The following is a 68231-nucleotide window of genomic DNA, read 5'->3' as shown; positions in this document are numbered from 1 at the left end:
TCTACTAGTATTTTATATTGACTCGTTTATGTTTAATAGAACCGTGGTAATATAAATAATAAAGTGAAAAACCTAGTTTCTAATTCAATTATCAACAAATGTTCAGGAATCACTTAATTAATGAATTCCATTTATGTAAAACGTGTACCGACCCGCCAATGTGCACCGCTTTCCAGTTTCTTATAGAGTATGTGTTTGTGTTATAAAAAATAACCTTGAACTATCGTCCTTTCTTACCTAAAAAACATTGTAATTTTATATGGTTGTCTACTTACCTTTTGCAGTTCGACATTAATCAGTGAAATTCTGCTAGCATGTCATGAAGAAGGAAAACAGTTTTCAGTTGTAGTCGTCGACTCACGGCCGCGTCTAGAAGGACGTGAGACTTTGCGTTTGCTTTGCAAGGAGGGCATCCGGTGTAAATACATTTTCATCAACTCCGTGTCATATATCATGAAGGAGGTAATTCGATTGATTTTCGTTACGCTACAAAAATACAGCTTATGTGAGCTTCATAGTGGAAATAGCTTATCCAGTATTTTGTCAGTACCAAAAACACCAAAAAAACCCAATACTGGTATCTTTTGATAGTATTATACTGTCGTCTTGTCAGTAGAAATAATCCTAGGGCTACAATCTATATAATAGCTCAGTAATCGTTACTTTCCAAAAACGTTATGCGAGTTCATTATAGGTTACAAAAGTTCTACTAAGTGCTGACACCCTTCTTGCCAACGGGTACGTAGCCTCGAAGATCGGCAGTTCGCAAATTGCCATGATCGCCACTACATTCAATGTACCTGTGTTAGTGTGTTGTGAAACCTACAAATTCTCCGATAAGGTGCTGGCGGACCCTTTCGTCGACAATGAGCTTGGCTCCACCGACGATTTTCTACTCAACCTATCTGAAGAAAGACGTATTTCGTTGCGCAACGACTTGCCCTCACGAGTAAGTCTCGTCGACCTCACATACGACATTACGCCGCCGGAGTTTGTCACAGTGGTGGTTACTGAACGAGGTTCGCTCCCTTGCACGTCCGTTCCTGTGGTGTTAAGAGTGAGGCAAAACGTGCTTCAATAAATGCTTGCAGATCGAGAGTTGGTGGCAATTGGTCAGGTTTTGTTTTTGGGTTGATATAATGTGAATGTGTCCGATATAGAGCGAAAACATTAGAGATGTCACACATTTAATATCTAAATACAGTTTCAGCATCAACAGGCTGATACCCTAAGAAGGCATGTAAATATGAATGTTTCAAAAAAATCAAACGAAATAATCATTAAACTAATCAGCAGACGAATACGTCAAAAGTACGTACACAGATTTACGGGATGCAATGAAATGTTTATGCCACAGTCATCGGTACACAAGTCCTTGCATTAACGACGGTAACTCCTTGTTGTACAGTTGAATTTAGTTAGACATCCAAAAAAAAAAAGGATTAGCAGTGAAACAAATTGATACCGTGCTCGATATTTGGACAGACAATGCTAGTGATATAGGCGGTAGATATTTAATAAAAACGATACGAAGATATTCGTGGAACGAACTGTGTGTCCTGCGACAAAACCCATTCGCGTCCACTGTATTTCATGTCTCAAAAAGGTTGTTATTGATACAGCTCTATAATTACATAAAGATAATAAAAATGGACATAGTTGTGCTAATACGTTGTTTTTTTGACAAGAAGGCATCATATCATATGAAATTGTGATTATGAAATAATTGTAATTAATATAGCACACTGTACAAAATCTTAACAGTGACTACAATAGTAGAGAAAGCAGGCGGGGACGAGTGAAATCAAGATGAACACATTTTTTATCATCAGGCGTTTCTATCTTATTCGCTTTGTCTTCATATGTAAGAGCTGAAACCGTACATGCTAATATTCACGCAATAGTATCTGAGGCCGTTGCAAGTTGGTAATTCATTTTAGAATTGAGAATCTAACGGGTGTTGAGCCTAAGCTCAAGACGTAAACCTATCACGCATGTTTGCGTAAATATCCTGGAATCAGTTGAAAAAAAGCAGGCGTCTCTCAGAAGACCTTTGAGCTTATGCAGTAGCGGGAATTGGAGTAGAAAGCACGGCCTATCTAAGCAATTAATTTTTGGGTTTGATATACCCTCAAACCAAATTAACTCCGATCATGAATTAAGTTATTGGAATTGGCCTGCTTATATGACAAATGATTTTTTGTAAATGACTTGTTATTGTGAAGTACACTTCCATTGAAGTTACTTCGCAAGAATCTGAAATTTGTGCTGGATACCTAGATAAGTGATAAACGTATATTCTTCCAGAGGCTTCAATTAAACGTAGTGTCTTTCTATCTCCATTAGAAAACCATAAGTAAGGTGATTGGTTAACTGCATGTAAAAAGGGATTGTATAATACTAGTTGTATCATAATGCCACCTTACTTTTGTAACACTTGATTTATTGATGGGACATCAAAACAGTTGTACACAGGATTGAAAGCATTTTTGGAATTATTCTAGGTATCGAACTGTGTTTGTTACTTCAAACTGAGATAAACTACGAAGACTTCACATATGAAAGTGGCAACGGTGTTGGAATTAGGTCAGGTTCGTTCTCAGATAGCAGAAAATTTAGAGAGAATTACGCTTACTCAAGTTAGTTCACAGTCAGCCAGCATAACATAATGAGTTTTTATAATATGCATATAAAAGATTATCAAAGCGTGTAAGCACTAAAATCTCTCCTGTACAACTGTTTCTGCGAGAAACATGCTGCGTTTGGGCTCGAAAAAGTCCGTTTTCAGGGCATAAGTGCATTATAAGGCGCCTCTCGCCGCATAAAAACCTACCACATTAAAGTAAGTAATGGTTATTCGAAAATGCTACGCCCGAATCGCAAATATAGTCCAAATGAAGTATCACATAAGTTAAAGCATCTACTATTTATTTGATTCTAAGTATATATGGGATCAAACAGCGACTTATTAAAGAAACTGGCTGAACTATTTGCTTGATCTAAAAGCCATCTGGACTTGAGTAGCCTGAAATTATTTGTTCATGGTGATATTCTAAAGACACTAGGGATTACGCGCGGCTTGACTAATGTGCATAATAAAGCCTCTTCTGACTATTATTATTATTATTATCAATTAGTAGATATATTTTTATAGCTTTTATATTTGTAATAAACACTTAACGTCATGTCCCGAAAAGAACCTAAAAAGAAACCTTTAACATAAAAAAATATCACAAATTAGTTCAGTTATATAGATCACGAGAAAGATCGCAAGGGCTAGCCGGGCTTACGACAACTACTCTGGCAGATCTATTTTTTAGGTACATTGGGATTTTCTATATTTGTGTCATTTTCTAACTAAACAATGAATTTAGCATTTTGAAGGGCCATGCAAATCCACTGTCACTTCGCCGAATAGTTAATGCAAAAAAAAATAGTTTTTCCGTTCTATTAGATGCGTATGCTTGGCTGATTATACAAAAAGTCTAAAAACCAAAAGTCATGTTATCACTCAACTCACCGAGATCAATGAAATGATAAGTTGGTTATTTAGTCTGATTTACCATTACTGACGTTGTAACTGTAGTTGCAATTTTATTATAAACGTTTCTACTATATACGGTTTTGCCGTGGATCTATTTGCCTATCACATTTGTATTTTGTACAACAGACCTTAATCCTCCTTTTAGGTATCTGGATTCGTTCACCCCCGACGCTGTGAGCAGTTCGGAAAAGAAAATCATTGTCATGAGTTTTTATTTACATCTAATTTTCTGTTTAATATGGTGTTGTTCAAGTTGCATATAAGCACTTCTTGATTGACTTACCGAAATGCGAACAGTACAATACCCATTTCTCCTCATCGTTTGTGAATGTATGTTTACAGTATCAACGAGAATCATTTGTGGATCTATACACCAAGAAACCAATGCTGGACATTCGTAGCTCTTTCAACTACGCGCTCAACGCTAGTTGTGCTTCCAATAACATAAAAGCTACCTTCAGCCATCTGACACTCAGGTATATCTATGACAGATGAGAACAAAAATGTTCTTGATGGCGCAAAAAAGTCTTGATACATTTAAAAATACAGGATACTCTTGACACGTTCGGTATAATTAGAGAAGGGTACCACATTTCGTTTCAAGTAGTTTTTGATTAAAATATGAGGTGGTTCACCAGCTCAAGTCGCCATACGGATATTTACTTTTACTTACTACAGATTTATGTCTAATACTACGTGAATTCGAAAAAGGCTGCGCAGTCGCTTTTTTATATTTTTTTTTCTTTTTTTTTTATATATGTTTACACTGTTCCTTAAAAAGACGTAAATAAAAAATCATTTACTGTATAGATTAAGATTTCAGATTCTAGTTGAACCCGAATTAGTTAACCTATCAGAACCTGAACCGATAGTTGTTTTTTTTTAATTTACCTTAAAAAATTACCTGTTTACATTGATTAACATGATGTTTTTGTGCCACAGTCTAGCAACAAAGCGAAGGCAGCGCGAAGTAGCATGACGAAGTTAAACACCAAGTGAGCAAACATGCGTACATTTACACTTTATTAAATAGTTTTCTCTTGCATAGTTGGTCCATTGTGGACATGATAACTGCAGGCGTAATGTGCTTTTGTGAGATCCTGCTTCAAGAAGTAAAGTACTACAGAAAGTAGAACCGTAATGCTGGCCATGATATATGTTTAGATGAGGTCGATGAATATGATTCAACTACTCCACCAGTAGCTTAGAAAACTTCCAGAATCGAACAACTCGTGGTAAACTTTAAAGACGCTCTTCCAGGGAAGCATTTCTAGGCGTCATTTGAAACTGCAAGGCATCGGTTTGCTGGCCAATCTGTTATGAGCATTCTATGTATAAGGGGTAATATCACCTTAAAGGATTCATGATATGATTATCTTTTAACGATTGTCGCTTACATTTACTATTTTCAAATAACACGTAAGCAGATATAAGCAAACTTTCTCTAATTCCTTTAAGCTAATCAGTACTTCCATTTGTGAAAGATTGGGTACCATGAGGTGGCTATCCGTACGAATATCATCATCGAGTTGCCTGTTTACAACACGGATTACGAGAACTTCCCTCCTTTGAATTCGCGTTGGATAAGTTAACACCAAGAACAGTAATTGAACGCATGTTGTTATTACACGTGTTAGTCGATATAATGTAGAAGATCATAAAGAATTTTTTGACGCTATTTAAATAATACCTGTCAAATAGTTGATCTAATGCTTAATGTTTATTTCTTGGAGATCGCTGTATGTGCAAGACTGTCAGGTGTCTAGAAAAAGGCAAAAAATATCGTTGAAGCAGACTTAAAACGAGTTGGCATCGATGCAACTGCGGATCGAATGGGTGTAGTTGTGAATCAGACAGAAAGGTATGATTAGATGGTCTGAAAACGTTAATGAAATATATGAACCTAGTGCTATTTGACAGCGGGGAGTTATTACTATTAGTGATTATTTCAAATGATGTTTTACCTTTATTTTCTTTACTGGTGCTTCTAAACTCGTAGCCGATCTTCTACACAAATATAAACGGTTAAGCTGATAAATTTTAGATATGATTGTTTTAAAACGTGTCGAGAAAAAAGGCACGTTTGAACTGGAAGAATAGTGTTGGCCTCACTAAAAGTAAACGACTCTGCGGATAGCGTATGTTTTGTGGGCCTTTAGTACGAATATTAAATAAAAATTGAGTCCATGTGTATTTGTAATCAATAACCCTACTGTTGCCGAAACCCAATACGTGTACAATTTCAACATCCCTATGACCTAAAAATGCAGAGATGCGCTACCATCTTGCTGAGACTATATTCGAATTTGGCGCCGCACATGTAATGAGCTGTTGCCAGCAAATCTCTGTCACGAGCCGTTTTTCTGTTCGAAATTTTGGTTTGTACCAAACAAAATGCAAACTAAAACAGGTTTCATGTAGAGATAGCACCTGAATATGCTATAATTTTTCATTGTTCTTATACTGTTTGAGGTTTAATCTAGTTCTCGTTGTTGAGATGTTAACTGCTCTGCAAAATTGTTCGTTGTTGAAAAGTGTTGTTGATTAAGTAACCAAGTAGCTAATTGGTTGAAACGGAGAACTTTTTAGCAGACTGGTGTACATTATATTGTCGTGTTAGAGTGAAGTGAATCGGTACTTCTTATAAAATGTATTAAGTCAATGAACAATGTAAATCTGCTGCTTCCCTTTCGCATAAAATCAGATGTGTGGTTCAGGTCAGTAGAAAGGATTTTAGTTCCCATCTCGATTTTTGGTCAGTCTTTTCTAACTCTAATTCGACAACTGCTTTTACGTTTGAATATTATTTACCTATAGCTTTTTCAGTGGAGGCAAGTTTTTAAAAAATGTATTAATGATCTGATTTACAAACGTTTCAGATCTATCATGTATTTTTTATATTAGCAAGGACTGAATCCTGTTAGTATTAACAGCCCTCTGATATATTTTATTTCCAGTGGCGCGGTAGGGACTAAAATGTGTATTAGAGGAAGACAGTGTAATACTATTTGAACTAGGCATACGTAATGGCACGGTGAGTTGACCTTATGGCCTCAAATTATTTGAATTCACCGTAGGATTTCGGCCGAAACTCGGACAGGGGCTTTAATCACGTAGATCCGATGCTTAATTAGCCAGCAATGCAACTGGTTTCAGCTTTAAACATGTGGTGTTCCAGGCAATAGCTATCGTCTTATAATCTTTTAGTATTGCTACATCCTGTAAAAGTGGCGTTTTCTAGTATCTGAAAGAGTATTACTCACTGTCTATTATCTGCAGAAGAAGCATGCAACTAAAGCATTTAGGGACCTATTAGGAATCTATGTGTGTGAAATATTGCGATAACGTTTTTATATCAATAAAAAAAACCTTCATGGGAGAAATGAGTAAAATCGGTAAGTAGCGACAACTTGCACACCATAAATCGTAAACGTTGGTGTTCGAGCTGGCGATTTATTTGAGCTAATTGCTTGATGCAAAATTGCGGACTTCTCATTATATTACGTAGAAACCCATTAAAGGCCTGTTACTTTTCACCAAGAAGTGCGCCTTCATCTTTGGTGCACAGGATGCTAAAATATCAGTTCCATTTATTGCAGGTGATTATTTGTAATTCATGGCGGGCCGAAAATTTGCGTATAACGTTAATGTGGGCGTGCTGGGTCACGTCGACTCCGGGAAGACCTCTCTCTGTCGTGTCCTTAGTGAGCACGGCTCAACGGCTGCTTTCGACAAAAACACACAATCCCAACAAAGGGGCATCACGATTGACCTCGGGTTTTCTGCGTTTTCCTATAATGGCATCCATTTCACCCTTGTTGACTGCCCTGGCCATGCACGCTTGATTCGAACGGTTATTGGTTAGTTAATGAGCATAAGCAATTAGAACTATTTTAATTCATCTGATTATGGAACTAATTGAATTGAATTCTATATTTGATAGCAACTAAGTAAAGTGGCTGACAAGAGCACTTGATTTCAATTTAAAAGATGCAAGAAGCGATTTATATTGAACCCATTGTAATAACCGAGCTAATACGTTTAAATGTTTTTATGTAAGCCAATCCCGCTAAGTTCGTTAGCATGACTAATAAAATAGTAAAAAAGAAGGAACATATTTTTCAGTGTTGATTAATATGAAAGTAGTATATTTCTGACAATGTTCTGGCTGCAGGAGGTGCGCAAATCATCGATGTGATGATGCTAGTGGTCGACGTCACCAAAGGTATACAGACTCAAACAGCGGAATGTCTTGTCATTGGCGAGATATGCTGCGATAGGCTCATTGTTGTGTTGAACAAGATTGATCTTCTTCATCAAGAAAAAGCCGAAATCGAGAAGATCCGCAAGAGACTTGCGAAAACACTGGAAGTTACCAAGTTTAAAGGTCAGTAAATTATAATACTCGATATCTCGATTCTTATTTACCCCACTTCACACCAAATCCGTTAATAATAATGACTAATAGTCCGTACAGCTTTAATTTATCGAAACTAGACTCAAAGTAATACCATTCAATTTCACATGGAAAGGTTATGTCTTTGTAAACTACAGGTGCTGAAATGATAGCTGTATCGGCTGCACGAGAAGCGGATTCCTCAATTCAAGGGCGCGGTATAGATGAACTCAAAGATCTATTGGCTCGTACTGTCCTAGCGCCCCAGCGAAGTCCAGACGGTCCTTTTGTCCTTTACGTTGATCACTGCTTTCAGATAAAAGGCCAGGGCACCGTTCTAACCGGTACAGTTTGTTGATTTCGCCTACTGCGCAGAGATAGACAAAGTCATGATGTCAACTTTGTTTCTGTACGATTTCATACTTTAACCATCTATGTACTATGTATGTTGTGTTCTATTGTCTTGTTTTCGATCAGTAATTTTTGTATGCAATTATTTTTATTATAGGAACAATAATCCAAGGCGCGGTTTCTGTTAATTCGGCAATCGACATTCCATGCTTGAAGCTCCAACGAAAAGTGAAGTCAATACAGATTTTTCGGCAGTCGGTCAGTGAGGCAATGCAGGGCGATCGAGTAGGTGTGTGCGTGACACATTTAGATGCAAAACTTTTCGAAAGGGGTGTGGTTTGTTCTCCCGGTCATCTACAGCCCAGCTATGCAATCATAGCATCAATTACGAGGATTAGTTATTTTCGTAGAGATATTCGTACAGGAACAAAGTTTCACATAACAGCCGTTCATGACACTGTTCTTGCTAAAATCGTTCTATTTAGCTCGGACCTAACCACATTTGAGATACAAGAAGATATGCCATTTGAAGAGATTCTGCCTAAAGAAAAAGATTCGAAGACCTGGTTTGTTCTGGTAGAATTTGAGCAACCCATGATTTGCGGCTTGGGAAGTTTAGTACTGGGTTCTAAATTAGACTCTGACATACACTCAAAGACTTGCCGTCTTGCTTTTTATGGTAACGCTGTGAAGGTCTACACAAGTCCGGATTATCAAGCCAGTTTAAGTGAAATTCGAGTATTTAAGGTGAAATGCAAAACCGGCATAGTTGACAGAGTGCCTAATGATACCGAGGTGATTATTAAGGATATGTTTAAAAAGGAAACCAACATTGGCCTCTTCACTGGCATGAAAGTATCGTTTAGTAGTGGTGAGACGGGTGTAATCAAAGGATTATTTGGTCAGAGTGGAAAAGCTAAGGTACAGCTAGACTTCGATCAGGAAATGACCCCAAAATTAGCTAAGTATAAAAGTAAAAAAGAGGCCAAAGGTGACGAGGCCAAATCAGATGGTAGGCAGGATCAAAAACATGTTACTGTTACGCTTCGATTTAAAAGATTTGTCTTCGATGTTAATAAAAAGATGGTGCAATAATACGTTATTTATAACGTATTACTTATATATATGTTATATATATATATGTATATAATAAAATGTATGTTATACATACATATATACACTGCGCTAGAGATAAGTTTTTCCTCTCACACTCTCGCACTCTGTTGACATTAAGTCGCAGATCCGGGTTTTTGATTGACAAAATTGACAAAACGGCGTCATTTTTTATTTTTATTATGTCGTCAATATTTTAAGGCTATGAATAGACAAACCCACACCCAATTAATTTTCTCTTAATGACACAGATCAATGCAACACTGGGCGAAGGCAGTGAGCAGTAGGAAAAGCCATAGATTAAGAGTCATTAAGTGCGGTTGAATATATGGATACATAGACAATATTCATAAACAGCAGACAGAACGCTACATTTAGAAAAGAACAACGGGTACTTCATACAGGGTACATGTTTCTTAATGGGTATTACGTTTTATAAATCTTATATCTTGTATCTTATCTAAGGCTATATAACGTTAAATGGGACACACATAAAACACACGTAAATAAACATAATTTATACAAATTAATACTCAAGTACTTACAAATGCACAAATCAACAGCTCACTTAGCTCTACAATAAAAAAACAGCAACGTAACAAATTAACTGTAAACAACTACAGCAAGAACGTACATATGCATCAAGATCTAAACGGTGTTTAACGACGTCATCTCGATATAACCTGACTCGATATCACCCACTAAAAACTACGTTTATCAACGTTGCATGATGATGTTTTTGCGTATTGAATGTACACGTAAATGCTTAGGTATCGAAACATAAGAACGTTCGTTAAGGGATTCCGGAGCTTTCGGAAATCATAACAGAGAAATTGAAAAATTTTCGCGATCGGTACAAGATCGCACAAGAAAGTTACACTAATTAGATGATTTTTCACATCATTATCTAAAAGCAGAATACCGAAATGATGCACCGTACATTTGTACGGCGGACTTTCTCTCCACTTGCCTCCAATACCATGCAATATGTCGTAATCACCTGCTAGCTGAAGCTACTGGTTGCTCAACTTCGCGTTGGAGCTTCAATATTTTTGAAACATATTGCATAGGAATTTCAACTCTACCTAATTACGTCATATTTTTCTTTATTTGGTCCTTTAATTTTGTATATTAATCTACCATAAATATTAGCTCCAGTCCACTACTGAAATCCATAAATTGAAACCCGTTAATTTTTATTTACATAGAGAAGGTTATAGTAACGGTTTTACGCTGCAATTGTCTGGGTAAAATCTTAGAGGGGCCATGTGATCGATAAGCATACCTGCTCAACTACTATCACTAGCGTAACGCACATTTCATTAGATGTTTGTACGCAGAATCTCTTCATAATTTATAATTTACTATTTGAAGCTAGTAGTTCTAGGAGTTCCTCTAAATCAATATGAAAGGTGTACACTCGACACATTTTTAAAAGAAAATGATACAGCTAACGTTACGAAGCCTCTATTGAAAAGGTTCAGAATTACCATAAATAGAATAAAATTTTCTTTTAAAGATGTCCTTCATGAGGTGTTCAGCTCATATTTTGCATCAAAAGCGATAAATACCGTTATGCTGCGATAATTACCGATTACATTGTCTTTACTGTTGAAGTCATATGTAAGTCTTTAATATCAGATGATACCATAGATCTCCTTTATCTGTCCATCAAGGATCAGTCCAAAAGCCTTCACCATTATCCACCGAAACAATTCATCTTGTATCAGCGTTGCGTAATGCCTTTTGATGTAATATATTTACGCTAAAGGCTTGATGGAGTGAAAGAAAAAGATGCAGCGAACGCGGGTAAGCAACTGACAGTTAAATACATACAGTCTATCATCTTTCAAATTGTATTTCTATACTCTATAACGTTTCTATATATAGGCTATTATAAGTCATGTTCATATCTATATTTCGTTTATCGCTCCTCCATCATTGTAAATAAGGTTCACAGCTAAAGCAACACTTATGTGAAATTTAATTAATTTAGCAGCCAACCGATAGACCCATCACACATTTTTAATAAACCGTCAAAAATTGTCTTGTAGAGAAGATGTGGAATTTATTGCAGTTATTTTATAACACGTATGTGTATCGTTTAACCTGAAACCTATCGATGAGTTCTTTGACGGCGCTCCGATAGGTCTGCCATTGCCTTGAGGATAAAGCGCTGTTCTTGCTGGGTAATCTGTAGCTGCCGAGGCCAATGGAAATACCTGCGGCTGGTGGTTATGTTGCAGAAAGAGGATTGCCTCTCTCTAACTCAGTTGTCTATAAACTGTAAGAAGGGGCTCGCAGCCACCGCCACCCCTAAAATATTCGAACTCATGTAATTTAGTCAATTTACTGATCTTCAATAGAAGCGGTTAATGCAAAGGTAAAGGCAGCAGATATCCATAGCCTTCAAGACGCGTATAGTAGGACGGAATGTACGTGCCTCGTCCTGAAGTATATTCGGTCGATTGCAGCATATCGGAGAATCCTGGCACTGTCGCAGAAGTCAGGTTCTTCATATGTATCGGGGACGGGTGAGCTGAAAAATACTTGTTTAATAGTGGTGCTTGATTATACTTTCCTAACAAAGGTGATCCATTACTGTTCAAGGGTAACTTCGGTTGCGGATTACATAGGTGGTGTAATACCGGTCCATGGTTTGACCTAGAGCGGCGGTCCGTAGGCAACAATCGACAATCGTTGACCAAACCCGAACCGAGTCCAGTCGTTGTTGTCACTGCTTTTATTGCTGTCTTTAGCTTTTTTGAAGAAGGCATTTATTGCTGTTTCGTTGGTCGGCCATACCACGAGGGCCTTTTTCTAGAAACGATTAAAACTACCGTGTTGCTATGTGTTAAAGATCTAGAGACATATAATCTAATTTAACCCAACTTATGTAAGTTGGAAAAAAATCGCGAACTTATTTTTGTGTCTGCTAGAGGATTTAAAAAAATCTTGCTTTTAAGTCGAGTATATTTGTTTCACATTTCATCTACCTTCTGTGACCTTGCAGCTAAAGCTCGAGTTCTCATATTTCTCGATTTCTCAAATATACGTAAAAACGACTCTTTTTAGCTCTAGCTTTTTCTTGGTAAATAAGGGTACTGTTAAAAAAAGGCTGCATAGCGATCACTGACTATTATGCACTATTATGTACGTCGGTATAACTAATATTAGCTACTCATTTAAAACCCATTGATTGGCGATAGTAAGCCCATTCGTTTTTGCACAGCCCATTAAAAGTCACAACCGAAAGTAAATTTTTCACAACACACAGTAACGTTTTTTCACAAAACGGTATTTTCATAGGGATCTTTCATAGGGGTTATCACAGGTTATCAAAGAATACGGCAAAATCATTGTGATTCTTTATCTTCACCACCATGTAACAGCAGTTTCTTCAGACACTTTATACCGTGTTCGACCTACCAGTCGTCTCATGCCTACTTATTCGATACTTCGGATTTGACTACTATAGTTTAGTGCAGATAAAGTGCTCTTATAGGCAGACAGCTTACGACACACGTCTCATCACGTTACCTTCAGTCTCCTCCCATACAAGGATGCACGCACCTTTCTGCTCGACACATAGGCAACATCTTTCCGCTTGTTTCTATCCACTCGTTTGAGACGGCCCCGTGGCTCCAAAGGAAGCACTAATCACTTCCGTTTAGCATTATCAGTGTATTTGTGTGCGCTCGCGTGAGTTCCATCATTAGCGCTGACACTGTCTTCATCTGCGGGGTTCGTCCTAATCATATACCTTGTCGATTGTAGTATATTCCTACGTAAAACGCTGGCCCTATTACGAAGTGCCTATCGCTGTGGCGAGATACCAGCTTCCACAGCTTTCAGAACGGACACACTATGCACACCTACGGCGATAATGTTTCGATCTTAACATGACTAAACACAGGCCTTCTGTTAAACAATGACAATATAATGACGTCGACGTAACAACAATATAATTATTTGACAGTGAGGGCAATAATACATTGTTATTATACAATCTCTCAATAAGGACTCAGACACATTGCACTCCGCTTTTGCTCATTTCTACTTTGATGAGGCGCCGCTGTTATTGCCAAATTCAGTCGCATCCTCATCGGCTTCTGTCTGCGGGCTAACGCCGACAAGTTCATCACGTGGCTTAAACGACTCGTACGCACAGCAATAAAACACTGGCGCAAATGGCATAGATGAGAGACTGCCCATTCTGCTCGTCAGAGGAGTAAGTGCCATGATTGGCGAAGATATAATTTAGTAAATGGCAGAGGAGCCATAAGGAAACGATAGCTAGCAAAAAAACCAATACGTACGTAAGGGGAGTTAGTGATAGCCGACGACAATTACTGTCACATGAAGAGATACAGGTAGTGTATTCTTCGTTGTGTAACTATTGAAGCATGCGCTTATAAATATCGGTATTTAATGCTTATTCATTTATATAAAACATACTGATCTTCGAACTAGTTACTAATAAACTAGTTATAAGATCAGTCAAGAGTGATGTATTAGGCAGTGCAGTCAGATGCATATTTCTGAAATTAATAAAACAGTGAAAGTGACCTTTGCGTTGCAGGTTGCAAAAGAGAGTTGTGTCTAAACATTCTTCTCCCTTGGTATAGAGGATAATCGTTGTAGTTCACCTAGTTAAAGTCTATCAGATGGCAGAATTAGTGTGGTCGGTGCAATTATATCTAGGTATTAGGTCCTTTAGTATGAAACGTGCCAAATAATATTCTCATGTCTCCAAAACAGCGTTATAAATGAAAAAATTAAAAAAAAAAGGTGCGACATTTCGAAATATATTTTCTCATCGAAATACAATTGCACTCGTCATGGATAACAAGCTTTAGTTCACCATAAAAAATCGAATACGAGTTACTCTTAAAGCTAGAGCAAGGAAAACAGTTCGGCATATGAACCTCGTGTTCTTTGAAGGCTCTATTACCACCAACACCGTAAACCGTTGGTTCAAAGAACTTAGGGAAGACAATTTTAAGCTTGAAGATTCACCTGGTGAGAAACCCTCAGCGAAGGTAAATAACAAAGAGTTAAGAGCTACGGTGAAAGCCAATTCACTTGAAGCATTTGGGTGGTAAAACTCAAGTTTCGTGCACGTAAAAACATACCCTAGTTCACCTCCGTAAAGCTTATATGGTAAAATGATTTTTGTGGTGTGTATGACTTGAGGGCTTAAAGGAGTAAAACACAATTTTTTTTACTTGCTTTTATATTACAGCAGTGACTCATCCTTGCACCGAATTCATGTAGCTCGAACAATTTACCTAGGACGGATTGTGGCGACTACAGACGAAGGATTGGTGAAAAGTAAAGAAGAGCACCTGAAATAATTACATAAATACACGCTGTAATCTTCAATGAAAAGCATTTAATTCCTATTGGACATTGAACCTAACTTTTAGGCAGACTTCTGAGCCGTGTCACCTAGTGAAATATTTTTACGTTATCCACTATACAGTTTTTATTAGGTGGTTTTCTATGCTGATAAATAATATTGTCTTTCAAATGCTATTGCCTATATCTTCGTCATGCAACTTTGGGAATATTGATCTCGCCTACTGCTTGCCGCATTAACCGAAAAGTGAACGACACAGTTATCGTTCAGTACTGCCTGCCAGTTGGCTCCCAACAAAAAGTGAGGCAAATCTATGCTCGTTTTCTGGGTAACACCAACTCATGCGTCGTAAGTATTTGGTGACCAAAAATTTTATCACTACACCAACACGAAGACGTTTGAGTTGGTATGATAAATTTAACAAGTTGGCTTAGATCAAATCTGCAATGACTAATTCAGAAAATTCGTATGACAGCTAGGGATTAACCGTCAATGAGGAGCTATCCGTGCGGTTACACTGAAGCTGGCGTTATTCCTAAAAATCTATTGCATTTATCTTTAGGTAATAAGTACTTGCAACTAAACAAAAAAAAGGCTATGATATAAAACATGAGAACGCTTTTTGCTGATCTGCGCAATTAATATGACAAAAATATTGCATTGGTAATAACCATGCAACGGAGGCCGTAAGTAAACTACTACTTACTAGACTAAGCCTGATACCAAAGGATATCTAAAATGTACCTATGTGCCGATAGGACCTAAAATTACATAAACAGACCGGCACATTTACTCTCCGCTTTAGAATTCCTGTATTGTAAACGAAGTTCGGTTTCGACAATAAACAAAAACGTAGATTCCTTAAGGACTTGTCCATTTACTACTATGTTATTTATTATGGTTTACTTCATTATATTTTATAGGTTGACATTATCTTTTCATCCCTTATTATTACAAGCATACGCAACCCTTTTACCTGAGATGCCTTTGAACTAACCAGGCGGATGAAGTCAAAGAGCTGGATCAGCTAACGTAGTATTCCGAGATCGTAATCGATAAATCATCTCATAAAATGTCCTAGTAAACCATCTATTCTGATTTCCTGACTTACATTACAGTGCTTACATTACAATCAATCAGTAGGTCCATTATAACATGCATACGCTGCTCGTTACTGAGCACTTCTTTAAGATCCTTTGTCGTCACTTACAAAATCTATCTCTCTTTGATAATACTGGTATTTTTCACTGCGTATTAGAAAATTACTTTGTCATTTTTTATCTCTATAAAGTAAGGTTCTGTACAGTGAATTTATTGTATCACAATCTTGCGTCGCTGTCACTTATTTTTAATCTATACACATCCCATTTACCTTGCATTACAATACTTTTCTATCACCATCGGCTTTCCTAGCTCTCCACTATCCGAATAAAACTAATTTATCTTGCTTATCATTTCTAGAACCATGTTTCAAACTTGTTTTTTTGTTTTTTACAGTTTCTATAAAAGGTCAATAAAAGGCCGTATAGATGAAATATAGATGTGTATAGTAAAATCTGCTTACGACGCAGATGCTCACTAGGGACGCTCAATTTCTTTCAATATTGTTGTTGACAATATGCTGTTTGCTTTGTACTATTTGCGTATTTCAACTATAAATTAATACAAAAATAAGCCACACGGCTGTTGTCAGAAGTAGAAGAAGAAGAACACATCGCCTTCTTATTGGTCGTCACTACTAAAAGTAACTAAATTCAAAGTCCAAGCTTCCTTCGCCCGAGGCCCAATTTTGGCTGGTTGGCAACTGGAGTTCATTCGGAATGACATGACGTTTTTTGCTGCGCTAATAATTTATATCATATACTTACAGAAGATATGGGTAGTCATCGTATTTCGAAATGCTCTCAGTGTCTGAGAACAGCGGACCTATCCAGTACTTCTGTGTTCCTCGTGGTCTGACAAAATTTGAAACTAACTCCAGTGCGATGCCTACATGTAACAATTGAATGGATTGGTGTAAAATTATGAACAACGATAACACTTATACAAGCGTGTCAGTAATGATGGACACACCGAGCGAAATCAGATAGTCCTTCTCCACGGGGTTATTTGGAGTCCAGGAAAGAACACGGATGTCACGATCTCTCCACTGACGAAGATAATGTGGACAAATGCAGTCCTATGGAAAGGCGAGCAAACAATGTACACTCGTAGTATAATGTATAGAATAAACTATTTTTTTCTTGCACACAACTTTTTTTGCTCATGATTCCCAGAAGCTAATTCTTGTTATTTACTTTTGATTTATTTCACAGCACCAACGTCTACCAACTTGATACGTGCACTTCGATTTTTTAAATTGTTTTGATACTTCTAAGTGTACAGCATGAAACCTACCTGTGATCTCATTGTAGTATTATTTCTCAAGCGGCTAATCATATAACATACAACAATCATAGCTTAACAACTTTAATAATAATAATATAATAATAATTAAATAACTTTCATAAACTAGGGTGGAAAAAGGAGAGTTAAATTCTCAGTCACAAAATATTTTCAATATTTCTATACGTACCAAAAGCTCTGAGCGGTTCTTACCAAGCGATTGAAGCATTGATTTAGATTGAGGATTATGACAATGAATAGTGCCAAAATTATTGATCTTCGACTTTATAAAACATACCTTCACAATAAGCACGGCGCTGCATCCTGTAACATGCCAAAGGAATTTGTGAATTGCTAAGCCCAGAAGTGGATCTAACAATTCAGCAGCCCATTGCCTGAGTGGCGAGTCTCTGAAACGGGGCTTCGTCGCCTCCGTATTTTTGTGCGAGAGATAAAATGGACGCCAGATAAGTGCAGCCACCATCTTCGGGCGTTCTGATCGTAACGAATATATCACCTAGCAAAATCAATTAAATGTTTGATCAATTAATTAATTCAAGGACTATGATCTTATCATTGGAATCGAGCTCACCATTACATCACTCGTTCGGCGAATTAAACTGTGACTCTAGGCTGTCCGAACTGTTGTAATTTAAGTATCAGAATCGCACCTGTGGGAAGAATGATGCCACTAATGCCTTCTCGTAGAGTTCAGGAGTTCTGTCGAACAATGATACGAGATATGTGACAACCTGTTTGTCATAAGCTTTAATGTCGATAATGATATGAAGTCCCAGTCTCAATGCCTCGTGGATCGCATCGTCCATTTTCGGCACTCTCTCTTTCTGGAAACGGTCGTGATAAATGTGATTTATTGATGCATCCAGTGCGCTCACCTGAAGATCCAAGTAATGTAACAAATATCATTAAGCCAGCAATAAAATATTAGATGGATAGTCATTTAATAATAATCGTTGTTTCCAATACACAGTGTATTATAATACAGATCTAGTTATTATGATCACCCTTACTACGATATGGTATATATAATAATTCTTGAAGTCTACTTCATAAATTACTTAGATTTAAGGCTATTTTTTAAAGCAATTGACTCTCGTCTACCTCATCCCAGGTATGATCGCAGAGAGCTCCTCTTCCATCAGTTGTTCGCTCCAAATCATCGTCATGAAATGCAATTGCAACTCCATCTTTCGTGAACGAGAGGTCTAATTCGACGCCGAATGCTTTATTTGTCTTTGCGAGTCGGATTGCTGCCAGAGTGTTTTCTGGAGCGTCGAGTGCACCTGCACGATGCGCGTACACGACGGAGCAATTCGGACCCAGCACCTGATCAACGGCGTCCACTTTGGGCTGGATTATCGTTAATAAAAAGAAGTAGTTAATTGTTTCATTTATTTTAATCGTCTATTAGAACGCTACCTACTAGAATATCAACCAACTTTACAATATATGTCTATGCAAGCATTTCTACTATATCTATCCTCAAAAGTGTCGAAGAATCCCGCTCATATATGAAGCGAGCTCATGAATAAATTTGACTGAAAGCTGATCCTTTATAAACGCATTGGTTCTTACTTTAGGATAATCCCGATTTTTTAGAATTACTTGAAAAAAAAGAATGAACCCATTAAAAAGCAAGAATGTGCATAGATTCGTGCGGTATGATGTTGTTGCTTTTTGCGCTCAGTACAAAGTTTACAATCAATATGATAGATTATACTTTGTTGAACCTGTCGTATAATCCACTTTGGTTTTATGCTACGGGATAATCATTGTATCAGCATACTGACTGCGGCTTTGTTGCATAAAATCAAATTAAGCCAAAAAATCATGTTGTTCATTAAGTAATTATAAAAAAAATGATATGGGAAAATTAAGAAAATTAATAACTATTAAACTCGGAGCGTGTTGGAAAACGACCACAATGCCAAGATGCTTATTGGGAACCACAAGACATATTTAAATGCAATTGTCACGATGCATCCCTTTTTAGAATCCCCTTGTTTTCCCTTATTAGAAACGACCGAACGCGATTTGAGACAAATTCTCGATGTCTGACGACAGATACTGCAATATAGAAGTAAACGGCGTCTGGAAAGCTCCTGTCTATCTTTCGGATTGGAAACTTCCCACCGTACAAGCACCAGATCCAGCCAATTGAGAAATCATTCTATTTTCTTCTTCCCATAAAAATTTCATCGAATCCCTTATTCGATAATTCTATCTTTCATTGTCAAGAACGTAAGGTTAGTAGGACATCATGCCGTAAATAGACTCCTTAATAAAAACAAAGTCAATTCGACACCAACTTATTAAACGCTTCATGTGTTTACCTATAATTTTCATTATACAGTGGCTACACTTAACCTCGCTCTAATCGTTCAAGTAGAGTCTTGTGTGTGGCAAAGAAATCTGAACGTACGAACGAATAGCATCAGAAGGATTGTCATTTTAATACGACTGTTGGCATCGCATGGAAATAAAATGTTGCACAAAGTAAAAGCAATTACACTAAGATTTTGCTCTGACTTCTCTTATCCTGAATACGTCATACAATGGCAAGCTTTCAAAAAACGTTTTGAGATAATTGCTATATAAGAACCTTCAAGCGCTGTAATTGGTCGTTTTGTGTGACGGGGGTAACATTCTTATGAGCAATAGATCTTAAAACAGAAACCACAAAAAAATTGAAAAAAAAACTACTAATATAACTGTTAAAACGAGTGCGTACTTATAATAGGAATATAACACAATATATTCGTAATTCTTCACTATTCGGTAAGTAACCGCTCTTAGTCAACCAACAATCAGCTTTGATTATTGAAAAGTTTCCTAGTCAGTCGTGTATGATGTACTTAAATAATAATACCCCAATATTATTATTGAAGCGAATGTAGTACCAAGAACTTTAAAAAAGGAATTTTTGAGAAAATTCACAACTTCAATACCTTGGCCTCGAAAAAAGATACAGACCACCCATTTTTCGTTTTTTTAATCTCGTTCGATACATGACTTATATAATTAATTTGCTTGCACTACGAATTCTAGAATCCAATAAACATACAGTTTAAAATGAAAATAACTGCAAATATGTGTTTTTTGTATAATAATAAAACTTTCTATCTAATATAATTTCTCCGTTATTAAGGCACTAAAACCAGCTATTAAAGAAAAAGAAAAATCACCAATGGTGCTTGTCTGTGAAGTTGCGTAATAAAAATTAAATCAGTATTACAAAAGCCAAAGTGTTCTTTACCCAAATGTCCTGATGTTCAACAAGGGTCAGACTAGAAATTAAATATTACAGTATAGCGGCCAATACACCGCATAAAGCGGGGCCTTTTCCACAGACAATGATACTCCGTCAAAAGATACTGTTCCACTGAGCAACAAATGCTATTGCTTCAAAATTTCGATTTTTCAATATTTGCCTAGCGGTTATGACACTTACTTTTTCTAGTGAAATCTTATACAAGCTGGCCAGAATGAGGCTGACAAGAATAATGAGTAGCGCGATTATGCTCATTGTTGCGAACAGGAACGCGATGCATACTAGCAGACTCAGCGACAGCTCAATCGACGTGGAAAGCAGCTCACCGGGCAGACCAACCAAGGTTTCCAACAATGCGCCGAGCACCATGACTGTGCTAATAGCGGACGAAAGAGCTATTAGATTACTGCATGCCACAGTGAACCATGAATGTCAGTCAGCATGACAGATTACATGCATTGCCAGTTAAGCGCTGTTTTGACCGCTGAAGTCTTTGCGCCTTGAGTCATTCGCTTCAGCTCGTGGACGAGATGTTTAACTTCAGAATATTTATCTTATTCAACAGAAACTGGTAAGTTCCTCGCCACCGAAAGCCTTTGCTGCCGACTAAACTAACGGCAAATTGCATAATGTAGAAGGTAGACAACATACACACCTCAAAGGTAACTATTCGACTTGCTTACAAACACGAACACAAACTGGGGTGAAGTATAGGTGATATTGTTAGTGGGGTAGGCATTATTATATGTACACCACGGTAGACAGTGATAGCTTCTGCAGATCAACCTCAAAACAAGCCGAAACCGTTTACTATCTGCTACTACAACAAAACCCTTCGAGACGGGTGATGACAGCTACAGTTAGACCCACCCGAAGCGGTGTTCGAAACAAGCGGTCCATTCGATCAGTATGAGCAGCTACCACGTCTGACTTCATTACAAGATCGAACATGCGCTACTATTTATTGATTGATTAATATTATTATTCTAATATGTTATATTGAGTTTTTAATGTTGTTATAATAATCACCAACTTTATTATTGTCAGTAAAATGCTGCAATGGTGTCCGCAAAAGCAAGTACTCACTTTAGGGTCTGTTGTTTCTGGCAGAACAATGTTACATGCTGTAATAAATAGATCTTTTGTCCGCCTGCTACTCTTTGGTCTTTCTATTCGTCCTACTTGGTGTTACTGCCGGTAGCTACTCATGAAGCGAGGGCTACCACTTCAAAACATGCCGCCATTCGCCCTGTCCGCAGCGACAAGGGAGGGAGTCAGGAACTCGCACGGAGTACGAAAGTGCTCCACCACCTTTCCCCCGACCTAGGCTGTAAGCATTGCACAGATATTATGAGGTGAAGAAAAGCGGGTCTGTCTGGTGACAACACGTTTCGCGCGAATGCCATTTTCATGGATTTCACTATTTGACTGGCCAATTTTGCGCGGTCAAATTTGGATTTAGAACTTAGCTACTTGTAAAAGACTTCCCAAGAACTTACGAAAAACCTAGAGGGAGAAGGGCATTTCTACCTGGTATCGCGCTTGAATTTATCCATAATGTTACTATCAAGTGCCATTATGACGAATATTGTTTATATATGACGGTATTTTTTGAAGGGTGTGTGTGTTTTCATGTAAAAACTTGTCACATATATAGTGTATGAGCATGTATTGTATTGACCCTTGTAATCCAAAGGTTCAGCGGTTGCTACTCAACTTGGGTAATTAAAACTAAGGAAGTTAATTTGGTCTCAACTTGTCAGATAAATCCCGGGAAATTCCTTTATTTATCAAAATGTCACAACTGAGGGTATTTAGCATTGCATCTAGCCTCTTTACGAAACAATTGATGTGTATATAGTGAATAAAGAAACAAGCACACAAAACATCTGTTTTCATCATATCACTTATGTTTCAACGCAGCGTACCAAAGTGCACAATAGAATTACTTATATAGGGCGAATGTAGCATTATTATTAACGACAATATCAATGCTCCGCAGTAAAAATGGCATGTTAGTCTGCAAAGTGAAACTATTAATCATAAGACATATATTGCATACGTTTTGTAAATAAATTATTCTAAATGATATTTTGTTGTCTATAATTCTACACAACCTATGTGAATTTAAAAGGTAATTACATAACCTCCATATGATACGTAACATATGCGACTGAATCATTTAGGGGTGAGCAAACGTTATTTAACAAATAAATAGAATGATTTAATAAATAATTTAATAAATAAAAGGAAGACCCTATTTTACATCCCTTAAGGTAGCAGGAAAATAAAATATTTAAAAAAGTAGAGAGGAATAATTAGTAAAGTGGGGATTCTCGGACTGTCACGAACCTTCTGTTCCATGATATAAACTTTTAGTAATGTCTCAGAAGATATATTTTTAAGAAACCGATCTTTAAAAGTGCGCGATTATTATATTGCAAATCTGTTCATTGCGAACGTCGAACTATTTACAAAGTTCTTGTTTATTTGTTTACTGTTTTGGTTCTGATAATAAAAGATTCGATAGAGTACTTTATATCAATAATGCCATCTGCTCAATATCACTACTATAAAATATACAAATTTTGTACCGAACTCTCTTTGTTTCAAAGTTTGCGCCTTCCTGTGAGCGTTTTAGCGCCCACAACGTCACTTCCTCTCAAATATATCCGCCGGCTTGTTACAGCGCCCCCGTATCGTTAATGCCTGACAAGAAACCATTGAGCGAGGGATGCGGTAGTCGCAGCACTCGGCGGCAAACATATCGAGAAATGCGATGCGAAAACAGGCAACAAGCAACCACCTTTAGCTCTGTGTACTCCGCCTGCTGTTGCTGCTGCCGACGCCGTCCTCACTGCTGAAGCGGGAGTGCTAGCGCTGGCTTGTGGGTCGTCTGCTACTCCGACCCCTACTTCTGCTTCCCGTGGCCGTATGGTGACCACAATATCGGGTCCCGATAGCAGTCGGTGCCGTTGCTGCCGCCGATAGATGTCGTCGTTGTGGTGTGTGTCGTTGTTGTGAGTAGTGACACCGCGAGTGTTGTTGTTGCCAGCGCCGTTTTCATCCCTGCGTGTGCCTGTTCTCTATGAGTGCAGCGAGATTACGTACCGGAAGCACGTCGACGAGTGTATCACATAGTGTAGTGAGCGGCGCGTGCCGGTCAGGAAAAGGCTCGTGAAGGATCCGATTTGACCCCCCCCCCCGCTTTTCACATCTTAGGGTCGTTCGCGTTCATAGCCGAACGTCCCTCCCGGCGCCACCGCCGCTGCAGCAGCAGCCAGCACGATGGCCGCTAACATGTACCGGGTGGGAGGTAAGTGGATTTATCTGAAGGCGGCATTTGTATCTATATGTGTATGCTAGGAGGCGAAAATAGTCGTCGTGCACGACCGTCGATTTCGTTAGCAACGCCGTAGTCGGAAAGACTCCGGGTGGGTGGTGGTAACGTGCCAAGGGCGGCAACGGCGGGCGCTGACTAGAACAGATCGAATCAGCGTTTGACACCGTAGAGCAATCAAGGTGCAAGATGCCCGTGTATTTTGCTCGAGTTCGAGCTAATATTCGAGAATTGACCATTGTTTGTTAATTGTTGCAAAGCTCTATTCGGCACAAAAGCGTTCTCTGCTAGCACATTCGATTGTGAAAAGCTCGAGAGAGAATGGGAGACGGAGAAAGAGTATAAATTTGGCAAAAAGTGCCCCAGCAAATAATGTGGCGTGTTAGCTGGGGGCGTCTTTTATTAATTACCTATACAGAGCTGACTGTCTTAAGAAGATAGAGGGGAAGAGGGTGGTGAGACGACAAAGTGAAATCGTTCGAAGCGGGGCTTGTTTGGATTCGAAGCCCAGACAGATCGAATGAAGAGCTGTTATGCAAGAAAGAAGAAATATAATGAATGTACTAGTGTACGAGGTTACAAAATTGCTTTTGATAAAGTACTGCAATAAGCCGTATTGATTGGTGTAAACAAAGCGTTTAGATCGATCGAACAAACACATCAGTGTAAAATTATCGATAACTGTTTGTCACCAGAAAGTCAAAGTGGACAATGGTATTCCTAATAGTAAAGAAAACCCATTGGGGCCTGACATAGTAAATAAATACAGAATGGAAAAGGCCGAGAGAGTTTAAACCTTTTTCTTAGGCGAGCGTGTCGGTACTGGATTTGACTAACCCATAACAGGTATAATGATATGTGGCGCGCGTTTGCAAAAACTAACTGAACCTATCACGACTTGATTGAAATTCAAATTTCATTATTGAACCAGTTATTTCTTTTGATGCACGGTAGTAAAATACCCAGTATCGTGATAGTTGTGGCGAAGCCCCAGTAGTTGAGTTATCTGGCTCAGACGCAAAGGTATGGTACTTTAACTGCTTGATGAGAGTGTAGTGTGTTTTGCGTGATAATGTTTTTCGATATACATTTTAGCAAGAATCAAATAAGCTAGCTGTAAGGGGCAAGCATTTCTACAAGGTTTATAATATTGGCATAAAAAATAAATTAGGGCTTGTATATATCTTGTATATAATTCAGCGAGTGTTTCTTATTCACATGGAGGAATTATTGCTCTAGTCGTTTACAACGCAAGTAATTTATTGCTAGTTTTTTCACTCTACTTTAATTGACCAGCGGAATTCCAGTGAACTTTTGATCAAATCTCAATGCTCGATGGTTTCACATGCCTTCTGCTGGTGATGTTAAAATGAAAGGGTATTTTTGGACATAGCTATTTGGACCCATTTTCTATTCTATATTATTGATGTCTTTTCTAATAAACACACATTTTGAGACAGAAATCTGAGCCTATATTAGTCGAATCTGCTGATTTCACAGGCTCTAATTGGACGTCGTAAAGCTCGCACCAAGGCTAAAGTCGTTTCAGGCTTTCAACACGTGCATGCAAGATATTCTTTCGGATTGGGTTGGGTAGTCTAAACCCATACTGTTGTCTAAAAAAATTTGTTTAAGCCTATTAAATGTCAAAAATTTAGTTAAAGTAACAAGCGTGATTTTTTTTTTAATTTTGTACAAATATTGTATTTGAGAGCTATTTGAGAAATTTGAAACACTCAGCACTTAACTTGTACAAGCACTTTCCTGGCAACTCCGGTAAGAAAAATCGGTCGTAGTGAGGTTTTAGAACTTCTACAGAACATAGTCTGAAAATATTGTGGTTATTTCAAAATATTGTATTTTTTTTTTCAAAATTATTAAACCAATTTTGAAAATAATTTATGTTGAAACAGCAACGCCTAAAATTGGTGACCATTGTTTATGTCAATTACGTATCGTAGCGCTGCACTCTCTTTTTTAAATGTCAGCGGGCTAGATGACATTGGTCTCTGGCTTTATTGCAAAAGAATTTCGAAAAAGGTGCGACTGACTGAAACAAGTAGGTTTCAAAGCCCTTTGAGCATGCTTGTATGTGTGTACAGGCTATACATAAATGAGTTACATATTTTATTTAGCTGACAGTATTTTGAAATTCAATTTGGAAATCAAGGATTGTGCAACACTATTGCGTTGCATATCTAAAGACTTCAACAATAACCTGTATTTGGTCACAAGCCTTGCTGTTGACATGTATTACGTTTTTCTTGTAAGCAAATTTTTGTATTTGGTCACTCTGTATTTGTATTAGACTGAATCTTTTTTTTTTTTTCAGAAACAGACTTTGTATGTTCTGCTTAACTGTGTATTTATTGCTCGACAAAACGCTTGAAAACTTAAATCGAAAGAATATGCTTTCATTTGCAAGTCCCTGATATGCGTTATCAACATAGTAATTTGAGCAGATACGCGGGGATTCGAAGATGAATTAATTTTTTCTTGGTCCAACGTAACGTGGGCCCGAAAGGTGCAGAGCTGAGGCGATGTATCCAGCAACAAAATTGTTTAATAAAGAGATGCAGGTGACTATTTCTTTTCAGTATAAAAAAAAAATCGTTATCTTACATCACTAGCAGGCATATGTTTCCATATTTTTTTTAAGTTCATCCAATATGCGTTGGATATAGATAATCGCCTCACAATGGCATACAGTCTTATAATAGACTGTATGCCATTGGCATAGTCTACTTTAGCTATGAACATATGAGTCATGTTATTCTGTGTAACGCTTACTAACATGGAAGCGGTGGTTAATGGTTATTATCTTATTTTTTCACTAGTTTTGAAATTATATCGGTGCTGTTATTTTTACAGATTATGTCTTCTTCGAGACGTCATCATCTGCTCCATATCAGATTCGTAGAATCGAGGAGCTCATCAAGACCCCCAACGGAAATGTTGAGGCCAAGGTAAAGTTACATATCCAATTAAACGCATGCAACGCAATTAAAATAGGAATAAAGGGCGAGTTGACGTGAATATTTTAACTAAAATAAGCTCTTTGAGCTATACAGTCAAGAGAAAAGTACGATCTCACTGGTCACGGATAAAATCATTTCGACACTTAGCTTTCCACACAAGCGCAATTGTTCATAAGGATACAGCGAATAACACCTTTTTATTGGTTCCATGTAAATGGTTCTATCTAAAATAATGGGAAATTTGAGTATTAGTAAAAATGAGCGCAAACCTCGCCCTATGCGTGAACGATGGTATAGTTCTAAGCGGACTAATTTTTGAATATTCTTGCACTTTTATTGGCATACACGTCATATAGGTTATGTGTTTTTATCGGCGGAGGGATATTTCATCGAATTTGATTTCGTTAGCCGATAAGCACCAATCGGCCGTAGAAGAACATGAGAAGACCAAAGATAATAACGGAGTAACTAAGGACGCCAAAGAGGCCACCAATAAGGACAAAGATAAGGATAAAGAAGCAAGCGGTAGCCCAAAGAATGTTCTAGCGTCAACCAAGGAAAGAGAAGTGACAGGGCCCAAAACGCTTGCTTCGCTATCGGACAAGGAACGCCACCAACTTAAACATCGAGAACTGTTTCTCTCGCGTCAAGTTGAAACGTTACCTGCAACTGCCATTAGGGGAAAGTGTCACGTCACACTTCTGAATGAGACAGAAACACTTATTTCCTACCTGAATAAGGTATAATGTAGTCTTGTTGTTATCTAACGGTATGAATTATTTAATATTCATTTGTAGATAGTTCGATGTAGGGCAGAATAGTTGCATCGGATTCCATACATTATTTACATTTTTATTTAGATGTGAGGGATATACCTACTGCATGTCAAGATACAAGTAACTAATTGCGTTAGTCTGAAAGTAACTGTACTCGATGACAATGTTGGTCTCGTAGGACGATGCGTTCTTCTATTCGCTTGTCTATGATCCGGGCCAAAAAACGCTATTGGCAGATAAAGGTGAAATTCGAGTTGGTTCCAAGTACCAGGCAGAAATCCCAGCTTGGGTTCCTCCGGCTTCACGTCCTGCTACCCCGACACCTGTTGTACCACGGGAGACACTCGTATTCTCCCCGAATCATCAGCTAGACGATAAAACAATCGATCAGTTCCTTGTGATCTGTCGTTCCGTAGGTACGTTTGCTCGCGCCCTAGATTGTTCAAGCAGCGTGAAACAACCAAGTTTGCATATGAGCGCTGCAGCTGCTTCTCGAGATGTAACGCTCTTCCACGCGATGGACGCTCTACACCGGTACAACTATGACGTGAGCAAGGCACTATGTTCATTGGTTCCACAGGGAGGCCCGGTACTTTGTCGGGACGAAATGGAGGAGTGGTCCGCTTCTGAAGCCAATCTCTTTGAGGAGGCTTTGGAGAAGTACGGCAAGGATTTCAACGATATCCGGGCCGATTTTCTGCCTTGGAAAAGTTTGAAGAGTATCGTCGAGTATTATTATATGTGGAAGACAACGGATCGGTATGTGCAGCAGAAACGGGTTAAGGCTGTGGAAGCCGAATTCAAACTGAAACAGGTGTACATCCCAAATTACAACAAGAACGAAGCATCAATAGGGGCGGTTGCCGTGGGTCGACCTTGCGAAAGCTGCTATACTACTTCATGCACCCAATGGTTCTCGTGGGGTCTGGCGCATATGCAGTGCCGCCTATGCGCGTCATGTTGGCCGTACTGGAAAAAGTACGGTGGCCTGAAGTACCCGACACGAATGGAGGCTGTGGGCTCCGTAGACTTGTCAGCCGCAGGTGCTGCAGCTGGAACGACGCACAACGGCATTACGGGAGCGGCAGCGGTAGCGGTGGCATCAGGTGCGACAGCGTCGCTTTCGGCTGTATCCGTTCCGTCTGTGCCGCCATCGGTGGCACGTCCACCCGTGCCTGCATTGTCTGGCCTACCGGCACCTAATCCGGGAGTTACCCCGCTTCCGGCAGCAGCCAACCTCGCCTTGGTTCAGCAGCTGGCTACAATGAAGGATGGGCCATGTCGCTGTCCCATGTGCGGCAAGGATGTCAAGCAGAAAACGCATCTTGTGCGACATTGCATTACCAACCATGGACTAAATATGAGTTTACCTCCAGCGGCAGCTGGAGTAGCTGTGGCAGCTGCGGCAGCAGCATCGACCCAAGGTGTGGGGGTTCCACTATCGCTTATGAGGTCTTCATCACCTCGACCAATCGTCAAGACTCGTGCTGCGTTTTACTTACATACAACACCACAAACGAAACAGCTAAGACGTCAATGCAAGAGTAAGTTTTTACTAAAAGACGCTTATTTCTATATTGAATATACAGCCGGTTGTTCAACAAATCATTGCGACAAAATAAGTTGTGCTTAAGGGTTTCATCTATACTAAAATTCGATATTAGAAGAGGTAGCTTGTGACTACTGGGTCATCAAAAGCAAAAAAAAAAGTTTCAAAAAGCAGGAAGATATTTTCTTTACGGTGCTTTTGGCGGCGATACCAATAATAATTCTTCAGAGAATAATTTACCGTTAAGTTTTATTGTCCTAATGAAGATTGTTCTTAGATCAGGCGGATGAATAGTCAAAATCTGCTTCAGGGTGTAAATGTATTGTGTGCATGATATTGCGTCGGGTGCCGCTATTTTCTAACACAAAACAATTTGATGAGAATAGAAATGAGCTTTTTATCTGTAAAGGGTAACTAAATGCAATAAGTGTTTCTCTACGAAGAACATACGTGTGTAGAGCGAATCCATCTTTAATCAATTGGGTAGTCTTGCCCCTAACCGCTATGGTCAATTTTAGCTATTTGATAAAGATTGAACAAAGGAAGCTGCAAAAATTAGTAATCCCAGTTTATTATTTTATGGGTATCGTATTTTTTTGGTATTTTCTATGAGAGTGAGCCCTGTAATTGGTTAAAAATAATCACAAGTGTTTTTTTCTTGTGAACGCCGTGCTATGGCGTTTATAGGCATCATTAAACCGAGACATGCGGCTCGAAATCCCTTCTCACCGGTCGACCTGACAGCGATACGAGTCGAGATGCAAACGAAACCACTGACTGGCGTCGTTCCGAAAAAAATGAAGAACCGAGGTCGCGTCGTAGACATTTCTCACCGACTGGGTACTCCGCCAACGCCTAAGCCTGACTTTCTATTGGCAACACCCGTGGAAAAACGCCCAGCACCGCTTCCCGAAGCGTTTCCGCGTAAAGCCTCTTTGAAGCGCGCAGTTGTCCAGGATGAAGCAATCGCTGCTAAAAGATTGGCACTGTTACAAGCTGAAGCGGCTATTGGATCAGTTGGTGGACAAGCAACACACTCCACTCCGCCTCCTTCAGTGGCCGCCCTCCTCGCAGGATCCACAGCGCCGTCTTCCAGTAGTGGCACAGTATCAACGCCGACTTCAGGAGCAGGGAAACCGACCCGTAAAAACATGGGAACCTGGGTACAGATTAATTTTAATCTTTTTGAAAGTATTACATTGTCGATTGAATATATATTAGTTATTCTGCGTATTCATTTTACGAAGCAGTCAATTTTCCGTGTCGGTGTTGTAGCGTAATGAACATATGTATGTTCATGCATTTTTCCATTTTGACATTTTTTTGTAAACAGATTTAATTGCTCTAAAAAATACTGCTCTAAAACTTTCATCAATCACCTCATATGATAAATATTGATAATTTACTAGTTCCTCAGATAATGAGCTATTTTTCTAACCAATACACTGCTTCTTTTTCGTTTACCTCACATTGGTTATTAAATCAGTGTCCGATACAGGGTGACGCTCCGGATGACCTGTTCTTCAAAGCTACTCCAGCTACAAAACGACTTCGCAAATCGAGCCTAACAGTGCAGCAGATACGGCGATTTGCTCGGCGAGCAACCAAATGCATGTTCAACATGAACAGACCTTAGTCTCGTTCAACATCTTACTGAAGACCCTTAATCTTTAGCTACATTCGTTTCCTCTTTGTCGTTTTTTGATGAGCTACGTGTGTGCGCATTCTTTGTACTAGTACATGTGGCCAGTCGAAAAAACCTTACTTTCTTCTTCAAGAGAACAACTCCAGAGTGATGAAAATGTACTGTAGCATAGTTAATTTTTAGACCAAGCATACGGTTCGTGACGATGATTCTATGTGAAATTAAATTTAATTTTTGCACGCACATCCCCATTTACTTTTGACGTCTGTAGGAGAGCAGTGGTACAGGCGGGGGGCTTTGCAGTCAGTTTTCAGCAAATAGCATAAGCATTATTAAATATCGGATGACGAACGTCATTGTACGATAAGGTACACAAAATATTTATTGACACGTGACAGCAGGTGAACAAAGATATAATTTTCTGACTAGTAGTACAGTAGTAAATTTGCGAACCTAAGGTTTAGCATTAACTAACTTTAGGATTGCTTTGTATGAATGCTTGTAAAATCCGAAGTTAGCAGGCCAATGAGATAATTGTGGTGGCCAATAATATTAATTATGAATAACTGATATGACAGTAATGATAGTTTGAAGAGTTAGACAACAACCCTAAACACATGGGTAGCAGATCGTAACTTATATTAAAACAAGTTTCAATGTATCGTGTTTGCGTTCGACGAACGCATGTGTAGAGAGAGAAAAAGCAGAGGCTGATATAAGGTATACACACATATGAAAGGTTAATTAAAAAGGTATATGGTGTATACAAATATAAATACAAGTATACATAAAGAAATCTGTAGACTGTACCTATTTATGACAACGACATGATATACAATTATAGAAAAGTAAAAGGTGCAGAAAAAGATAGTGGTAAGTGTGATTATGCGTCAGACGTTGAAGCGGTGTCGTTCAATTGTAGAATAACTAAAAACTATGAATATATACATACATACACATGGGTGAAGAATAAAATAAAATCATTCTACGAAAATTAGAAGCGTTTTTTATTGCTCCTGGAGCCGTCCTCATATGGCCCGGAGCAACGATTGAAAGTGACTACCGTTATTTTCCTCCCAAAAAGTAAACACTCTTCACAAAGACAGACCGACCGGAATGAATGAACTCTGTGGTAATTTTCAGTTCATATTAAGGGGTGTTGCATGTATCAAAAGAGCGGGAGATCTCATATATCATTAAAAAAATGGGCCCCGTTCGAATATTGGCAAAGCTAAGGAAATAAAACATGATGGCGGGTCTTAAGAATGTCTCGGAGCTACGTGCTCTGGACTATTAAACCGCTGATGAGTATTAATTTTTCATGCGTAAGACTCGGGTTGTACTAGATCGATATAGATAAGAAAAATGCGCAATTCCAGTATTGAATGGACTACGAACAAACGTCTTGCAAAACCAAGAATACCCGCACATTCGATTTCTTTTAGCAAGTATAACTTCTTGCTGGCAACTTCCCATTAAGTGAGCGTTTACGATAGCACACGGCTTGCATAACGCATAACCCGTTGTAATTTTTCTCTTAGAATGTTCCATATTCCACCGCGTCTATCTTTCAAGTCTCTCTCTATCAAGTCGACATAAGTTACGAAAAGGCTGAATTTCAGTCATCAGGTGCCTATTTTTTTTATCGCGTCGATTTTTACCGTAATCAAATATTGATCTCAAACAGCTTGTTATTTTGCATATATCATCAAATGTTAAATGATTTGCAGTCTGCGAAGACCCTACTCAATTATTGCTCGCTAATCTACGCCAGCTGACAACCCGTTTTAAGCTCCATTTTTATCAAATGTCTGATGTAAATTTTTTTCTGCAAACTGATGCAGTTTGTAAAGGTACTTTAAATAGTTGGAAGTCACCCACGACTTCATCATTGACCTTTATGACGTTGAACTGAAATTCTACGAAAGACACAGACATATTTTCGAGTATATAATATGTAGAATTATTATTATCTATAATTGTAAGTTGAAGCCTTTCTACTTCTTTTCATCCATTCCATATGTGTTAAGCATTCATATAAGTTGTATCTGCGATCTAAACAATTTCACCTTCTTTTGATAACTTTTTTACAATCACGTTTTTGTATGCGGAGAAATAATACATGAAAATCTTAATTCTTGAAAAATATAGCTCTAATTCTGTCTACAACTTCCGGTATCTAGACATTTTCAATTACTCTTGCGACCAAAAGGGAAGAGAATGACAAGTGGCTACCACTCGCTGCTTGTTTCTATATTCAGCCGTAATATAACTTGTAATATAAGCCTTGGGACTACTCTTATTGATGCATCGTGCTAGAAGTTTAAAGCGCTCATTCTAATGCTTCTGAAATCCTAGTCACAATTCCTGTGTATCTTTGTAAGACTAGAATATAGGTTTGCTTTAAACTTTTGTGGCAGATCAATAAGAAGCGCAACCTACAGGTTACCTTTAACTAAAATAGCTGTTTTAAAAGTCGCCAAGCACGCTTGGCAGAGGTACCGCTTGATTATTAGCATCGTTGTTTTTTTTTGCTTTTTCAAGACGTTCTTTCGTGGAAGTATAATCGGTAGCATTACCCACACAGTTTTCTACTAGAAGGACTATGAATATTTTTCACTTAGGAATGCTCACGTACGTTGTATGATTTTCATGGTCTCAGTGCATTGATTTAAAACTACTTGAGTATATTTCGACTTTTAGATTACGTTTAAAAAATGATGCAGTACGTTGAATAATTAAGGAACTTTCAACCCAAAACGCTTACAGAGCTTACCGTCTCTTCTTTTACTATTTATAGCCCCGTAATTACGTCTCGAACAACTGACCATTTTATTATCATTTATGTTAGCCTAACCGGAAAAAATTCCCTAGACATATCAATTTTATCGTTTCACGGTGTCTGAAAACGGATATCGATTTTTCTTTTTGTATTCTTCGTCTGCACAGTTCGTTGCTACTCTTCATCGTACTCCACGGGCGGCGATAACTCGCTAATCATTTAGTACGTTCGCAACCCGATTGTGGGTGAACTGTATGTGCATCCCAGAGATTTTATTTCAGACTCAAACACTAGTTTCGAAGTTCTTAAGTTCCCGGGCATTAAAGCTGTCTTTGTATTATTTGTGTGTTCAAACAACTAATTGCGCTAACTGCATACAAATCTCGGTGTGATCCTTACCATTTACACATGCATGAGTGGTGCCATGCGTTATTCTAATCCCGGCATAAACAATCAGTAAAAGCATTAAAAATTGTCATTTGATTCAGATTCATTGGTATCAATGGCTGTCAGCTTTCAGTGATCCTTAATCGTTTCGTCGATAATATTCGTCAAGCGACTCGCATGTGATTTAGGCCAGCATTGCACTTCATTTTCTGTCTGCTTCTTTGTCCTAGCCTCAAACAACACCTACTGGACCAATTTTTTAGTTCCATCATGTTACACTTAATGTCAGCATTATATACAGGCACACCGCTTTCGTGCACATTCTAACGCACATCGATTCCGCTGGCTAATGTTGTTATTTTCAGTGTCCCTACTATATCAAGAATCTCACCTGAAACGGCAGCATCAGTTTTTTTTTGAAACCCCAGCACTTTTTAGACACAGCACCCTGTTCAATTTTGTAGAAGTTGAGCTGTTAGCTAGCGTTAAATTCAACTGCGTTCGGAACTGGATCACTCAGCGAATCATCTGGTTTGGGTCACATGTTAGCCTTATGTTGTTTCGACATTTTCAGCCCATGAGGACAATGATTTGCTTCTCTTAATACTACCTTATCCATCATAAGTGTAGTTTAACTAGCTAACAGCAACAATTGACAGGTTAGGTGTGCCCTACCAGTTTAAAGAAGCTACTTAGATTTTGGGAAAACCGTGGAAAGCTTATATCGCACCTTCGCAGGAAACAAGCGATAACAAAAATAATTGCAGCCTATTTGCTTTTTAGCATCTCCACATTATATAAACAAATGGTTTTTAATGCATAATACGATTCTAGCTGTTTGAAATATTCGAAGGCTTCATAAGTTTGTGTACATATTCTGCAATATTGAAAACGATTTTTATAAATTGGATACTGCAAACGGGAATAGATTCACTATGGGACCACTGATTCGTTTGTTGATCGTTTCTAAGTATGAATTTCTCACTCTTTGTCAGTACATTCGGATGACGGATTGCTCTGATGTCCCTCTCTCAGCAAGACATTGCTGAAACAATTTTTTAAGACTGGAGGGAAACAAAGTGCAAGGACACTCAGGACATTAGCTTATTCTATTCGGTCATGTGTTTTCGGTGACCGGCAGGCGTCAGAATCACTCTCTTACCATTACTGGCTATGCTAAAAAACAGATCGGCTTCTGTTTGCTACGTACCTTGTTATAATGATCATAATTATTTTATATCAATCACCTTGGAATAAACAGTATATCACTATTTATAGCACCACCTGGTCATTGCCTCGTCAGTATATTTATCCTCTATACGCTTTGAGCATATGGAAAAGAAAAATGAAGGGCAAATGTTATTCTATTAATATACTTGACCGAATATATTTTACTTACATATCTTTCTAATTTTGTACTAAAACGCCGTTTCGTGAGTCCAAAAGAAGCTCCCATATGTAAACAAAGCTGGTGATTCTAGTTCCACTAGTACATCATACCTCAATGCTGAGTGATTGAAATGTGCTGGAAAATATCGGAGATCATTTTGCTTCGCCTGAAGATTTCCTTGAAATAATCAACAACACGTTCTTAAAATACGTGTCGCTTTGGCCTTACGTCCAGTTAATGCTTCAAGGTAGCAATCATTGTACGGCCCTATATGTCCGCCTTGATCCAATTTAACCCTGCTGAGGTCAGCAACGTATAAACAATCAGGGACATTATTATATCAAGGTTTAGAGTGCTAAATCTAACATATTTAGTATTAGTTTCCGAATGATGTTTCAGAATGCCTCTTGCGTGCACGTTCTGACTCCTTTTTACAGTTGTTTTGCGTAAGGACTGCTGCCGAATAAAAATCGTATGGTCGTTGTTGTGAAATATGGTATCGTTATTAGTTGACTTCTCTCAGGTACATATCTAACCAGTACATATTAGTATTCTAATTAATTGAAGTTCAATCAAACTGTTCTAGTTGTTATATAACTAACAACGGTATTGTAATCAACAAATAGTAGCGTTATTATTTCTGATTTTTTAATCTGTATAATTAGGGTCTCCATAAAAGGGGGTTAAATCAAACCACTTGGTTAGCGAATGTAGGAGTTCTCAGATTTCATATTCATAAGATTTTCGCGTTGATCCCATACGAGATAACTGTTGACAATGTAAACCGTTACAATCTGTATGAGTAAGAATCATTATTTTTATAGCGTGATTATCAACCCCAAAAATATCGGACAACCCTATTTCAGACAAATCGGATTCTTAGGGATAAACACTCAGGTGACGATATAAAAATTTAGATGATTACATATAATATAGTTAGCTGCTACTTTTTTGCTATAGTAAATCCGGAAGGTAAATCAAATCAGCGGGTTCGGTTGTTTCGTCCGCCACAAAATTGAGACTGTTTGCAACGTTTGATCACTTTGTAAAAATATTTTGCATTAATGGCCCAGCGACGCAAATCGCCGTTAGAACTTGAACATATATGGTCAATTCGAATTTGGAAACGCATTTTGATAGTTTCGAATCCCGTATAACTACTCTCATTGACCTTATTTCACCAATGCCTCACTAAATAATAACAACAATGGTACGATTATAACTGTCCTATTGCTATTCAGTACGAAGTTGTTTCGACGATTAATTAGATAGCGTTTCTGCTGTTTACCTTTGATACATGCACCTCCTCAATGTAACTGACCGTAACAGACGAGTAAAAACAAAATATTTGTTGGTACATAAATACACTTTATCGTTTTCATTTTAGTTTTACTCGTGTCATGACATTTTTGCCTCCACAGTATTTCTTTTATATAATTATTAATACTAGTTAGAATACAACATTTCTTGAACACGCAGAAACAACGGGAACTCCTTTTATCTATCCGAAGTAGATCGTATTTTTTCTTATTTCTCTTTCCTACTGTCTTTCCTTCTCTGTCCATAATAATTATGAACGAAAATATTTTCGTAGTGTTTCTATCATGTCATTTATACTTCAATTATTTCTTGTTCTTCGTTAATTATCCATGTTGTCTCGGTTTACGTCCGGCCGCATGTTTCATTTTTGTTTGCCCACCTACTTATCAGTATTACTTCTTCGATTTCTAACCGCTCGTATTTCTTGCTCTTCCGGTCTACCTCTTTATATGTAAATATACAGGGTACCACGAATTTTCTCTCCTCACTTTGTATATGAATTCTATGATTATTGTTATAATTGTTCTCTCAATGAGCCACTACAATATTGTCTTCATCCTCATTAAACTTACCGCAACCACACATGCGTTCACTTAGACACTCGCACACCCACAGATTGCCCCCTATGCTAGTTTAGGTGTGACATGTGATCACCATTACATTAGGACAAATCTTACATATTTGTTGGTAGTTAGATTCATATACCCGTCCTGAAAACCGTTTACCAGTCCTATCCGGTTTGATTCTATCAAGTTTTTGTGGGATTCGGCTATTTTTTTCCGCACCTGCAGGACACAGGTACGATAAAGCGACGATATTATTTTCGAGTTCTAATGAGCAGAATGCCGAGAACTGTTTTTACGACCATTCGTATAATGATGATGTGTCTGAGAACAATTGTGTGCCACCAATCTGGTTTACAGAGGGCGATTCAGATCAAGTGTGACCAACGTGCGACCACCGTTTAATATTTTTTCAGTTATTTTCCCAACGTGAAACATTCATTTTACATATATCTGAATTACTTGTGCAGGTTATATTAATGTAGAATAATTCGAGATAACATTACTACGTAGCTGTGATAGTTAGACTAGTAACAAAAAACGTAAAAATAATATCCTGTGAAGTGAGCTGGAGAGCGCTATAGCTACCAAAATGTAGACATCATGGGCAGCTTTGCATGAAGCAGCTTTCGACGACAGTTTTTTACATAAGCATTTATCACGAATATATATATTTTCTTGTTATAGGTCAGCTTCCATTGTTGTTTACAGTGAAGAACAGATTCAAACTAACTTTTTTACTTTACAGAAATAAGTGAGATACGCATATAGTCGCAACGAATCACAAAGATAACGGTGTACAAATATATGAGCATGTTTGAAGCCGTAACGAAAAAAGCTAATCATACTCACCCAGTAATAACATTCTGTTCGTTTATAAAGAAATAAAACTTCAAATAAAAGAATACAGAGCTGAAGCTCGCCTAGAAAACAACGGTCTGTTTTCTCTCTGTTAAGCGTCAGCTCATTACAAACGAAACAGCCGTATTTATCCAGGCGACTTGGTATGCTTCGGTGGCATAGGATAGTATATTTTTTTTAGTAAAAGGTTTTATAATAATTACACCGATGTCAAAACACTACTACTACTACTACTACTACTACTACTGCTGCCGCTGCTGTGAATATTACCGATATTAAATCGCAGAATAAATGTTTATTACCCTAGTATTCGAATATGCATTTATCTGTTAAATCCCCTTAAGATTGCAAAACAATAGACCATGTTGATCTTATCTTCGTGATGATATAGTGGCGCGTTTTTTTGCGAAGCTTACGGGTACGTGGTGACCTTCTGAGTTGGTAAACTGGTCCTAGACACACTTCGCTTCGTGCTACGGGCTAAGCGTCTAAAGTAATGTTAGCGGCAGTACCGTACATAGAATTCGAAACTTATTTAGCTCATGTTGATCCTGAACACTGCAAAATAGCAGTAGTAATGCCAACGTGAGCCCACAATCACAACAAACCATTGTCCTCTAGGTCTGTCTCCACACCTATAATGCATGCATCCATATTTCAATCAATAACATAATATTGCCATCACGCTGGATTTGACTTGACTTCCCATGATGCCCTTCTATACGTGTTGATGAGCAGACGTTATTCGTCAACGTCGTGTTCGGATTGTCGCCTTTGATCTGATTTCAACTCAAAGGCCACAATTTGAAAAATGGGGGTTAAAAAAATACTGATTGAAAATAAAAACTAATCGAGCCCAAGTTAACATAGAAAATAAATAGGTAAAATCTCGCTGTGGTTTAGTTTTCGTTATCAGTCTCAATGTATCATTGTTGCGTTTGGACAGATGACAAAGAGATCACCGATACTCTGAAAACTGTTACAGTTGAATTTTTTTTTTTTGCTAGTAATCGCCGACGCGTACGCTTTCAAAGAAAAACGGGGAAGACTTTTACTGAGGAATGGCATCACGATTGTTGTAAACAACATGGTTTTTGGGGGGTGACTTTTTAAGAAGGGGCCTCGTTCAAAATAGTCAACTTGTTCGCGGTGCATTTTCAATCCTGTGCCATTAGAAAATAATTATGGATAATAGACAAGTATTTGTAATAAAACAGATAATGTTAGAATCCTTATGTTACTGCATGAGTACCAATACATTACAGATAGACGTCGTTCGCCACATTTTTTAGAATTCGTTTTATCTACAGTGGCCAGCTATTGGCACACGAATTGCACTAAACTACAAAAGTTAGTGCATAACTAGATACGTGCCTAGTACGAAATGTGATAATAACGATTGTAGTAGTAACGGCGATTACGGTTGTCGCTATTGTTGTAGCAGATTTCTATATAATTCGCCCCGGTCGCACAAGTTTCAGACACGTTGTTTTTTTGTCTAGATTGCTTGTTAGATTTCATTCGGTTATTTATGAACTACCATATTGTTTTTTTTCATTGTTTTCAGGTATCTCTCTATGGACAATATCAGCGTCGCCTGCCCACTATTCAGTGATGTCTCTTTGGACTGCAGTTATTTCGCATTGTTTGCAACTAGCTTTTGAAGCCTCGTGAAATATTTCGCTGTCAGTGTGCCTTGGGACAAAATCATTTTTGTCTTATTTCTTTGCCACCACTATCTTTTTTGAGGGGCGGTGCACATTGAGTGCGTACGTGTGGGATTCGACTGGTTCTGCTTGTTCATTCTTATTTGTTTTTTTTTTAAATTTTATCATTCTCATTATTACTAATTATTTATAGCGATCATTCTATTCCCTTATAGCGGTGGCCTATTCCTTCATCGCAAAGATATATATATATATATATATATATATATATATATAACTTGTTATTCTTTGTAGATCATCGTCTCATTTTGTCTGTATGTTTCTTACTAGTCATTGGTATAACTTTCATCTAAAGCGTGGACCTTTTATTTTTTATGTATGGCCCATTTAGTGCTACTTCGCGCAGACAACATCCGTTATGCTATGTCTCACATCTTGTTTCATCCATATAAGACGTCATTTTTTTCGTCACTAATGGCTAGAAGGACCTAAACGTGAACCTCCTGATTTTGCGTCGCTTTGAGACGACTCTTGCTACATATACCATTTCGACTTGTCTTCTCTGATATTTCTACAGTTCCCATATTTGCCATTCCACTTCAGTACATGAGAAAGCAGAAAGCATCGGGTTCATGAAAATCATCATGGACATTTTCGTCAGATTTTTCTTTTTTTTTTTAATTTTTTTCTCGTTGGAGGATGATATTGACCAGAACCTTTAGTGGCACATCTAGTCAATTCAAATATGGGTTGGTACTTATCCATTAGATATAGGCACACTTGTGTTCGAGCCTAATTGAGCTCTATTCCTTCACTTTAATCTAGTAGTAATTGTTAGATATTGTATCGCCAAATGCTCTCTGCCGACCACATGTCTAAATCGTTGATGTCGGCTGTTTTTGACTCTGCAGAGATAGGCGTTCCTGAACGAGCTGCTGAAGCTCATCGTGTAACTCACGGTTCCATTCACGAAGCATTGCATTACGTTCCCGATGGGCGCTGATGTCTCGAATGAGCTGCTCCCGATCCGTAGGAATGTCCCTGTTAACAAAGAAACTTTACGTTAAATCTGATCAATAACGGAGTCGTTATGGAATCCATATAAATGTGAAATAATATATATTTTTACGGCTTCTATTGATGTATAGCGATACTTGTATCTTGCTTGTTTATTGCTGCGTGGCGCCAAGTTTAAAACGGGACCACTTTTCACTGGTTGCCCGTACTTTACCAAATAGGTTTATTTAAAATCAGTCTCACTGGAAAAAGCTCGTCGTAAAGACGATCTAGACAGGCTCACAGCCATGCTGAAAAACAATGCGTCGTTTTTTCACTTTATTCAGCCAACTATTATTCAATGTCCTTACACGATCCGAACCCTCACCGAGATCATAAACTTCTATGGTGACACCAAATCGACAGTCTACGGCATTGTCTACTATATGGGATTAAATACGTTTTTCAGAAAGACCAGTGCATTGCCAAAGAAGTTTATGTATAGCTTCTGTAAACTGTTTTGCAACCGTAGACAGCTAAAATACTTAAAACAAGGCCGCACGTCTTCCAGAAAAATGGTAGACCACTTCGCACTAGTCGGCTTGTGCAGGGCTAACTACTTGAGAATAGGAGCAGTTTTTGAAACAACCATATATGACCAACTAATGCCTAGATTTGAACCCAGCCGATTATTATGGATAGAGCGCGATTGAACAGAAAACTAAATATATCTCGACACGGCACAGTCCACTGCTCACTAATGCAGTTAATATGATCATTTGGAGCAAGCCTGTGAGTGGTTAAAATCCGGAACTTAAGCTGTAAGAGAGGTGGATCTAATAACTATGACATCATAAATGAAATTAGATACCATTTCCGGATTTATGAAAAAACCTTCCAATTCAAACTGATCAACCTAAACATTAGAAATTACGATTATTAAATTACAATTCGTTAAGTAGAAAAAATCGGTAACTCACGTGATAAACTGAGCCATCATAGCATCCGGCAGTTCGTGCTTGCGATGATGTGGTCTGTGAAGATGCGTGCCTTGTCCAGCCGGTTGTCCTTGGCCGGCTTGCTGGGCCGTGTCCACGTATCCGCACTCCGTATGGTCGTCATCCACGAGCAGCATGGCAGCATCATCCGTCGTAGGATCAAGACTGAGGTCTTCATATGATGAGTTACATGACGATGACGATGAGGAGCAAGAGGAATCCGAAGCGCATCTTGAATGAGCAGCTCCTGGTTCTGCAGCCTCACTTCTCATTGTTGTTCTTGTCTTGCCGCTAAGGAAGTACAATAGATAGAAGAACGTAAAAATCATCCGCGATAATCGAGGGCAAATTTAGGATCGATTTCGGGAAGAGGGGGAGGGTAGAAGCAACAGCTGGCAAGTAGTTGACCTTTTCTTCGCAGGTGCTCTTACGAAAATAACGCAATGGGCAATTATACTTACATGCGTATTTAGCCTCTGTCGATGAATTTCGTTTCTAACCCAATTTCGTAGATTTCTATCTGGTATGGTATTGAAAAAAACGGAAAAAAAACGGAAAATGCAGAAGAGTTTCAATTGGCCAATTGATGAACCAACTGTTAATTTACCTGTACACTTGAAAAGCTCCACCAGCGGCGCCGATCTTTGGGGGTTTGCTACTGCTACCACTGATCTGACTAATTCCACCTCGACTGCTGTCCCCAGATAGACTTCGTGCGACGCCTCCGGATCCTCCGATCGCACCGACACCGTTGGCCGGCGAGGAGCGAGGAGGCACAGCAGGCGGGAAAAGGCCCTTTAAAGGGGTCCCCGATGACGGGTGTCCGCCAGTGGCGCGAGGATTGAGGTCGAGCGACGAGGAGCGGGCATGATGTCCCCTGTGCTGTGCCGGGAGAGGTCGGGGAGGTGGCGGCGGAGGTGGTTCCTTCTTGGCAGCCAGGGGCGTTCGAGCCCCGCCATTTGAAAGGGAATTTCCAACAACTACTGCGCCAGTTCCGCTGCCACTTAGCACCGTACAACCTCCACTGCCACTCCCAATACCGGACATCAACAACGCGTCCGCCGTGCTCGGGGCGGAGAAAGAACTGCACGTTGTAAAATTGCAGAGAGGCAAACAACAATACATTATTCTTTTACATTTTCACGCTTGCGCTGTTTATATTAAACATAATACTGATATGTGTTAGACGCGAACAACAACAACAAAATGTACAAGTAGAACGAGCCACTCTTTCTTATAATACGACAGGGATAAAACAAACCTTTATATGTTACCAGGGGTTTGTGAGAAATTTATAGCTATCACTTTCCTGATCCTAACTAGTACATTTCTATACATTATTTCACCTATTTGTAGATATGAGGTGTGGCGCGCCTGACTCAAGCGCGTCGAGTGCGTCGTGATCGTTTTCAGACGAGTTATTCATAATAACATAACCACCAGTGCCTCCGGATGGAGCATCTACCACTATAGAGCCAGTCGGGCGAATAGAGGTGGGGTCACAGCTAAATGCCCCACCACCGCCCGCGCCCATCTGACCCTCAGGTGATGAAGGGGGCCGACGTGCAACCGGGTGCAAAATGCGCGGGTCCTGATTAACTAGTGTTGTCGAGAAGTCGAACGATACTGGGCCAGTGCCCACTTCGCCTGCGGTAGGACTAGTCCTCGGAAGCGACTGCTGTGACGATTGTTGTGTCTGTTTCTGTTGTACCCCAAGGGGGCCAGAGGTTGGTGACGGGCTAAATTTCATCCATTGCTTTGAGAGACTTATCGGTGCAGTCAATGGTGAAGACGTTACACCTAAAATGGCACGTGATGAAACACGTTATTGAAGCTGAACTGTTAATGGACGCTGATTGTTTGAGTAGAGCGCGTTGAGCCACTGAGCTGCGGAGTGGTACCTCATTAATCAAAATTCAATAAACTGCTCTATCCACAGACCCAAAGGCCGTAGTTGGTATCTGCGCTCGATAAGATCAGCGGACCCACAATCAGTTACGTATACGTCACCTATAATGTCACGAGTACTGACATCACAGTATTTAATATCATGAACAAAAGGTCAATAGTGGACACAGGACAGAAGAGCTTACCTTGGCCTCCAGCTCCTCTCTCTCTATTGACCAATGACGTCGTCGTCATGGCCGCGGTGCTGTTAGTAGTGTCACTCGTCGTGCTGTTTTTCGTGCTTATATGCTGTTGTTGCTGCTGCTGCTGCTGCTGGTGTTGATGGCAACGATGATGGGTACTACTATCAAGTTGCTGTTGTTGTGTTTGGTTGATTGCGTTGCCGGCAGCAGAGGCGCCGCTACTTCCGACCACTGTAGCGAGTGGCTGAGAATGTTGCGGTTGTACCGGCAGAGGACTAGTTTGAATCAACGGAGGGATATCTGGTAATAGTTGCGGAGGGAGTTGGGCTGGTAGGTGGATTCCGTTTCTCCTTAATACGACTAGGTGCATAGCCGTGCAGAATTCATCAAGCGCCAACTGGCCATCACGGTCGATATCAGCCAGCTGCCAAATTCGCGATAGCTCTGCCACGGGTAGACGGCTAATAGACAGTCAATTTTTTTATATAATAGTCCGCCAGGCGTACCGAAAAGACAGAAGAACGCACATACGCGTTATAACTACGATCATCCTAGCAGTCACTTTTTATTCCCATATTGCATATGGGAAAAATGGTATTGCATATGTCTTAGAACACTAAACCCAAAAGAGCTAACATGCGGATAAGAGTCGACTAAATCGGTTGAAACTTGCGTGGAGGTACATACCTATTATATACAAGAGGCGCATAAAACCTGTAAACGCAGTATATTTTACAGGCAAATAAACTGTACTTCAACACAACTTGATTAATCATCATAGTGGATCCTTCACGTGAAGATATTAGCAGCGATACATTTAACAACAGGGTACTAAAGGCGGACGACAACTTCCTCCTTCAAATCTCCTTTATGTAGTTCAAGGGTATAGCATCCATACCTTTTTTCAAAAAACTCTTTCGCTTGCCGTCCTTGTATTCTGCCTCTTTCGAGATCGCTCTGCATTCCCGCAAACTGCTTTACATAATAAGCTCGCTGTTCGCGAGTGATCGTCCAGATTCCTTCTCCATCTTCGCCGTCCTCCGTCTCGCCTGCCCGACCGGAATCAGTCTCGACATCGACTTCGTCTCCCGCAGTACCCCCGAGCAAATGACGGTGCTCCTCAGAGGATGTGTGAAGCTGTTGCAGAAGTAACTTTGACGACGACCACTCTTCGTCTGTTGCTAGAAAAAAAACAATTGTTAATTTAGTCAAACAGGTAATAAAAGCAAAATCCATAGAGTATGTAACTGTTCCACTAATATTAGCCATATTTTGTTTCTTGTTAACATTATTGAGACATGGTCCTATTTATTGAGTAAATATATATGAATTATGTGTTTTTTCTTCACGACACTAAGGAACCAAATTCCGCGGTTGTATAGCTTTCTGGGCCAGATTGTATGTATCTGTGTTTCTGACTACATTTCAATTACATCGGGATTATAACAACAAACGAGTATCGCTCGAGCCTGCTGTTCCCCTAATCCGATTGTGAGTACGTAGGTGCTTATGGACGTTTGTTTCTGCGTCTTTTTGCACGATACCGCGCAAGATAAAACCATATTCTCTCATTCTTACCCAAGCAGTTAAAGCTTGCCCATGTCTTTTCCGCATCGGCTGAAGCTGTTGAGCCGCCCACCTGCTGCTGTTGCTGCGGCCGTTGCTGTTCCGGACTCCGACTGTCGGCCACAGCACCTGGGCCAGCCCCATAGCAGTTGTTTGCACTCGCTGTGTTATTGTTGTTGTTATTATTGTTAAGTAGAGTCGATGCTGTATGCTGAGCTGTAGCCATGTTGAGCTTCGGCAAAGGGAGCGGAGCTGCCAACACCTCACTTGAGGGCTTCAAGCCGTTCTGAGCACCCGCAATCAGCTTCAGTGCACGGAAAAATTGCGATCGTCCGAAGTGTCCAACGCGCTTGGCGCCGGAAAGTTCCGTTATCTGGAAAAAAACGATGCAAACAGCGAGAGGAAACACACATGTTAACTATTTCTTTCCATATGTGTATATAAAGAACTTTTCTTTACATTGTTAGTTCTTATTATCTTTTTTGTTTGGAGGTATCTTAAGTTTCGAAAGAATTGGACTATTACTGGTCTAACACAATCAATTAATTGCCAGGTCCAGAGCCCACGCAAATAAAAGCTTGAATTCAAGACTCGAATGGAGAGGACACTTAATGGTAGCGAATCCCAATCTTCATATGCACGTTGCCGACAGCAAATCGAATAGTCGTCGAACTTGTAGTGAATGCGTGGTCACTAAACATTACAGTGAAGGGACAAAGTCGAATTCCTGAAAAAAATTCAGGCCCAAAATGGAATCTAGTTTCAGGCTGAATGCAGTCAGGTGAACACAGGCGGAAATCTGTGTAAGTAAGAGGTCGACAGGCTTATCAAGAGACGAAAAGAGTTCGTGAAAAAGCAGCAAACCGCGCATGATGATGGAGGTTGGCAAAGATCGGACAGCTTAAGGCCCGTACGAGTGTTACAGTGGCAAACTGATTCCATAACGTAAGCACAGGCATCAGAAAAACTGAGAGCAGCAAACAGCAAATTGGGGCACAGAGTTAGAGGAGGCAATCAAGCCTTTTGGGGTGCATTCATATACTAGTACCTAGATACATGTCCATAGGAATCGCAATTTCAAAACGTGCTGTCAGTAGAATAGGTTACTTACAATAGTCACTGTAATATACATATTTGTATTAATTTTGTTTGTATTGCCGCAAGGATACGAAGCTGTATATGACAAATCTAAGGGGCGTTCGGCGGACGAGAAACGTATGTTGCTATACGTATCTCTTGCTTCTGTTTTCTGAAGACGACTATTGGTATAAAAGAGCGGCTAGTAGAGCTGTGGGGTTAACTTGTTCGGTTTAGTCCGTCAGATTTAACTTACCGTTAACTTACCCTATGTTGCCAGGAGCTAGAAACAAATGTTTTTTCAGCAAATGCGATATAAAAGGTTATGAAATGAGGAAATATTACGTAGTCCCCAATAAGGAAAAATAACTTTAATAGAAATTCAAGGAATAAAATAGTGATGCACGTAATAAAAACAGTAGAGTTTTCTTTGACTTACCAGTTGAAGCGTCTCCGTGGGTAAATTGGTTGCTCTGAGCAGAACACTGGCTTGTGAGCCCTGAATGCGTTCGTCACCGCCAACGTCAAGAGCTGCAAAGAGCTCTTCGTAGAGGGCGTGTTCTTCAACCGACAATTGAACACCACCATTTGACAGGCCTCCGGCACTGGCTGGTGGAGCAACCACGCCGGTCGCTGCCGTCGCTGCGGGTTGATAACTTGTCACACCTCCGAGTGCACCCCCGTTGTCCATCAGGGGGGAATACGACTGGTTGACAATCAAGCGGACTAACGACGGCTCCAACGAGCACAACTACCACCCCACGCTTATACCTGTGGCGAGGTCCCGTATCTATTTGATCGTATTGATGGCGTTGCGTTTGAGTTCCTTGGCTGGCCTCGGCGACCCCCTCAAGGTAGGCCACCTCCGCCGGCCTTGCTACCAGCAGTTAAACGTAACAAGCATTCTCCGATAGGTATTGACCCTCCAATCGAGGATTAGCAGGTTGCTAGCTGTTGATCGTTTAACGTCCGCGCGTTTCCACGATATGCACGACGACACTTTAGTGATATGAAGTCGGTAAATTCTAAGATGTGGGTCACACACGACGGCGATCAGAACGATGCTGGTGTTGGTAATATTCCAGTGCTTCCTGAAAATTTGCATGAAAACTTTTAGCGATGACATCTATTACTGACACTGAGTGGTTCATATTCATATACTCGACACGGGATTGTTCGAAAATGTTTCAACATGACCATTTAACTTTTCTTAACGTTGTGTTTTGCTGTTTAAAAAGATCGTGGACTGTGAATTTCCGGAATGTCGAGTTATTACTCGAACATGTTTACTCACGCTCGTCTCTTTAACCCACTCACAAATTCGACTTTCCATAAATATCCCGGACACATCTGAGCGATCTGTTCGGTCTTGCAATTTGCCACTTGCATTCATTACCTCCTCAATTTTACAAATCTGTCGTTTAGGAGAATTCTTTTCAAACTTGAAAAATTATCTCTTCTCCGTTCCCTTTTGATTCTTGTAATGGTTCGTTCGAACGGATCAAATGCATGGTACACAATCAGCCGTAGTGACGTATATCCAGTACTTAGTGAGAACCATCTCACATGTGTGGTTACACAGTGATTAATTGGCATGGCTATATAGTACCATAGCGCAGCTCGCTATCAGAAGTCCGCGAAGTGTATGCGAAAAAAAAGGGGTAATTCGAAGGGGTGCCAGGGTGTGCAATTTGCACCAACCTCTCTTAAGCTAAGAGCAAATGTTCTGAGTGCAATGAAGTCCTCCGTATAGTGTAAGCTTTCACTGCAGTTTTCTCGCCATACGACCAATTTGCACATTGTTTCGGCTTAATAGACTTAGGAAGAATCAGACATGTTCACCGTAAACAATCACCAGATGATCTCTTTAAATTTGAACGTGAAAGCTAGTTATTCCACTTGTGGATAAATCAGTAGTCAGCTTCCCAGTCAGGTAGCCCGTACACTAAATCAAACAAAATGTTTCTCAAATCTACCTATTGTATACATGAACTCTGTTTATTCTATATGGTATGATAAATGGTATGACGGTGAATGTGCGAGCAGAAGTTCCTACGATTATAATAGGCTGTGTTGATATATAGGCTTCGATGATCTCTTTTCCAATACGTCCCGTATCCTCAAATGAAAAATAAGCAGAAAATAAAAAAAGACAAATGGTGGTGTCGGTAACAACATGATACTAGTATTATTAAAAACAATAATGACAACAAATTACTTGTTTACTTCTTTAACGTATGAAAATCACGGTAGTTTATCTTATCAAAGCTAAATGTATTTAATTCTTACGAATTAAATAAGCCATGCTTCAAAGTGACCCAGCTTGAGGCGCATAGTCAATGCTTAAGGTTCATATTGAAAGGAGAGACCCTCCAGTAACTGATACCGAATCCCTATCTAATTGTAAAGCCTAAAGAATACACAAAAATATCACTGTAATATTGCTTGTCCTTTAAGAACAAATCTTTCGCTGATATCGCTTGAAGATTATTAGCTTACATACCTAACCAACAGCCCTAGTAAGTTTTATATCTAGCCAGTGGACTTGGAGGGCTTACTTAAGAAAACTACCTACTCTGTGGTTACATACGGAATATTTAAGATTAGTTGACAACCTTCCGTTTGGCAAGTCATTTGAATGTTCGAATTGTTGCACGATTCAGGTTTTCAGTAATATCAAAATTAGAATCGCCAAAATTCACTTAACCTTGGTACGATTGTATTACGTTAAACTCGAATTCCGTAAAGAAATTATTTTTTCACTGTCTAAAAAAAAGTTCATAAGCTGAAAGCATTCTTGATAGCTCTGAAGTATCCCATCCAAAAGATCAGATTCCGTTGTGGTCGGGTGTGGTCAAGTCGACCACGCCCGACGGCTTGATTTTAGGCCAGTTCAACGTTAATTCTAATTATTATGTAAATTTAGCTGTAGCACTAACTGATCAAAGACTGTTACTGTTTATCGTCATAATTCGTTCACACTAAAACGACGTCAACAAGTGCTGACATACGCGCACATTATGAAATCGCGAAGGCCACTTACCAGACTTTATAAAGCTTATTAAGTCGGTCTGATAACAACATAAATGTCGTACTGTAGGATTTATAATGCATGCCTAAAATCCTCCCATAAAACTAAAAAATCTAATATTATTCATAAAATTAAGCTGACAACATTTTTGCTAACAACAATTTTGAGCGCGTAGAAGCCATACCAGTAGGGATAATAAGCAATCGCCATCGAAGAAAATACCGCGAAAACTATTCTTATTCACTACGAAACGCTTTCAGTGAAATAATATACGTTGAGCTGGTAGTACCCGTCTGCTTAATTTCAATATATACACGTAAGACACTCAAAGTTCAAATCACTTGCACTCTCCAATAATGTTGATACCACACGAAACATTTTATACGCCTAAACATGTTCCCTGCATCGTGTCCTTCGGACCATATTGGCAACGCTTTGCGCTAATCCGAATGGGTCTCTGCTCGGTTAGCACCTTTCCACACGTCACGTGGGCAAGTTCTCAATAAAGTTGTTTTCACAGCAGGTATGTTATAGTTTACGGATGCGTACGATATTGAAAGAATGTAGTACTTATGAATAAATGTAAGCGAGAAAACCTGTTGGATTCTTTATAATATTCTCACAATATACGACCATAGAGTGTTGATAAGCAAAGTATTTGTTGCCACTGCACTCAAAAAGAGGTATCTACCGTTACGTGAATTCGACATAAGTTAGTAAGGAAAAGCTTGGCCATACACATGCTTTTCGGTTATCACAGATTGAATATTGATCGGTAACATAACAGCAACGACAGAATAATGAAAATCAAGCAAATGTTACTGCCGGTCACAAAGGACCGTTTCTATCAGCAACATCATCAACAGCTCAATTTTACCGATCACACAAAAACGCATGCCCTGAATTTAGCAAAAAGAAAAAAAAACCTGATCTGGACGTACAACAGAACTACTGCCTTGGATAAAGACAACTACGGATGCAATATTGCGAATGGAGATAAATATAGTAGACTAAACTTCTTTTTTGGTTTCGATAAACTCCAATATAGCCAGACTGATTGAAACATTTTTGTACGGCATCTAGATACACCGTGCATGAATAAACCTTCCTGTGAATGATCGCTCAACAACCGCGTCACCTAATTACTGTGTGGTTGCCGACGGCTTTCTGTCAGTCATCATAACCGACATATGGAGATGGAGTACGACATACCTATTTTACAAATAAACTGTCGCTCATATAAATATTACTCGTAGGAAGTAGTATGGTTACAAAATAGAAACCAAACGAACGAATCCGCCTGCTGCACAGCCTCGTCGCTGAGCTGCTGCTAAGCGGCAAAGACGCCACGACATACCCAATAAGTGATCTTACCCCCCGCACAATTATGCTTATGACCGGCGCTGCATAGAGCATCTATAGCTTATTCAACACATGGAAAGAGCGTTGCATTTCGTTTCTCGCTATTTTAGCGAACTTCTGCATATGCGTTAACTTAGTAATTCCTAGCAGTCTGTAGATGAGTCCATGGGCCGATCAGTTGGCGTAACCATCCTCGACCCGTCGTAAAAGGCGGATTCGCGAGAAAATTTTTTTTTTTCCAAGTACTAACCTCTACTACTGCCACTTGATGCATCCGTTTCATCATTATCATCACCAGCACTAACATTATAGCGATCGACAGTCACTCATGTAATAACGAGGGTGTGCGCGGGAGAGAAATAGAAAAGAGGTCGAAAACAAAGCTCTCGCCGCACTAAGCGAGTTGCATCTTAGCAGGCTCAACTCAGCGACAGCAGGTTCAGCACTATTGCTTATTACCGTATATACAAGGGCTAGAGAAATGATACGGCCCATTATTTTACACAGACAACAGGTAATAGTGATGAACTACCCAGTATACTGCGCGTTGCTGAGTAAACTTTGAGAGCGCTATTTATGTTTCTCGCAGAGTAAATCTCGTCCAACGGCTTGTTTTCCTACTGATCCTACTCATCTACTCAGTTTACAGCAGACAAGAAGGGAACGGGTGGCAAAAGTAAGGCCGAAAAGAAGCTGAGATTGAGATTGAGGTAAAGAACTCGCGCCTGCCAGGTATCAAACTTCGGGGTAGTTGGGTGGATGCTAACCGTGGGATGCTGAAGCACCTAGAAGCTGATTCCGTCTTAGTTGCCAAAAATTAGAAAAGAGCGCGGAGCAGCCAACAAGCAATCCAGGTATGCCTTGTTCCAACGTCATTCAGAGACGTTAGCCTCGACAAAGAATGTACCAAAACGGGAACCTTTATCTGGTGCTCGGCGCGGCTCAATAGATCGACGATGGAAAATTTTATAGACCAACTTTCAAGTTACCTCACGAGACTCCGGATGATCTTCGAGGTTGGAGTCAGAACTGGGACGGGCTAGTAACCCTAGTAGTAATTCAGCTATGAACGTGCATATACACGATTACACACATAAAAATGCATTCAATGATTCTCTCTCACCAAATGAGTCCATATATGTGTTTCCGGGTGAGCGCTAGTCACTATAAAACTTTGCGTAGGCATCAGAATCAGCTTTGAGAACGCAGCTTTTGCCTTTAGTAAGTGCTCCCTACCAAGTGTTTAATAGCATCTGTCGCTCATGCAGCCTGCTTCGGATTACAGCAGAAGTTCTGCTTGAAGTCCAGTTTGTGAAACAACGTTTCAGGTTGAAAAATTAATTACCTTTTCAACTTAACCCAGGCAGATATTTAGGCCGATGTCACCAGACCAACCCCTAGCAATCGTAAAACCCACTATTCTGCCTCCACATTACACAGACTCGAGTGTACGAAACTTGCGAACACTTGTTATTTGTGACATTTTAGTGTTTACAGAAATAACAGTATTATTTCCACAAATAAAGTACGGTGAAGTAGATACATTTTAATAAATAAGATTGTTGATAAAATATGTTCAATAAAATGCTACGTCAGCTTCTACGGTGTTTGTCTATCACAATCTGTCTAAGCACTAGCTAACACTAAAAGATCAAAGGGCATATGTAGGCTCAGCAGAATAGGCTTGAAATCACCTCGGCACGCGTTCAAGAAAAAAGAGAAGAATCATTCCGCATGATCCTTTCGTTGTCATCCTAAGCCTTTTCTGTGTCTATAGTTAAACACGCCACTTGCATTCATCTTCTGTCTGCATTCACCATATGCCTATAAATACTACCACAGCTAAACGCTTTTTAGGATTAAAGTGGAACTGTTTTCTACCTGGAGTTATATTTGAAGGGTGCGTTTTCCGACTTTTTTTCTATAGCTCCACTGCGAATCATAAGGAAATCCCTACACAGTGTTATAGTTCTTTTCGAGAAAAACAATTCATGCGCTCCTTCTTTGAATCGAATACGGAACTTGTGAAAGTTAAAGTGCAGCACTTCGCGCGATTGCGAGTTCTTTGACAGGGTTTTACAGCAGTTTCTCGAGCAAAGGAGCGAAGCACATACTTTGTAAACACTTCTGTCCATCTAAAAAGGATACGTTTGGAAATTTCCATCATGTGCTGTGGTTAATGCTCAAGAGATATTGTCTGGTATTAGCTCCTGTACTATAGCTCATGATTCATTGTCAAAAGAATGCCTATTATTTAATTGTCTATGGCGTGCCGATAAGGGTAATTAACACCAGATCTACCGCCACTGGTGAATTTGAACGTTTGCGAATTTAGTATTTATAAGTTTATATACGTTAATATTGAAGCGTTATTGCAAATTTACGTTTAATTATAAAAACAATTATATTTTTTCAATGTCCGACCGAGCGCGTAGGAATAGGGTATGTAAAAAGTGTAAATAGGTTTAGTGAGAAAAAGACATGAAACAAAAAATTGATATAGCCCTTTTCTGATAACAAAATCTGCGAAAGTCAATAGTATTATAATTTTTGGAAAGGCTTAAGTTGTGCCTTAAAACTTGCATATGAATTCAAATTTTACCGGGATTGTCATCGTCATGGTAGTCGCAAGGTTAAATTAGGCCTGGACTAGAATTCCACAACCTCTAATACGTGGATATCTTCCTGCTAAGGATTTAGAGCAGCTGTGAAAATTACTGTTGACCGACACACGTGGCCAGCTTAATCTAATATTTACAGTGACGAATACCATATGCTGATCTATCGTTGCACTCCTGGACAGAATTGTTAAATTTTTATCTAATATTAACGTAGTTTTGCCTAAAATGTTTTTCTTAAAAGCTTGCTTTTTCCTGTATAACCAACATAAACAAATAAGGTTTTAACTTATTAATTGCACTAAAAGGCGGTGCACTAAAGGAAATACGTTTCTTACAATAATTCAGTATACGACTGTACATTGACATCGTCGGATATAAGAACTAACTTGGCCAAAAACCTATACTATAAAAAAGTCATATACAAGTTGTTAAATGAAATATAGCTGAAACAGTAATCAATGAATAGACCTTACCTGTTTAATGCCTGCTAGATAAAGTACATATGAAAAAAATAGAATTAATATCTTTTTGATTGGCTTAAAACAAAGCTTAGGTGAAATACAAATAGGGATGTTTTTAGTTTCCATAAACCTAAAGGTTATATTTCCGATAAACGGGAATTGGGTTACTTTGGTTTAACAATACCTTGAAAAGAAGTAAATTAGATCCCCTCTTTAAAAAAAATATTCAAAAGAAGCTAGCGAATGCCGTCACACAAAGCTTTTTCATTAATAGATATACGTCACCCTAAGGCAATAAGAGATATTCTTTATAATACAATGTCAGGGTGCCTTATCGTTTCCAGCTATGTAAAAAGCCTAGTTCAAGCCTCACTCCATTTGCTATCCAATATGCTACCTGGAAATTACTTATATTTCATAATACCAAAAAGGAAACAAGCCCACCGAGTAGCTAAGAACACAAAAAATCTAAAACATGAACACCTTACTTGATTCTTTACAGAAAAGGTTTTACAAAAAACAACGCCCGTCCATTGTAATGAGTCCATCGAACTATAAATTCAATACTGCTAGCTAAGCAAACTAGACATCATTAGCCGCAACACTTGCTTAGCTGGAATGATCTACTAGACTCTAATTAGTCAAAATACGGAGAAATTCAAATCGCACGAGGGCAGTTCGCAGAGGACTGCGTATATGGCACACTTCTATTGGTGTTATTGCATAGACGCCAGTACGGCCAAGTACTGTATCAGCGAGAACAACACCACGTGAAGCTAGTTCACGCACACAATTACAATTGAATTGTTATTTCCTTTTAATAGCAGCAATGCGTCCCCGTAATGGTGCCAGAGTAACGTGTTTGGCCACTAAACCTAGCGACACACAAAATCGTCTATGTTCGATATCTTCCCTAGGGAGATACACGGTTTATCTTACGCTGGATTGTGGCAGCTGTCCTAAGCAATGCTTTACGGCAATACTAAACGTAAAAGAAACCAAAGTAGCTAAATAGGAGCAGCAGTGAATGAGCAATTTTTCACAGCGGCCTTTTTCCAGGGCGACGTTACTTATTTCTTCCCTATAGCAGTAGTAACAGCAAGGGTAAACGTACGAACCTAACAATGTGCATATAATACGCACAGAACATAATGGCTTAGGAAATTTTGTCACTGAGGGTCCACGCATTAATTGCACAGACTTTGCGTGTATTAGTATGCATTAAATGATGACTCACCCTGATGTTAGTTTGTAATGACATTTCTTGAATGCCACACACGATCCTGTAAATTATTTCGTGCTCTCCACAACACGTTGACAGCCATCTTTGAAAATATCGGGTCCATAATACGGTGATATTCTTTCGAGCAAAAAATCCTTCGCAATACACGTAAATGCCTCTGACTATGAAATCATAATGTGTTGTTTTGTTATCCTTATCTAAAGGCAACGTTCGAATAATCCGCGCGAGCCTCCGATAGGTAGTCGCCATGTGAGATACAGAGTAGGTTCAGAGAAGAATGTCCTATCCTGTTGCTTTTCGTGACAGTTCTTTAACACGCCATTTTTGTCTCTCCACAGCAATTAATCGGTACCAGCTGCGCACCACAACGGCAATTACGTGTCATCGGCATTTGCTGATCTTACATAAGCAATGCTGATGACAATAATAGCCACCCGAGCCTAACGCTAAGATCAATTTCTCTCTCACATCAATATAGAGTCAGTAATGCCGGGTCAATACGTGATGCTTATGCCTTCTCACTTACGCCCTGGATAGTTCATTCGTTTGTTTCGACTTGCAAATCTCCCTTCTATTGCTCTCTATATCATCTCGCAGGGCGTTGCGCATTATATACTTTGTGTGTGTATGCGAATATCTCCGGATTGCGAGTCACTAAACCTGCTCGCCTTAGCTATTCTTATAGATTTGGTCGTACGGCAATGTTGCCATTGCTGCTGCTGCTGCTGCTTCTGCAGCCAAAAAATATCAATGTCGCGACGGAACCACTCAGTCAGCCACTTACTTTTCCTCTCCCTCCCTTCCTCTTGTGCTATAGGTGCAGCGCTTACTGGATGGGACCTACTGGATTGAGCGAGATTTATCGCGAGATGCGGTGGAGGGTTCGGCAAACAGCCATGTTGACAACAGCTCATTATTATTATTATTGCTACTACAAAGTAGTAAACAGACTCATAGTAGCTCACGATAAGAAGCTGCGATAAAAGAAACAATGCGGAGGGAGGAAGACATTCAAGACTGTGTGGTTCTGAATAATTTGGGCACTAGATAGAGGCTAAATGCAATAGAACCGCATTAGCAGAAAGGCTACCACTCAATGTAATAGTAGAACGGGCACGGAAATATATAGACCGTACAACGAACGGTATTAAAAGCCATAATAATAAAAGCTGGAACAAGCGGGACAGTTCCATGATATCCGAGCAGAGGTGACAAACCCTACAAAAAACTTGATTAGGAAGTTCAATGATGTTATTTTGTCCTAGAAATGAAGGCTTTATTAAAATTACAGCTACAGACAGATGATACGTCTAAGATCCCCAACACAGAAACCACTCTATGCTGATCGAAAATCATGACTGCGATCGGATCCCCAAAACAGCTAGAAGTTTACCTTACCAAAATAACGCAGTAATGAATATTGTAAAATGAGTAGTAGTCTATGATATTAAAATGCAAAGCAAAGTTTTACGAAGGCTGATTGCACTTGAAATACAGTAAAATACAGATGTAGAGAGTGCATGGCTTTGGTTATAGCACCTGCCGATATACAACAAGCATTTCCAAAAGATCTGAACTTCCGTGACACATACAACGCAATCTCCTCTTCTGTAGAAATTTGCTCTTTAGCGAGAATACCCGACATGTTAAAACTTATTTTAAAATAAAGGTTTACGATTTACCAAAAAAAGTTTATTCTTTTTTCTGTCGTCAAAAACACTTAGATTGTTGATAGACACTAAACCTTCAAAACTTGGATATTCAATTCGTGTTAGTGGAATACTCGGGTCCATTTCCATGTGCTATTATCATTTGACGTTTCTAGCGTGGCTGTATACTTATCGATTTCGTTTAAATTCCGGTATACCCTGATTAAATCCAACTTAAATGATAGTAAAAAATAGAGATAAAAATACGCATTCTCTAGCACACAGCCACTGGCAACCTTCTCATCTTTTTTATATAATTAATCATGAACTTAAGCCGCAAAATAAATGTACAGGTCTTAATTAGAAAAAGCCAACTTAGTTCTTAATGGCTGCTTTTGATCAAATAATGTTTTCGAATGAATAGAAAATCCCTAGATAGGTCCTATTGCCCATGGCTCACCCTCCAGATATGTATATACGCATGTTAGTATTCACGTCGCTAAGACAAAGCCTAACTAGAGCTAATCGAATTAAGCATATACCCTGGTTGTCGTCGCATTACTGCTAATTGCTCTTCCGCCTGATGAACGGTTGACTATAAAAGCGTCAACTGATATTCTTTAGGAGACGAATTGAAAACGCAGCATGAGTAGCTCAACGAGTTCTATCATATTGTCAATCAAGCTTGAATCTCCTCAACAAAAACGATTTTAATTTTGGCACTTTAAATCTCTAGATTTTCGGCCGACTGCCCTGTTCGTTGAGCATCGTTTGAGCGATGGACGGACGATCTACAACTTGAAATTAAAAGAAACCACAAATTCAGTTTGGCTTTTGATTAAAGCAACTATTTTTTTCTAGTTCTGCCAAAACAATTTACGCACCGAATTTTCCTCCCATCGGGAATGATGTAATTTTAGCCAACTTTAAACTTTTATAAAGTATGTTTTAATATAACAAACTGAAATAGTGAATGAATTCAAACAGTGTCTGCATTGCAAGAGATTTCTCAATGTCAACTTGTTCGTACCTTCTAAATAAGCCGAAGTCCTTGCAATCACTTCTCTAAACATTTTTAAATTCGATAAAAGATTACTGAATGAACGTTTTGTATTGCATTTTTTATTTAGGACATATTTTTAAATGCATTTACACTTATGAAGGTTATTCAGATGAAAATATCTTCAATTACAGTATCATAGTCAATGATTCTGAGATTAAGAATTGGTATATGACTGCACGGCTAAGGAAAAAGGCAAAAATGACTCATAACACTACAAAAGCAATTGCCGGTCGATCGACCGAAACATCTGCATCTAAAATTACGAATTCTCGCTTATCGTGAATGAGATCGAATCTATAAATCGAGATATCCTTCTTGTCAGATAAATATTCAAGTAACAACTCTCTTTCCTAATGAAAAAACTAAAACATCACGATCTATTATATCCAAGCAATCATAGGACATGCAAATCAAGGTTACGGCTATAATGACATTAGTCAAGCTTCCATCGCACTCCATTAAACGAGTGAAGGGCTAAATAGGATGCACTCAGGCAATCAGCAAAGAAACTAGATTGCATCACAACATCACACTAATACTTCTACAATAGCCAACGACGTCTCCCTATATTGTTTTGGTATACCTGACTCTATTCTCAAGTTGTGGCCCGATAGGTATTCTTGTGATACCTTAGTGGGTAATGTATTTGCCTGCTAATCTTAGAACACGTTGTGGTCTAGGTTCGAACTCGAGCATAGACACACAGTTTGCTACCGAGTCCTCTGATGGAACGCCTAATGGCGATACCGGAACACGAAACATAGAGGCCAGTATTACGTATAAATCGTAATTAACTGTAGTGTCTGTCCTGTCTGAAACCTACGTCCTAAGGACTCACTAATAGTGCGATGTCATATTTAGATGATACTTATTGATGCTATTTTATTGTATTTATTAATGAGTTCAACCCTGACGACTAGGTGAATACGGAAAGTAGAAGCATATAAACATACAATCGCAGAAACGAACTCGTTTACGTTTATATTTTTACGAAAAACCAGCATATGGCTTCATGAATGATTTTTTTAGCATAGATATATTCAATAAATTATCATAAGAAAGCTATTTGGAAAATGGTTCACTAGGGCCTAAAAAAAACTTCAGCATTGTCCAGTTGATATTACGTGATTAACGTTCAATTTTTTTTTTTATTTTCTGCGTGTACCGAACTTTTCACGATTTTAGACTTAGAGAATCACTGCGAAAGAAAAAATGGAGTACATAAGATTAGTGAAGGTAAGTCATTCTCCTAGTACGCAATGAAGTATTTTCGCCACTGACTAGCCAATCCATGTTTCAGCATCCATTTTCAGATTTAAAGGATGAACAGAGTACAAGTGATAGCGAGGCATGGATCTACTCTTAACTTCCAGAACCTTTAAGCCATCGGCGTTCTATGATGATAACGCCTGATCGCGCTCATACACACAGACATACATTGAACGCTGGTTGCCGACTCGGCTCGGGATTTAAAAAAAAAAGCTAAATTACGTGAGACGTCGACAACCTTGTCAGGAAATACCTTTGTCATATTAAAGTTATTCCCTAGTTCAGCAACAAGTTCAGAGGTCTCGAGAATGTGTCGGTCCAAAAGGAACTAGCAAAGGCCGAATGAGATTTGCGTAGCGCTCACTAAACGCTTGAATGGATATATGTATCTTCCCACTATACAGTTAAGTTACCAAGGAAAAGCTAAGTTTTCTTGTGTAGGGTTGACCGCTAAGACAGCTTCCGATGGTACGATAGCGACAAGCACCTACCATTATCATTGCTAATCTATGGAAATCGCTTCATAAAATGATTTATTGAACGGCTGCACTGAACACAATGTTGTGCGTCATGATACAGTTGTTCATTATACCTCTCGCCCGTCAATGGCACAGTATTTTCGCCTAAAAGTTCAGTGAATCACCAATTTTATTACGTACATCGTTTGTACCATAGGACTAACGAGTTCTTTACTCCTAGCTCAGCACAAACATAAGAGAATATTGTTTGCATTCTTTAAATACAAAATGTATCGTAATGGATGCCTTCGGCATTTGTTTACGTTTTTGCCTTTTCCAGTGTACAGCTGTAAGGCCGTAATTATGTGCGCGCTCTAAAGTCTACAGCCAAACAGATCCATATGCACAGGAACGTCCGAATAGTTGCAACAGTATTAACCCTTTTTCTGCAGTTGATATCGATATATGTACACGCCCTCCATCAACGAGCGACGGGCCACCAGAGAGATTTGTGCATTTAGTGGCAACACTGGGACAGCATTCCATTTAATGGAGTCCATTCTCTTAAGCGGAAGGGTTTAGGACAGAAGAAAGAAGAAGGTTACCTTTTTGTAACGCATGAGCTTCAATAGCGTTATAACACAAATATATATATAAATATATATTGCACAAAACTATTTTTAGTCGCCCTACGGGCATTGAATTTGTCGGATTCGTCCGTCCATCATGATAACTGCTACTCAATGGCCATCCAACAATAGCATTGGACACGCTGGTGTACCCCTGACTAACAGCCTCATGCATTGCCATCATTCCCGTCCAAAGATCACAGTGAGATCGGCAGTTCGCACAGTATTCTCTATAGCGGCTGTTAGAGCAGCCCAGAAAACGATCAAGCGGGGTATGATCATTTATCCATTGAAATGCAGAACAAGGGACATTAGCTGCGATGCTATTATCACTATTTCGTGTTCGGGTTGCTGTATCTTTATTATTGTTGAGAACGAATAACTGTACGCAGCATAGAATCGTATGTAGCCATGCTTTTTCGCAGTTCACCTGGGCACTTGTTTTATGCTTTACAAGCGCCTTCTCTATGTGTGTACACACATATTTTTAAACACATAATATCACATCTAACCTCTGTATCTCATCACAATGAGTGAAGCAGTTCCCGTCACCTGGCAAGTGCTCTGCTGGCTTTGGGGATCGTTTTGACTCAAACATTGGAGGATCGGCACCGTGACAAATCAGCAGCAGAAAATTGACCTCTCGGATCTCAGTTCCGAGAGCGCAGCGTTGGCAGTTGCAACTGGCAGGGCCTAAGGAAGAAAGTGACCGCAGTGAGGAGGCTTATAGACCTATTTTCAAGAGTCTGTGGCAGTCTCAGTTTGTCAGATTATATAAACAAAGGTGGTCCAGGCTCTGTATATACAGTTCGATATCATATTGTACATACACACTTCCCACAAGCACCTATGTAGCAATCGCTTGTTTCTATTGCTCCATTCTTTCGGCAAGCGCACTAACAAACAAGCGGGGTCGCTAACTCATTTACCTGTTTGTCTGTCATCAAGGGTAGCGCGGCACTTCGTCGACTGGACACGAACTGATGTCTACCATGAGATTCCCATAAATTGCATTTCTCTCTAGAAACAAAAACGGTCCCAAGCGACCGACAACAGGTGTCGACTACAGGCAGGCAGAGGGTGGCCACAACCTTCAACCCACTTATTATGATTATTATAACAGAGACATATCCACATAGCACAGAAACATTAGAAATACGGAAAAGACAGTGATTGACTCTCAGTGGCTGTCTGCCGACTGAAGGGCCGAGGGCTGAAATATACAAATATACGTAACAATGATTGGAGATCGTCGACATGATTTACCGGTCGGATGCAACTTATTTACTCAACGTCATTTCTATTCTCAGCAACAGTACTTACGCAGCGTTCTTCACTAGCTAGATGTCACTTATGTCTACAGTACACCGTTGTTTTCAGCAGCCACTATTCAGCTATGACCATCTAATAGAAGAACCCCATCCGGCCAAAACGTAGGCACAGACAGCAGTCACAACCACAGTCAGTAGCAGCACCACAATCAACCATCACAGCCACCGACATAATCATCACTGCTGCTTCTATAGCGACCCTCGTTTCGTTTCTGCTGTAGCTCCTGCTGCTACCGATTAGCACACCGCAGCTCCTGATGGTGGCTCCACTACTCTTAGCACGGCTAGTCCCACATCACTAACGCACGACCACCATCACACTCACTCACTCACTGATTGACTGACTGACTGACTGACTGACTGACTGACTCACTCACTCACTCACTCACTCACTCACTCGCTCGCTCACTGCTCCGGGTATAGCAACCGTTCATCCATCCATCCATTCAACTTCCTTTTTATGTATTTACTTATCTAGCAATACTAGTTGAGGCAGGAGCAGTGGCAAAAATCGTCGTCGTTCACATCGTCATCAGCACCAGCTAGCAGCCGACTGCTAAAGGAAAACAGAGAGAGAGGAGAGACAGAGAGAGAGAGAGAGCGAAAGCAGACCAACTGCCCTGTCTAGCCAGCTTAACATCAGACAGCAACCCTACAACAGCAGAAAAGGAATTAATAATAATACACACAAGGTATGAGGCCGACAGATCCTCGACACAGATGCAGAACGATGACTGACGTTGATTATCTAACATAACGACCTGAGATGGACTGAAACAATCCGTAATACAGATAGAAAACAAGAAAGCGCCTGCTATTTTTGCAGAAGCAGCGATGTTGGCGTTAGCAGCACGTTTCTTTCAACTATGGTGGGAACGACACAGCAGCGGCGGCAGTGGTGTCAACGACAATTTGCAATAGAACTAGCGACTCATAGGCCAATACACAACGTGGTTACAAATCGACACTGGACATTGATGCCCAAAAACAGTGATTTATACCTTATACCTGTGGCTAAATATTTCAAATCTTACAGCCGGCACTGCCATTCTGTCAAACGACTGTCTCCCAGTACGAGACAAATTGTATATACGCCATGATTCGAGCCCAGGCTACTACCTGATCCCTAGTTTACCGGGCAGACACGCTACGTTACGAAACTATGACAGAGCCCCCTTAAACCCCATTTCATGCACTTCTTACCATCGTCCCCATCGCCCTTGTCGTGCTTTAACGTGTCACCCTTTTTCCACGTCTACTTATCTTAATCACTTCCGCGAGGGCGGGCGAAGTGGATTGCTCCTCCGCTGAGTTCAGCAGCGAGATTGAATACATACGGGAGGATATGGAATGAACCAAGCACAGGAACCAAATACAGCCACCACCGTGTGTTCTAGATATCGACTGCTAGCTCTATTGTATGAGCAGGAATCGTTCCTGTGCCATATTAGGCTGAGACGGCGTGTTTACAGATCGAATTTTCGGACATTTTCCAAGCATGTTCTATTGTAAATTTGTGTGGCTAAAGTTTTTTAAGAGTGAGCAATCGAACTATAAGAAAAGTTTAGCGGAATCTCGTTGAAACAAAAATAAAACCTAGTCGTGAAACATCGTTTGCCGCCAAAAACCTCGAAACAAATTAATATTTGCTGCGGAAACAGTCGTTGCGTCTGTTGACTACAAACTAAGGGTTGCCGCCGGCTTTGGCGCGTTCGGTTGATTGTGGGGCAGGCGAGAAAATTTTTCTTGTAGAGAGCCACTTACCGGCAAGAATTGTATTCCGTCTGTCACAGTATTCCGCCGAGTCGAGACGAGAATCAAGATGGGAGACAAAGACGCCGGTAAGTACGAAAAGTGTACACGTTGGTGCTTGATTAAGCCCAGGTGGTAACATTGAGAGGTAGACCTAACTGCGTCTGGTGTGAAACACTGATAGGACAACGAGCCGCCTGTTTTGTGTTCACTTGACAGTGGTGGAACATGATTGGGGTGAGGTTACCAGCCATCGTTCGCTGACTATCAATGGCCTCACGGCATTAGAGGACATTTAACACGATCGAACTAGGTGACATCGTCTAGGAGAATACGTTTGTCTCATTGAAAGCTTGTAATTGTGACTTCAAATTCAAAGCGGCTAGGCTTAAAAAGCGCAAAGGTAACTGATGAATTGCGAAAACATTTTGAAGACCGAGAAGCCTGTTGAGAGATGGTCGCCAGTGCTTTATATTTATACCTTGTATAATAGCCGGAGGTGTACACTTTTCGGATAACTCCTCTAGAAATCATGGACACTATTGGTTGGTTCACCATATAGATGATTTCAGTATATTACATCCGCAATGTGTATTATGCGCATGTGCTGTGTGGAGAAGTTCTTCTCGAATGTGGAAGTGACTATTGCTGTTTGTTATGCTAGACGCAAATGGTTGTTGAGATGCGATTTGGCAGAGTTAGAATGAATACATGCGCCTTTTTGTTTGAAAGATTAATCTTATGTCATTAACAGTAACTGGCGCTTAACATCGACCTGGCGCCAAGCAATTCAAAATATGCCGGAGTCAAGCACCAAACATTGCGTTCTTATTGTATTGGATCTTGGCTTCGTAGTAGACTAGGTATCGACTATTCACTCGTAATGTTCATTTGACGTTAGTTGTCCAGGAAAGTTAATGTTTGCATATGTTTCCTGAAGTGAAATGATTAAATGTAGACTTTTTGAGGGACCACAATTTGACGAAAGCCTCCATCAACTGTCTTAACAATTGTTAAAATCATGGGCACTCACTTGTTAAAAAATATAATAAATAAGCTAGGGAATTGTTGTGTCGATCCTTATTACATACAGAGTAAAAGATATATTAATATAGGAAGAATCGAGCTTAACGTGTATGTCATTAACAACTATAACTTGATACTACCGTGATAGCGATGCGTTTGGTTGCTAAACCTGGGGACACGTGGTGGTCTAGGTTCGAAACTGGGTGTCGGCGCACTTCGATATATGCTGCCGTCTGAAACGACCTTGATGGCAGTACTGGGCGTAAACATTCATTTAGTTATGAGTTAATACTGCAGAAAATATAATGGGTTAAAAAACTTTTCTGTTTATAGTTGAGGAGCGTGTGATTAACGAAGAATACAAAATATGGAAGAAAAACACTCCATTTTTGTACGATCTCGTGATGACCCACGCACTGGAGTGGCCTTCTCTTACGGCGCAGTGGCTGCCAGATGTGACTCGGCCGGAAGGGAAGGATTATTCTGTACATCGTCTCATTCTTGGAACGCATACGTCTGATGAACAGAACCATTTGTTAATCGCATCAGTATGTATGGGAGTGTCGGTAATTTTTACTCAGTTACAAAATACCTATCTATAAACTTCAAACCGTTTTTGGGAGCTCTTACCAGTTTATCGGGTATAGTGGATTGTATTATAAATATTATATGTGTAAACCATAGGTTCAGCTGCCAGGCGAAGATGCCCAATTCGACGCTACGCACTATGATTCAGAGAAAGGTGAATTCGGCGGGTTTGGATCAGTATCCGGCAAAATCGATATCGAGATTAAGATCAATCACGAGGGTGAGGTGAACCGTGCTAGGTACATGCCTCAAAATCCGTGTATCATTGCTACGAAGACTCCCTCAAGCGATGTTCTGATTTTCGACTATACCAAACACCCTTCGAAGCCCGACCCCTCGGGCGAGTGCCAGCCCGATCTCAGGTATATTTCTGAAAGATTCAGGCGAACTTTCCAATACATTTATTAGGTAAGCTAGCAGTGTACTTTGTATACCGGTATGAATACTTACGCGATTTATGATGACCAAAGGCCGAATGAGAAAGGCTGTCGAGGTCTTGAAGGGCTTTCGGGGCTCTCGATCTCCACTTTATGCTCAGAACCTGCTGAAGCGATTAATAGCGGATCTGATCTAAGAGAAGGGGCTTGGTTTTTTTCAGCATCAGTATTTAACATGAGTACCTTAACGTTACACGTTTACCGAGCTCTTTTCAAAGCTCCAAAAGAAATGCGGTTAATCAACTGTTTCTTTATAGATTGCGGGGGCACCAGCGCGAGGGCTATGGGCTGTCGTGGAATCCGAATTTAAACGGACATCTACTTTCGGCATCGGACGATCACACAATCTGCCTGTGGGATATCAATGCCCCGCCACGAGACGGCCACATTGTGGACGCCAAGAGCATCTTTACAGGTCACGTTGCTGTGGTAGAGGATGTCGCTTGGCATTTGCTGCATGAAAGCCTCTTTGGATCCGTTGCTGACGACCAGAAGCTTATGATTTGGGACACCCGCAATCCTAACACAAACAAGTAAGGTGACCGATATATAGTCTATACAACATTGCATGTTTCCTGAAGTCTCTTACAAGCACTATTAATACTCAAATAATTTGTTAACATTACATATGTGCTTACATTCATTAAGCATTATACATTAAAATGTTGTAGTTTTAAATAGTACGCCTATTTAATTCTGTAACACTGTAACTAGGATGGGAGGTATAGCCAAATGATGAACGAAAAGGCCGTCTGAAATGACCTCGCCTTGATGGCACTCCACTGTTCGTATTTACAGCAATTCGAGGACGCCTCGGCTAGAGGTCCCTTGACTTCAACTCAAAATGAAGCGTTATCTGAATTTCTATACGTATGTCCCTAGACAATCGTTTCACCTTTATCCACTTTATAGTGTCGACGAAGCGGTGGTATATTCTAATGTAAATATCTTTGCAGGCCTAGCCACACCGTGGATGCCCATACTGCGGAGGTAAACTGCCTCTCGTTCAATCCCTACTCAGAGTTCATCTTAGCGACTGGATCAGCTGATAAGACGGTTGCTTTATGGGATCTTCGTAACCTTAAGCTTAAGTTGCATTCATTCGAAAGTCATAAGGATGAGATCTTTCAGGTTCAATGGTCTCCGCATAACGAAACTATCCTGGCTTCGTCTGGCACTGATCGCCGATTACACGTCTGGGATCTCTCGAAGATCGGTGAAGAGCAGAGTGCGGAAGACGCCGAGGACGGTCCACCTGAGCTTCTTTTTATCCACGGAGGTCACACGGCAAAAATCAGCGACTTCTCGTGGAACCCCAATGAGCCATGGGTGATTTGCTCCGTATCTGAAGATAATATCATGCAAGTGTGGCAAATGGCAGAGAACATTTACAATGACGACGAACCCGATACGCCGGCAGCTGAACTGGAAGCCAACGCTTAGAACTAAGCCGCTGTATTCTCATGACACAATACCGTAAACTAAATTTGTGGCGAACACTTTGAGAACAAAAGCACGCTGTTTGTTTAGCATAGCGGGAGGCTGATTTAAATCGGTGTGAATGTGGGTCAAAGTGCTAGTGATGCCTGTGTTAAGTGAAGGCAATACAGGGAAGGTTCAAACGAATAATCGAATGTACTCTTTGCGGAGCGTTGTGAATATTTGAAAGGCGAATGTGATGCTAGAAACATCATCATTTATTTATGTGACAGTATTCCACAAAGCTTCCATTTGGATATGACAAAGCCTAGAACAATGCTGTTGTGGTGAATTACTTTGAGATTAACAGTGGACCTGGTCCGTCACAATAGTGTCTTTTTTCTGAGATTTTGCCAGCTTATTTACTAAGGATAGCTTATCCGCTAGGCAAATCAGCAATGCCATTTGATTAGATGAGCATCAGTTATGTGAGATGCGTCTTACACTATTATGGTTTGTATAATAATTGCAATGTTGTCAGATCCCCCAAAATTTGCGCAAGACAAAAAAGTGCATTCTAAGCTTGTATTTACGCTGATCGGTGAACACGTTCATATATGCGACCCAACAATCGCTATTTAGTTTCATAAAAATCCATGTTTATCTACACAGATCAATGCTATCGTTTTTCTTTTTAGTATGACGTAGATTTAGATTTGCGCGTCTGATGAATAGGCTCTGTACCGAATACGCTCTGCGCCGCCGTGTAGGTAATTTCTTCGAGTTTATGCTATCTTGAAATAACGCTAAAACTAATGGATTGCGTCTGAAGTACTAATTGGGTTGATTTAGCATATTGTCTATTTTACTATAAAGAGAAAATCTGGATGCGATGAGATAGTAACAAATGCTCTGTGTAGATTGTATTAATATTAGCTAGACACCTATACAGGGCTGGATTAAAGGTGCTTTGAAAATTTATATGAACTCCTTCTGGAGTTGGGTCTGGCAAATGTGTATTAGAGTTGTAATGCCGAAGCCCCTTAAAATACATTGCAAACTGCAAAATGTGTCACGGAGAAACAGGTGGCATCAAAAAGCTTTAAATATATATAGATTGTACCTAGTTATGTACGAACTACCTAACTGAAAACTTGCAAAACATCAGTAAATTTAGCATGTGTTCTAATCCTTGCTTAAGCTAAATCTTACCCTTCATGCATGGAAAAACTTTGTACAAATGTAATATCTGACGTTGCAAGAAGAAAAGCTTTGTATTTTCCTCTGTGCGATGTTCCTCGTTTGTCCAATTTTCTTGACAAGTCAAGTTTAAGCATTTACTTGAAGAGAGCTCCCAAATTCGTTTAATTTTACTGATTGAAAGAATGTTTGCAGATCAGTTATATATTTATATGCAAGTACGGTGTTAGAACCAAAATTATACTAAAAATTACACTATTTAAG

General features: G+C 39.6%; 6 protein-coding genes across 26 annotated transcripts in view; 4 read left to right on the top strand and 2 right to left on the bottom strand.

The window, feature by feature from the left end:
• The window catches only part of eIF2Bdelta (eukaryotic translation initiation factor 2B subunit delta), an 8183-nt gene extending 6515 nt beyond the window's left edge, over positions 1-1668 (top strand). For 2 of the 3 annotated variants that reach the window (XM_086968504.1, XM_022834006.2), the window contains exons 10-11: positions 285-462; positions 695-1668. In XM_086968504.1, coding sequence (XP_086824630.1) covers positions 285-462; positions 695-1081 — 565 coding nt within the window. In that variant the 3' untranslated portion in view covers positions 1082-1668. The remainder of the gene's footprint in view (positions 1-284; positions 463-694) is intronic. The other variant, XM_022834007.2, reaches the window with a different exon arrangement.
• Positions 1669-5879: 4211 nt separating this feature from the next.
• eEFSec (eukaryotic translation elongation factor, selenocysteine-specific) lies at positions 5880-14739 on the top strand. 4 transcript variants are annotated; one of them, XM_022833998.2, is made up of 6 exons: positions 5880-6261; positions 7144-7404; positions 7719-7931; positions 8099-8284; positions 8449-8580; positions 14650-14739. In XM_022833998.2, the coding sequence occupies exons 2-6, from the start codon at positions 7161-7163 to the stop codon at positions 14679-14681; spliced, it is 807 nt and encodes a 268-aa protein (XP_022689733.1). In that variant the 5' UTR covers positions 5880-6261; positions 7144-7160; the 3' UTR covers positions 14682-14739. The 4 variants fall into 4 exon arrangements, with proteins under 4 accessions (XP_022689733.1, XP_022689734.1, XP_022689731.1 ...); XM_022833999.2 differs by having other exon boundaries at positions 14653-14734; XM_022833996.2 differs by lacking the exon at positions 14650-14739 and having other exon boundaries at positions 5888-6261; positions 8449-9411.
• On the bottom strand, positions 11448-21803 carry LOC111260899 (glycerophosphodiester phosphodiesterase 1). Of its 9 annotated transcripts, XM_022834000.2 has the most exons (8): positions 21530-21799; positions 20624-20819; positions 18274-18522; positions 17823-18047; positions 17450-17668; positions 16840-16945; positions 14696-14752; positions 11448-11943 (listed from the first exon to the last, which is right to left on the bottom strand). In XM_022834000.2, the coding sequence occupies exons 2-7, from the start codon at positions 20810-20812 to the stop codon at positions 14715-14717; spliced, it is 1026 nt and encodes a 341-aa protein (XP_022689735.1). In that variant the 5' UTR covers positions 20813-20819; positions 21530-21799; the 3' UTR covers positions 11448-11943; positions 14696-14714. The 9 variants fall into 9 exon arrangements, 6 of the variants coding, with proteins under 6 accessions (XP_022689735.1, XP_022689740.1, XP_086824629.1 ...); XR_015311256.1 differs by lacking the exon at positions 16840-16945 and having other exon boundaries at positions 12834-14752; positions 21530-21803; XR_015311258.1 differs by lacking the exon at positions 16840-16945 and having other exon boundaries at positions 12945-14752; positions 21530-21803.
• On the top strand, positions 20827-31725 carry MTA1-like (metastasis associated 1-like). Of its 3 annotated transcripts, XM_086968502.1 has the most exons (7): positions 20827-21014; positions 23133-23759; positions 26655-26749; positions 27118-27501; positions 27716-29081; positions 29774-30249; positions 30573-31725. In XM_086968502.1, the coding sequence occupies exons 2-7, from the start codon at positions 23732-23734 to the stop codon at positions 30720-30722; spliced, it is 2499 nt and encodes an 832-aa protein (XP_086824628.1). In that variant the 5' UTR covers positions 20827-21014; positions 23133-23731; the 3' UTR covers positions 30723-31725. The 3 variants fall into 3 exon arrangements, with proteins under 3 accessions (XP_086824628.1, XP_022689728.1, XP_022689730.1); XM_022833993.2 differs by lacking the exon at positions 23133-23759; XM_022833995.2 differs by lacking the exons at positions 20827-21014; positions 23133-23759 and adding an exon at positions 23800-24629.
• A 4912-nt stretch (positions 31726-36637) lies between these two features.
• On the bottom strand, positions 36638-63102 carry Reps (RALBP1 associated Eps domain containing). 4 transcript variants are annotated; one of them, XM_022834011.2, is made up of 11 exons: positions 61538-62917; positions 61144-61315; positions 60727-60907; positions 46868-47519; positions 45364-45724; positions 44684-44966; positions 43789-44246; positions 43042-43495; positions 42303-42779; positions 41678-41986; positions 36638-40742 (listed from the first exon to the last, which is right to left on the bottom strand). In XM_022834011.2, exons 4-11 carry the CDS (start codon positions 47117-47119, stop codon positions 40577-40579), a joined length of 2760 nt encoding a protein of 919 aa, XP_022689746.1. In that variant the 5' UTR covers positions 47120-47519; positions 60727-60907; positions 61144-61315; positions 61538-62917; the 3' UTR covers positions 36638-40576. The 4 variants fall into 4 exon arrangements, with proteins under 4 accessions (XP_022689746.1, XP_086824627.1, XP_022689748.1 ...); XM_086968501.1 differs by having other exon boundaries at positions 44684-44960; positions 61144-62917; XM_022834013.2 differs by lacking the exons at positions 60727-60907; positions 61144-61315 and having other exon boundaries at positions 62749-63102.
• A 139-nt stretch (positions 63103-63241) lies between these two features.
• Positions 63242-67444, top strand: Caf1-55 (chromatin assembly factor 1 p55 subunit). Of its 3 annotated transcripts, none has more exons than XM_022834016.2 (5): positions 63242-63386; positions 64657-64871; positions 65008-65273; positions 65606-65881; positions 66305-67444. In XM_022834016.2, the coding sequence occupies exons 1-5, from the start codon at positions 63368-63370 to the stop codon at positions 66789-66791; spliced, it is 1263 nt and encodes a 420-aa protein (XP_022689751.1). In that variant the 5' UTR covers positions 63242-63367; the 3' UTR covers positions 66792-67444. The 3 variants fall into 3 exon arrangements, with proteins under 3 accessions (XP_022689751.1, XP_022689753.1, XP_022689752.1); XM_022834018.2 differs by lacking the exon at positions 63242-63386 and adding an exon at positions 63457-63534; XM_022834017.2 differs by lacking the exon at positions 63242-63386 and adding an exon at positions 63571-63700.
• The last annotated feature ends 787 nt before the right edge of the window (positions 67445-68231 follow it).

Source organism: Varroa jacobsoni, unplaced genomic scaffold, assembly GCF_002532875.2.
Source record: "Varroa jacobsoni isolate VJ856 unplaced genomic scaffold, vjacob_1.0 scaffold_488, whole genome shotgun sequence".
In the NCBI taxonomy this organism is placed as follows: Eukaryota; Metazoa; Arthropoda; class Arachnida; order Mesostigmata; family Varroidae; genus Varroa; species Varroa jacobsoni.
Note: the sequence above shows the minus strand (reverse complement) of the source record. Positions and strands in the feature narration are given on the sequence as shown.

What these genes read in the sequence shown, in the direction of transcription:
- eEFSec (XM_022833996.2), top strand. Translation starts at nt 7,161, where the DNA reads ATGGCGGGCCGAAAATTTGCGTATAACGTTAATGTGGGCGTGCTGGGT. An exon ending in CTTGATTCGAACGGTTATTG is followed by an intron (nt 7,405 to 7,718) that starts GTTAGTTAATGA and finishes TTCTGGCTGCAG; the next exon opens with GAGGTGCGCAAATCATCGAT. An exon ending in CCAGGGCACCGTTCTAACCG is followed by an intron (nt 8,285 to 8,448) that starts GTACAGTTTGTT and finishes TTTTTATTATAG; the next exon opens with GAACAATAATCCAAGGCGCG.
- LOC111260899 (XM_022834000.2), bottom strand. Translation starts at nt 20,812, where the DNA reads ATGGTGCTCGGCGCATTGTTGGAAACCTTGGTTGGTCTGCCCGGTGAG. An exon ending in TGGCATCATTCTTCCCACAG is followed by an intron (nt 17,669 to 17,822) that starts GTGCGATTCTGA and finishes TGATTTTGCTAG; the next exon opens with GTGATATATTCGTTACGATC. An exon ending in GCGCCGTGCTTATTGTGAAG is followed by an intron (nt 16,946 to 17,449) that starts GTATGTTTTATA and finishes GCCTTTCCATAG; the next exon opens with GACTGCATTTGTCCACATTA.
- MTA1-like (XM_086968502.1), top strand. Translation starts at nt 23,732, where the DNA reads ATGGCCGCTAACATGTACCGGGTGGGAG. An exon ending in ACGGAAATGTTGAGGCCAAG is followed by an intron (nt 26,750 to 27,117) that starts GTAAAGTTACAT and finishes CACGTCATATAG; the next exon opens with GTTATGTGTTTTTATCGGCG. An exon ending in GTAAAAACATGGGAACCTGG is followed by an intron (nt 30,250 to 30,572) that starts GTACAGATTAAT and finishes TTATTAAATCAG; the next exon opens with TGTCCGATACAGGGTGACGC.
- Reps (XM_022834013.2), bottom strand. Translation starts at nt 47,119, where the DNA reads ATGGACAACGGGGGTGCACTCGGAGGTGTGACAAGTTATCAACCCGCA. An exon ending in CCACGGAGACGCTTCAACTG is followed by an intron (nt 45,725 to 46,867) that starts GTAAGTCAAAGA and finishes GTTTTTTTCCAG; the next exon opens with ATAACGGAACTTTCCGGCGC. An exon ending in AAAGAGTTTTTTGAAAAAAG is followed by an intron (nt 44,247 to 44,683) that starts GTATGGATGCTA and finishes ACTGTCTATTAG; the next exon opens with CCGTCTACCCGTGGCAGAGC.
- Caf1-55 (XM_022834016.2), top strand. An exon ending in GAGTGCCAGCCCGATCTCAG is followed by an intron (nt 65,274 to 65,605) that starts GTATATTTCTGA and finishes GTTTCTTTATAG; the next exon opens with ATTGCGGGGGCACCAGCGCG. An exon ending in CGCAATCCTAACACAAACAA is followed by an intron (nt 65,882 to 66,304) that starts GTAAGGTGACCG and finishes ATATCTTTGCAG; the next exon opens with GCCTAGCCACACCGTGGATG.